Consider the following 72,089-nt stretch of genomic DNA (forward strand, 5'->3'; position numbering starts at 1 on the left):
TCTTACTAGAGTTAATACAATTAGTACACAACTTAATACTCCAAAATCCAACAAAGAAACGGTTTTGTAGTTAAAATTAATTTTTCAAAGAAACCCCAAGCCCACATGATTTCCCTAGAAAATTTTACCAGACACCTTCAGGAAAAAATAATTCCAGCTCTACGCAAAATCTTTCAGAATGTTGAGGAGTTGAGACCTCTTAATTTTAATTATTCCAAAAATGTTATTGAATATAACAGCTGTCATTTTACATTTTGTTTCACATATATATTCATATATATATCTTTTATATTCTTCTATATTTTTACTATTTTGGTTTGCATTGAGTGAATATTTTCTAATTTAGCATTTTAATTTCATTAATGAAACATCAATCACAAGAAAGCTGCAATGACTACATTAATAACGGGAGATAATAGATGCTAAAACAAAAAGATGCTACTAGAGATAGAGTTATTTATAATAATAAAGAAGTTAATTTATAAGGAGTACATGGTAATTATAAAATACATTCACTTAATAATAGAACAGCAAGATTCACAAAGCAAAAATAACACAATGAAGAAAAAAATGAACCATTCAAACATAATCACTGGAGACTTCAATGCTCTAATGTATTAGCTTCCTAGAGCTGCCGTTAAAAAAAAAGTGTCCCAAACTGATGGCTGATAAAATGAACTTTATTGTTTCACAGTTCTGGAGGTTACAAGTTCAAAACCAAAGTGTTGGCAGGATCATGGATCATCCAAAATCCATAGGTAAATATCCCTCTTGGCCTCTTCTAGCCTCTGATAGTCCTAGGTGTTCCTTGGCTTTGGGCATAATTCTAATCTCTGCCTCAACCTTCACATGGTTATCTTCCCTCTTTGTCTGGGTTTCTCTGTGTCTGTATGTGTCATTCTCCCTGTGTACCTGTGACTATGTCCAAGTTTTCCTCTAAATACATGGACACTAGCCATACTTTATTAAGATACTGGATTAAAGGCATACTAATGACCTCATCTTAACTTCATTAAGTATGCAAAAGCCTTGTTTTAAAGTATGATCACATTCGAAGGTACTGGGGATTAGGGTAACAATATATTCTTTTTAAGGTGACACAATCCAACCCATAACATCTAATTTCATTAATGGATAGAAAAACTAGACTAAAGATCAATAAGGAAATAAAAGTCTTGAATAATACTATAAGCTGTCTGAATCTTACAGAAAGCTGTAGAACACATGACCCAGCAACAACAGAATATTCTTTATTTTCAAAGACATATAGAACATCCTCTAGGTTGGACTATGCATTAAAACCATAAAAGAAAGCTCAATTAATTGAAAGAATAGAAATAATATAAAATATGGTCTCTGAGGGGCACCTGGGTGGCTCAGTCCATCAAGCGAGCAGCTTTTGCTCAGGTCATGATCTCATGGCTGGTGAGTTCAAGTCCCACATCAGGGGTATGTGCTCAGAGTTCAGAGTTTGGAGCCTGCTTCAGATTCTGTGTCACATTTTCTCTGCCCTGCCCCTCTCTCCCCCTGCCTCAAAAATAAGCAAACATTAAAACTATTTTAAAAATATAGTCTCTGAAAATAATGGATTTTCATAGAAATTAATAACCATTGATATTTGAGGAAACTTACAACCTCACGGAAATTTTAAAAAGACATGTGTCTAAATAACCAATAGGACATAGGAAAAATCAAAAGGGAAATCAGAAAGTAATTTTAAATGAATGAAAATAAAGATATATGAAAATTTATGGAATGCAGGTAAAGTTGTATTTAGAAAAAAATTTCCAGCTATAAAGCCCTATATAAGAAAAAAAAATCTCATATCAAGTAACCCAACAGTCTAACACTCTAGGAAAAGAAGAGTAAGCTAAACCTAAAGCAAGAAAAAAGGAAGAATAAAAATTAATAAATTAATGAAGTAGAGAATAGGAAAACAATAAAATCAATAAAACCAAAATTTGGTTCTCTGAAAAGATCAGCAAAATTGATAAATTTTTAACTAGTTTGACCAAAAGAAAAAGAAAGAAGACTCAAGTGGCTAGACTCAGAAATGAAAGAGAAGACATTGGTACCAATTTTACAAAAATAAAAAGTGGTATAAAACAATACTATGAACAAATGTATGCCAACAAATCAGGTGACTTAGGTGAAAGGACAAATTTCAAAGCTGACTCAAGATAAAATAGACAATCTACTGAGAACTACAAGTGCCAAAATTTTATCAATTAAAAAAAAAAAAAACTACCAACAAAGAAAAGACCAGGCCCAGAGGACTTCAATCCTGAATTCTACCACATGTTCAAAGAATACAAATTCTTTGCATGCTTCCACATAATGGAAGAGGAGGAATATTTCTCAATTTATTTTATGAGGCCAGTATTATATCAAAACCAGACAAAGAAATCACAAAGAAAGAAAACTACATACTCATATCTCTAATGAATATGGATGCAAAATCCTCAACAAAATACAGGAAAACTGATTCTAACAACATATACAAAGAATTGTATACAATGACCAAGTAGAATTTATGCCAGTGATGGAAAGTTTGTTTCATATCCAAAAATAAATTAATGCAATATCACTTATATTCATACAATAATAATCAAAAAGCCTACAAAGATCATCTCAATGCATGCAACATAATTATTTGGGAAAAAAAAACCCAGCTAACACACATTCATTATGAAAACCCTCAACAACCAGGAAAGAAAAAACTTTCTAAATTTGAAAACTCACAGCTAGTATCAGACTTAATGGAAAAAGACGAGCTGTGTTTCCTTCATGATGAAGAAGACAAGGGAGTCCAGTCCCACTGATTGTATTCAACATTGCATTAGATTCTAGCCAGACAAATTAGGAAAAGAGGGGTGGAAGGGTGAAGAAATGGAAGGCATCCTGATTAGAAAAGAAGGAAATTGTCTCTATCCACAGATGATTTTGTACACAATAAATTCTTAAAGAATTCACTAAAAACCATTAGACCTAATAAATATATTCAAGCAAGGTTATCAGATACAGATCCATATAGAAAAACCATTTGTATTTCTAAACACTTGGATAAACAATCCGAAAATATATTTAATAAAGACATTTCATTTACAAGAGCATCAAAAAGAATAAAAATAAGATTAAATGTGGGGAACCTGGTTAATTCAGTTAGAAGAACATGTCACTCTTTGTGAGTTCGAGTCCCATGTTGGTTAGAGAGATTACTAAAATAGTAAATAAATAAAAACTTAAAAAAGTAGCAGCAAGTGTAACAAAACTACAAAACTTATATTCTGAAAACTACAAAACATTGTTAAAAATTATTTTAAAGATCTGAATAAATAGAAAAACATCCCGTGTTCATGGACCAAAAGATTTATAATGGCAATACCTGTCCAAAGTGATCCAGAGGTTCAATGCAATCCCTGTCAGAATCTCAGAAAATTTTGTAGAAATTGACAAACTAAGTTTAAAATTCAAGTAGAAATGCAAAGGACCCAAAATAGCCAAAACAATCTTGAAGAAAAAAAGAAAGCAGAAGGACACACACTTCTCCATGTCAAAACTTACTACAAAGCAATGATAATAAAAAAAAAAATGTTGCATGAGGGTAGACATGTAGATCAACAGACTACAAATGAGAATCCAGAAGTTACGTCTATAGTCAAGTGTTTTCCCACAAAAGTACAAAGATCATTTAATGAATAACCTTTAACAAATGATGCTCAGGTCAACACCATACATAAAAGAATGAAGTTGGGCCCTTACCTAACAACACACAAAAATTTACTCATAATGGGTCCAAGACCTAAATATAAAAGCTGAAACTATAAAACTATCAGAAAATATGGAAGTAAATCATTATGAATTTAGATTTGACAAAAACTTATTAAATATGACAAGAAAAGTTCAGTAACAAAAGGTAAGATAGATAATCAGTGTTTCCTAGCAGAGCTATAGCACTTAGACAAAACCAATGGCAAATGGAAGCATGCGGGGCCCAGAGAGGTCAACAGCAGCACCCTAGGTCTTGTTTCTTCTGCAGCAGTGTATATGATGGGGGATGGGGAGGGGACAACTAGCAGCGAAGAGACCTTGTAAAGTGACTGCAGATCCTTTGTGGCTCAGCAGTGTGTTCCCCATAGATGGCCATGTCTACACCCTCCCATGTGCCTGTAACAGAACTCCATCTAACCTGGAGGAGGCCCATCTTACCTGACCAGGAGGTCAAAATTTCAGCTGAGTGTATATATGATCACAAGGTTCAAACCGGATGCTGACAATGATGTCTATCTGGTATTGTATACGGAAGACTTTGATGTGGAGTCCAAATATATAGGACAGTTTGTGTTTCTGAACCAAGGAAAATAAGAAATAATGGAATGCTGTATACCTACATTGCTCTCCATCAAGCTGGCAATTTATCTCAGTATAATGGGAAACATGTTTAGTGTAATGGGAAAGCACCTTATGAATCCTCTCATTTCCTGCATAATCACAAAATCCAAAGAAATCAATCTTCTCCTTGGGGAACCTGCTACACCGCAAATGGAAGTTGAAAAGAAATGGACAAATGCTCTGAATGAAACTGTTTTTCACTGGAGATCAAGAATAACACTAAATTTGGTGGCAGGTGACATTGTTTTTGATAAGTTCTCTCTTCCTGCTGATGTGCATGAATAGGTTAAGAAATCCAGTTAGGAAAAAAAAAATGTCTGTTACTTCCCTATTCCGTTCTTGGTTCAGCCAAGTAATGAAGTGATAGATTAAACATCATAAATCATACTCCTATTGGGCTACCTCTCACAGTGTCCTACAGAAAGATCTCACTGGGGAAAATATCCTTCAGGATTCATGAGCAAGATTCTATATTCTCCTTGTAGTAGTTTGGGTTTTCAAAGACAGTTGCTAATGAGGTGAAAGGAATTTTTACAGATATCAACTTTAACCTTCATTTTTAACTGCATTTCATCTTCTTTTTGACTTCCTGGCTTAAAAAAAATGTCATCAATTTCTGAAGGAAAAACAAGAGCATGACTGCAGTATCCACCAAAGCAATGATTCGGTTCCACTGCACAGTGATTACATTACTTTTCCTTCTAGAAGAGAAGATGAATTTCCTAGTCCTTATCCCAGAAGACATTGGACTAGCAACTAAACTAGAGAAAGTAAATGACCATTCTTTGGTGAGCCCCAAGACCTGAAATTCAGTTTGGTACTTACAGTGAATGTGAATGGGAAACCAAGGAATATGTCATACTTCCCGTACCATGTCTGTACCTGAGGTGCTGTGTATTTGCTCCTGCATATCAAGTTTAAAAGTTGGTATTCTTGATTAATCATCAGTTTTGTCAATTGATGGAATATGCTTTTGCCTTTCTCTTTATATTACCTCAGCTTTATGAATTACAAGTTAAAGTCATTTTTACATCTATCTTGGAAGGAAATTATCTACAAAGCTGCAAGCACATTCATTGACTACGTCTTGGCGTTTACTATCACCATGCCAACATCATATTGGCTGCCATGTTTTAGGGACAATGTGGTGTTTCCTGTTCACCTTTACCAAAGATGATTTTAACCTGTGGATAAAAGGAGAGCAAGCATATTTAAGAAGTTTAATGAGGAAAATTCAAAGTAGAAACCCCATGCAGACTAAATGTTCTATCGCTTTAAAGAAGTCATTCTGTGGTTGGCTGTCAGGTGAACAAAGCTTGGATTTAGTATTTTTGGAAGCTTTGATATAGTTTCCTCAGACATTACATCTTCAGCATTCCCAAAAATGTCTTAAACATTTTTCATATGTCTTATTTACCTTTATGTTGCATCTGGAAAGAACTATTTGCACCTCCCTTTTACAACATTTAAACATCTGTCCGGGTCACAGTGTGTTGCCCGTCTTTGGTCACCCTTTTAATATGGTGGGTCTCCATGCAGGAATGTCCAGCGTTGGCCATACCCTTACTACAGTGTTTTCCCGTGAGGACGTACCTGGAGCACAGAAGGAACCCACATCTATGTATCTATCTATCTATCTATCTATCTATCTATCTATCTATCTATCAGAGACACAATTTCATTGTGAATTTTAAATTTACACAAGGCATTTACATAGGCATGTAAATTCACCCATTTGGATTCCCTGGAATCAATGGCTTATTTTCTTTTTGCTTAAATTTTGATTGCTTTAAAGCTTATTGTATTAAGGTAATATTCTAATTTAAAGTAAATCTACCTGACTATGAAAATAATACATCAATTAGACATGATTCAAATTATTTTTAACCTTTTGTTTGGTTTGATTTGTGTTTCAAAGGATCATGATGAAAGTGAAAAAAACATCCACATACATAATCAGAGAAAATAATATGCTAATTGTATATCCAATAAAAAACTAACATCTAGAATATATAAAAAAAACTTGTATAACTCATAATCAAGAAAAAAATTCAATTAAAAATGGGCAAAAGTTCTCCAAAGAAGACAGATATACAAATGGTCAGTGTGTACGTAAAAAGATGCTCAATATTAGCCATCAGGGAAGTGCAAATCAAAACCACGGTGAGGGGGACCTGGGTGTCTCAGTTGGTTAAAGGTCCACTCTTGATGTTGGTTCAGGTCATAATTTTGTGTTTTGTGAGTTCGAGTCTTACATCAGGTTCTGCACTGAAGGAGTCTGCTTGGGATTCTCTGTCTCCCATTCTCTCTGCCCCCCCCCCACTCTCTCAAAAATAAAAGAAATAACATTAAAAAATAAACACAGTGAGATACTACTTTAAACCTAATAGAATGACTAGAATTAAAAAAAAAGATAACAACAAGCTTTGGCAAGCAATGAGAAAAATCAGAACCTATATACACTGCTGGTTGGAATGCAAAATGATGCAGCAGCTTTGGGAGACAGTCTGGCAGCTCCTCAAACTTTGAAACTCTGAGTTACTATATGACCCAGAAATTCCACTGTTAGATATATTCCCAGGAGAAATAACAATATATGCTATACAGATACTTGCACATAAATATTTATAACGGCATTACTCATAGTAGCTAAAAGGCAGAAACAATAAAAATGTCAATCAAAGGATAAATGGATAAACAAAATATGGTATATCCTTACAGTGAAAATTTATTCATCCATTAAAAAAAAAACCAAAATACTGAAATACGCCACAACACCAATGAACTTGGAGACATTATACTGATAGAAGTAAGTCCCAGTCACAAAAGACCACATACTATATGATTCCATTCATATGAAAGAACAGGGAAATATATAAAGATAGAAAGTAGATTAATGTTCACTTATGGCTAGAGGAGAGGGGACCTGGGAATGTGGGGAATAGATACATAAAGGATGTGGAGACATTTTTTGAGGTGTAAAAACTTTTCTAGAATTGACTGTGTTGATGGCTGTACATGTTTATGAATATACTAGAAGTCACATTGAACTATACAGGTCAAGTGTGTGAATTATAAGGTATGCGAATAATATATTAGAAGAAAGAGAGGTGTTGGTGGTACAAAGACCCATTTGAAAGCTATTGCAAGATAAGGGAAAACAGGTGTGTGTGTGTGTGTGTGTGTGTGTGTGTGTGTGTGTGTGAGTGAACTAGAGTAGAAGTTACCTAATATGACAAAGTAAGTATATAATAAAATAACTATTTTATATTGCATTGACTATTGTTAAGGCCTGTTAATGCTCAAATCAATTAATTTTTATAATAATATTAGAGTAGGTCATTTTCTAGTCTATAGGAAAAGAAACTGAGGATAAGAGCTCAAATAATTGCTCAAGTATATGGTGCTGAACCAAACATCCAACCATTGGCTTTGTGACCTTAGAATCCATACTCTTTAGTATATTGATACTTGGATGATTAATGGTTCATCATCCAACCGTCCAATGTCAAATATGTTTAAATCATTGAATTAGATGCTGAGATATACAGTCAAATATGATGTCATTAACATCAGTAACCTGTATCATGAAAGACAATGGTATGTACCATAAATCTGTAATTATAGTGAGATGTGATACCTACAGAGATATATACTAAGTGCTAGAGGAACATACAGTGAGATGTAATTCCTACAGAGATATATACTAAGTGCTCAAGGAACATACAAGAAAATTCAAACACTATGAAAGAGATGACAGCCAAAAAATATATACAGTAAGATTTTGGGTCTAGAATAATTGTTGATCACTTAGATAGCAATTAGCTAATCCTCTACAAGTAGATTCTACAAATATTATCTATATCCACACCCATGATTGTGTTCTTTAATTTATTTTCACTTTGCAGTTTCTATTCTATACATTGCATTCTGTGTTCTATTCTTATTATGGAACATTCTTGGCGAGGGCTTTGTTACTAAACTTTCTATGATGCTTTTTAAATATCTATCTCCGGATCTTCTATTGTAGACTATTAAGTCATTTAGTACAGGTAATATGCCTTATTCATCTTCCTGTCATATCATCACGGTCAGTGCCTGGCTTGTGGGTGCTTAATAAATATTTTTGAATAAGGAAATAATGGCATAAGTGAACAAATAAATGAAAGGGCCAATGTGTTATTTTGCCCATAAAAATTATATAGAAAAAATACTAGTTTGTGTGTAGTAAAAGTTGGTTATAGAAGAGACTAGATGTGTTTTTTTTTTGAATTTACTGAATCAGTGATAGATGATAGATAGATAGATAGATAGATAGATAGATAGATAGATAAAACCAGTACATAGGGAATTCATTAGAAAATCAAAGTTAGAGCTTATCAATTTTAGAGCATTTTCACAGAAGTGAGAATTGAATCACTTCAAGAAAAAGAAAAGACAATGTGCATAAGACATATTATTCCTGAATAAAAGTAAGGGCTCAAAGAATTTGGAAAAGTTGAATTATAGTCAGTTCCACTAACCAAGTTCTCTACTTTCTCCTAAAACCCTCAAAACCAACAATGCAGAACACTAATGGTTGAAAACTATCCCTGCAAAAATATCAGGGAATTTGCGGTAGGTTAAAGGATTCCAAATGCAAATGCATTATGAAATTCCTAACCATGTTACCTTAATTTAGTTGGAGACTATAGAATTACAGAAGCTGGTATGAAAACAGAGACACCAGGCATTTGTGAAGAGAGAAAAGGGATAGAAGTTGATAATTAAACCAGGGATTTGAGACACCAGTTTTGAGTAATGCTAAGATCCAAGGCATGACACTTGAATATGCAATCAAATTATTATAGAGTTTAAGAATTTTGTACCATAAATTAAAGGAATAGTTACTCAACATGGAAATATTTATGTCATCATTAAGAGGCATGGACTAGAGCTGATAATTGAATAAGAAACTTAAGAATCTGAAGAAAATGGAAAACGGTCATGAATTTCTTTATGACTGTCACACAGGAGTTTAACAAAGTCAAATGTCATAACAATGTCTTGAACAAGTTCTCTTTAGTTTACTATAATCCTCAGGTAAGAAATGAAATTAAACTTCTCTACAATGGTAATATTTTATTCCCTTTACACTAACATGAATCTCCTTCTCTGACAGAAACCTGCCTCTCAAGGGCTCTTAATGTCACTTGTCACTTAACAAAGTCTGTGTTACTGTGTTGGCTGAAAGTCATGTTCAATTTTCACAACCTCTTTATTAATAATCAGAGTGTATCTCAAGAGACAAAATCCTCATACCTCATACCTACTTTTAGAAAAAAAAAGCTAATAGCTTTTACATTCATTGCAAAAGCAAGTCATTTAGGAGAGAAAAAGCTATCTGATTGTTTCAGCCAATTTAAATTAAATTGAAATGCCTTTTTATGAAACTCTGACTGAATGTGCTATGAAAGATTAAGATGCTTCAGCATTAAGGATGGGGTTAGTTTGAAGAAATGCCAGCTTACTCTCTGATTTTCATTCATCAGTTAAATTTCTAAGTTCTTTTTTTGCCTTTTAAATCAGTGATCCCATGAGTCATTATTCTACAGGTATTTCCTTTTTTTCCCTTAATTTTGTTAAAATAATTTCACAGTGGTAACATCCCTAATGGAAAATATAACTGCAACACAATCAGTTCATTATAAGAGAAATATATATGTCTGTCACAATATGACATATTCAGAGGGTTTGGTAGTCATAAAAATATTTATTTGTGAGCATCTATTTAAATAAAAGTATAAAAAAACCCTTAGTTTTTTTCCAAATAATTTTATTCTATTTTTTTAATCTAAGAATTATGATATGCACTCTGGAATGTTCTGGAAAACAGAAGTCACATAAATTTTACTTGAGGAGGAAGGTGAAGACTAATTGTGTTTTGTTTTTGTTCATCTGCTCTAAAATACTGAGGAGTTTACGTGTCCATATTACTTGTCATTTGGAATAACTCAATCTTGCGGACAGCCTAAATTTAGTGAGGATTATGATAATAATATTAACAGCTAAAATAATAACACTGACTTACTGAACCATGTGCCAGGAATTATGCCAACAAGTGTGCATGCATAGGTCTAATTTAATACTCTCAGCATTCATCCTCGAGATATTACCCTACCCTACTATTTGGAACACTGAACCCACTGCAGGGGAAGTGACTTATCCAGGATTTCACAAGACAATTAGGAGACCCAAAACCCAAACTCACTTGTCGTGCTTATAGCTTCATAATCTTCAAATGTTTTAGAATCTCAAGTTTGAGTTGAACCATTTTATTTCTGCCTTTTCTCCTCCTTAGTTCACCACTCTGAACATGTCCTCGAATAGCCACAAAAATATCACAAGCTTTGATTTGGGGGTTAAAAATTAAGCTTAGCAAGTAAGTGAATTCACAAATACAGAATCCACAAACAGTGAGGATCAACTGCATTTTTATGATTTAGTTTTTTCATCTGTCCCTCCAGGTCTGTGTGGAGCATTATAAAAATCATCTGAGAAGGCATATTATATTACTGATATATTAGATGTTCCATCTAAAACAGAAATAGGAGCAAAATAAGTATAATTGTTTTTCACCTATTAAAAATAAAACTAAAAACTTATGTGAATGATTTTTTATTTCAACTATATGCAATGCTGGAAAGATTTTATTTTCAACTTTAGTCTGTTATAGAAAGGGATATTACTATTTATATCTACTAACATAGTCTATTAATCATCCATTGCTGTATAACAAATTACTGAAGGTTAGTGGCTTAAAAAATTATCTTGTGGCTGGGTGGCTCAGGTGGTTAAGACACCAACTCTTGATTTCAGCTCAGGTCATGATCTCTCAGCTCATTAGCTTGAGCTTCAGTTGGGCTTCCCACTCAGAGCATAGAGCCTGCTTGGGATTCTCTCTCCCTCTCTCTCTCTGCCCCTCCCCAACTCACACATGTATGTGCATGCACATGCATGCCTAGCTCCTGCTCTCTCTCTGCCTTTCTATCTCTGTCTCAAAATAAATAAATAAACATTTTTAAAAAAATGTATTATCTTATGTAGTCTTTAAGTGGAGTGGTTTAGCTGGTTGGTTCTGGTGCAAAATTTTGAGTGAGTCATTTGAAAGCTTGACTGGGACTGGAGTATCACCTTCTACTCCCTTACATAGCTGTTAGCTGAATGCCTGGATTCCTTATTTTTCTTGGGCTCTTGGAAGGAGACCTCAGTTTCTCCCCAAGAAGGTCTGTTCATAGAGCTGCTAAGAACATGACTAACTTGAGCTAGCAAAGAAAAAGAGGAAATTCATTTTTATTGTTGGCCATGGAACCTCAGACCTACAGTAATGTTGAAAAATAGAGTAATGTTCTAGGTTAATATATAATTATGTATTAAATATATGCTATTTAAATATTATTATATCCTGATGAAAATATAACTTTATAGAGTCCATTTGCTATATTACAGATAAATTAACCAACAGTTAAATGAATTATTTTAAAATATTTTTAATCTTTCATCAGCACTTTTATAGAGGATCATATATACTAATGCAAGAGAATTTATATTAAATCTTATTTTAATCAAAGCATTTTGCAAGCACATTATATATTAGGTAATTTTTTTTTAATCTGACAATATCTATTCATTCAGACATATTTTCATCCTCATTATTCATGCATGCATTCATTTAACAACCATTCTTAGAGTGCCCACTACCTGTTAGACACAGTTATAAGCATCAAAATCTGCTTATATAAAGGTGTATAAAACAAAGAAAATGTTACCTCATGTAGTTTTCACTCTAGTGAGAAGAGACAGATTATAAGCATATTAACAAGTAAAATATATATTATATTGGATACTGATATTACATGGAGAAAAACAAAACTGAATAGTAGAGAAGAAGATACTATTAGAGATGAGTGAACTATTAAATACAATTATTGGACCCAACCTCAGTGTCGCTATCTAAAAAATATACCCAGAGAAATACTGAGTAGTAAACATTCCTGACATATTCAAACAATTTCAAAGGAGACTATTTGGCTGGAGTAGAGTGAGCAAGAGAGGGAAGAGCAGGAAATAATATCAGACCTGGATGCTCACTTTATCGTCCTAAATCATTATAAAGATTTCTTTTTTTTTTCTCCCCCCCCCCCCCGAATCAGAAGAGAAGACATTGGAGAAAGAAAGAGGAAAAAAACACAGAAAGTATTAATTACAAGTCTATTAAAATAAATACAGTGACTGATGAAAATGGCCTATGGTGTTGGTAGTAATTATAGACTCAATGTAATTTTCATTAAAATTCCAACATGCTTTTGTGGAACTAGGCAAAGTAATTCTGAATTATATTAGAACAAAAAAAAGGTAAAGGATAGTAAAATATCTGATGAAGAAAAACAGTATAAGTTCTTGTTATACATAATATCAATAATGGTTTTGAAAGTATAGTAAATTAAAGCACTGAAGACATGCTGGATGATACATCACTAAACCTAACAGAATTGAAGGAGTATTGGATCCAGGTTTGGGATTATCTTTTATGAGAAAGATGTTAATTTCTTCACCAGCCTTTAAAATATTCATACATTTTATTAATTTATTTTAAACAATTTTAACGTTATTTATTTTTGAGAGACAGAGCATAAGCAGGGTAGGGCAGAGAGAGTGGGAGACAGAAAATCCAAAGCAGGCTCCGGGCTCTGAGCTGTCAGCACAGAGCCTGATGCGGGACTCGAACCCATGAACTTCGAGATCATGACCTGAGCCAAAGTCAGACGCTTAATCAACAGAGCAACCCAGGAGCCCCTAAAATATTCATACATTATAATGCCTTGCTGTTATGCTTTATTTTGCCACCAGATTAGAAGAAATACAATAAAATATTGACAATGGATAAAATACTTAATGATATGTTAAAATAATAGCAGTGAAGTTCTGGGTTATCTCTCTAATATAATTTTACTTCAATTTTGATATGCTTCATTGAGTTGGAGCAAAAAAGTACACACTTCCAGTTATAAGATAAGTAAGTGGTAGGAATGGAATATACATGATGACAGATAACAATGATGTATAATATATGGGAATGTGTGAAGAGAGTAAATCTTAACTGTGTCTCATCACAAGGAGAACTTTTTTCCTTTCTTTTTCTCTTTTTATTGTAATACAATAAAAAGGGATGTATCTTTACAATACAATAAAAAGGGAGAGGGATGGTAACTAAACCCATTAAGGTAATCATTTCACTATATAACTCAATCCCTCATGGGATACACTTTAAACTCATACCGTGATAGATATAAATTACTTCTCAATAAAACAGGAAGAAAAAGAGACTACTTTGTAGATAGGAAATTAGCAATTGCAAATAATCTAGATATACCATGTGATACTGTGATTTATAATAAGAAATATTTATTTGGTCTTTGTTTCCTTTCTGTTACTAAGCTCTTAAAACCCTTGGAATTTTCTGAGTCATTAGAGCAATTAAGATTGTTTTGCTATGTTAATGAGGGTTCTTTTGTTATTTTGGAACCACCTAAAATGAGCCTGGAGAGCTAACCTTGTGATTAGAGGGGTGGATCTTTCAGTCTGATCCCCACCCTCCCCCAGGGAGGGGAGAGGGGCTGGAAGTTGAATCAATCATCCATGGCCAATGATTTATTCAATCATGCCTAGGTAAGGAAGCCTCTGTAAAAATCGAAAGGACTGGCTTGAGGGCTTCAATGTTGTTAAAGACCTGTAGATCTGAAGAGAATGGTGCACGTGGAAAGGGCATGAATCTCCATGCATTTTGTCATACATTGCCCTATGCCTGTGTTCCTGTAAACTGTTCCTGAGTTCCTATATCCTTTTGCAGTAAACCAGTGATCTGGTAAGTGAAATGTTTCTCTGAGTTCTGTGAGCTGTTCTAATAAATTAATGAAACTCAACGAAACTCAACTGGGGGGGGGGGGGTTGTGTGAACATCTAATTTATAGCCAGTCAGGGAGAAGCACAGGTAATAAACATAGGCTTGGAAGTGGCTCCTGAAAAATGCTGGGAAGGGGTGGGGGTGGGGGGGCAGTTTTGTGGCACTGATGTTTTACTTGTGGAATCTGATGTTACCATTGGGTAGATAGTGTCAAAATTAGGTTGAATTCTTAGACACACTATTGACATCTAAGAATTGTTTCTTGGTGGTATGTGAAACCCCCACACCCACACCCACAAACCATACTTGTGCTCCAATTTACTCGGACCCTTGAACCCATTAAAATACATCTGTCACTTTGATTATTGGGTAAAAATCATTGAGGATTTATTTTATTCTGTTTACCATTCTAAACAGTACTCTTGCATTTCAGTATTTTATTTGTTCTCTTGTTCAAGTTAATATTCATGTATCTTAAAGGCTTTGAGTTTTTTTTTTTTCCTGCTAAGTTTAGGTGATGGCAGGAGGAGATGAAACCAATAAAAAAGTAAGAATTTAAAATGTATTGGGGCGCCCGGGTGGCGTAGTTGGTTAAGCGTCCGACTTTCGCTCGGGTCATGATCTCGCGGTTCGTGGGTTCGAGCCCCGCGTCGGGCCCTGTGCTGACTGCCAGCTCAGAGCCTGGAGCCTGTTTCAGTCTGTGACTCCCTCTCTCTCTGACCCTCCCCTGCTCACGCTGTCTCTCTCTCTCTCTCCTAGAAATAAATAAAGCATTTAAAAAAAAAAAAAAGAATTTAAAATGTATTATAGGGGTGCCTGGGTGGCTTAGTCGGTTAAGTGTCTGACTTCAGCTCAGGTCATGATCTCACGGTTCGTGGGTTTGAGCCCCACATAGGGCTCTGTGCTAACAGCTAGCTCAGAGCCTTTAACCTGTCTTCGAATTCTGGGACTCCCTCTCTCTCCGACCCTCCACTGGTCATGCTGTGTCTCTCCCTCTCTCTTAGAAATAAACTAAACTAAACTAAAATAAAATGTATTATAGTAATGTATGTTTATTATTTAATAGTTTATAGTTTGTTAATTTGAATAATAACCATAAATATAGCAGCTTCCATTCATTAGTTTCTACTTCATACCTGGTATGACATTATACATATATGTCATCTCTTTTATTCTTGGAAATCATCATGAATATTTTGGCTTGTTAAATAAACAAAAGGTTAAAACTCTTTCATAAAATGTCATGATAAGTATTCATATAAGAGAATAGTGAATGATAATAAATTAACCATTTTCTTAATGTAATTTTTTATATTATAAAACTAGTGAGTAAATAGTCTGTGCACCTGCTGCTAGTAATTTGCAATTATCCATTGCTTGAAATACTGCAATGTGCTTCATAAACCAAAAAGCAAAGCTTGCTATCAAAAGAGAACACAAAATAGAAGGCAAGTTTTCACTTTCTTTGAGCAGCCAGATGGTTTAGAACTCTTTTTCTGCAACTGAATATAAAAGAAGTAAAACCAAGACAAATTGACCATTTCAGGTTTATAGCATGTTTTTATGATTTTTAAACAATGAGGGGAAGTGTATAAAATTATTAAATCCACATATCATGTGGAAGATTCTTTCAATAATATACAACACATTTAAAGTATGTTATTAGCAAACTTTATAAAATATTTGGTTGAACACACTTAGGCTGTAGATGTACTCTGACAATTAACATGCTATTTTTGCAAACTATCTGTGTATATGTAGAAAGCCAAATGTTCAATTGCTCAAAAAATAGGCATTACAATCTAAGAACCGAAAAGGAATGACCAGAAGAACGGCAATTTAAAAAGCATAATTTGTGTGGAGGAGACAGCAAGGCTGACTGGGTAATTGGTACCTGCTTTAATCTTATTCTACTTTCTTTCCCTTTTCTGTCAAGTGGTAGCAATAATAGTAGCTCTATCATATGTTTTGCATGAGGGCTTGATTAAATAATCCATTTAAAACAAAATTAACTCAAAGTTAACATTAAAAGTGCATAGCAAACATTACATAAATATACTGGATAAGAAGAATGAATAAATAATTAAAGAGCACTCACTGATTTTCTTATTTATAATCTAAAGGATTTTGTATTCATAGTATGTTTCACGTGAACTATTTCATTGTATTTTCTAATGCATAGATTGTCTGAACATATGTCAATACACAGAGTGTTTTGAAGATCATCTAGTTAATATAAAGAATATAAAAGTAATTGAATCTAGTGAATGTAATAAAATAATAACAATATTATGGCTTTATACTATTTTTAAATATTTCTGTACATAGTAACAAAACTAGACCAGAGATGTGAACATCAATTATATGTAAATTGCTACGGGGAGCAGGACAGATATCAACACAGTAAAAGTATAGTGATTTCTTTACTCTTTTTTAAAATATTTATTTTTGAGAGAGAGAAAGAGATAGAGTGTGAGTGAGGGAGGGGCAGAGACAGAGGGAGACACAGAATCTGAAGCAGGCTCCAGGCTCTGAGCTGTCAGCACAAAGCCCCTTGTGGGGCTTACGAACCATGAGATCATGACCTGAGCTGAAGTTCGACACTTAACCAACTGAGCCACCCAGGTGCCCCTACAGTGATTGCTCTTAAAGGGACTTTAATCCAACTGGTGGAGGGAAGATAGGAAGACAAGTAGCTGATTCTTTTAAGCTGATAATCTGGATGCCTTGGAAGGCTGATCTTACGTGCATTTGCAGCTATACCCAAGCATAAATATGATAGATGAAGGTAGATGATACATGGATTAGACAGACAGATATAGATGGATAATGATGATGATACATAGATAATAGATAGATGATAGATAGATACATAGATAGATCGATCGATCATAGATGATAGATAGACAGACACATGGACTCAGTTCACATCTCAGCACACTCTGAGTTATCACCAAAGATTTTAACAACCTCTGTCTTTTTAAATCACAGAACAGCTTTTTTGTACTGACTATTCGTGATCTTTAACAAGTACTTTTCCTGATTCTCCTCTCCCTGACATTTTTAATATTCTCTTTATTTCCATCCTATTGTTTGTAGCATTCTTCAAAATATCTAGGTAGTTCTCTTAGGCTCATTTATATCAAATTATCTTTTCTCACTGTACTATCTTTATGAGGCAAGCTCCTTTCCCATTGTATTAATAACAACCAATATGTAGAACATTCAAAAACTTCCATTGCTGTCCAGACCTTTTTCCTGAATTCCAAAACTACATATCCAGCTACCTTCTCTCCTTTACTTAGATGCTGCAAAGGAACTTTACTGTGAACATGCCTAACATGGAAAAAGAGTGTCTCCTCTATAACTACTACTACTGCAGAGTATACAACCTTGCTGAGTCACCTTTCTCTGACCTAGCCATAAAGGATCATTATTTCTTTTCCTTACTACTTGATTTTAATTTATTAGCCATTTTACAGTCCAAATAGCTATTATCTAATTAACATTTCTATATCCCAACTCATATCACCATATTCTGATCTAATGTTGTCTTTCTTTCACCAATCTGATAGTTTCCCAGCAGTTCAGCTAACATCCACTTTTTTTCTCATAATGTGTGTTTCTCATATCCTGGGGTTATTAAATCATAAATCGTAATCTTAAACTGATGAATATAAAAATATAGTGGCTTACAGTTACATTTAGAAAAATACTCATATCTCAGGATGCCTGGGTGGCTCAGTGGATTAAGCATCTGACTCTTGATTTCAACTCAGGTCATGATCTCATAGTTTGTGAGTTTGAGCCTCCTATAGAGCTCTGCGCTGACACTGTGGAGCTTGCTTGGGACTCTCTTTCTCTGTCCTACACCTCTCTCTCTCTCTCTCTCTCTCTCAAAATAAATAAACATTAAAAAAATACTTATATCCCTAATAACACTGATTCAACACACTCCCATCAATATCTTGGAAATCTGCACTGTAAACAGGTGGTGTGCCTTACGATATAAAAATGCTTTCATGTGTAAAAAACATGACCCTAATTGCTCAGGCCTTATGTGATTCAGCTTGTGCTGCTACTGCCTCCACACATTTCACCTCCAGGTCCTCCTGGAGCCCTTACTGGCCTTGTCATTGCTCTCACTACTTTGCTTTAAACACTCTTTTCAGACTCACAGACTTAACATCTGTCGAGCTGCCTCACTGGCTATCACCTCCAGCAGAGGCCCCCCCACTGGAGGGAAGCGAAGAGCATAACAATATCTATCTCTAGGAACTGCCCTTCTGAGATGTCACCTGGTCGTATGGTTTGCAGATGTCAGGGTCGCCAAGAAAGGCATGACTCACACAGGCACCGGATGGAACGATGCTTTACTTGCATAGAGAAGACACATCAAGCTCAACTTCAATGGTAAGTGCTGGTCCCTGGTGACCTCTTGGGCTGAAGGTGAAGAAGCCCATTCTCTCTCTGCTGGGAACGTATGTAGCACAGAGGCTGCCCAGGTGCCCTGTGACACACACCCTTAAGAAGAACAAAGATGTACACATCAAACCCAGAATACAGAAGGATATTCCCAAACAAAGCAATATGCCCAGCACAAGCTGTGAAGGATTTTTATCTTCATGTAAAAAAAATGTTCCAGGCCTGAGGCAACCTTATGGAAGCACGTAAGGTCAGCTGGCTGTGCATGACTGCCTTTTCCAACAGTTCAAAAATCAAAAGTTGGTACTAAATTTTCACCTTTCTGAATTTCTCAGTGGCATTTGACAGGATTGATCATTCCCACTGTGACATTCTTCTTTCTTACTCTATATCTGAGATCGTATTTTCGACTCAGTTAATTTAGATTTTACTTCCTTGAAGGGGTCTATGCTAACCAAACTATCTGAAATAGCACCCTGTCATTTTCTTTTACTTCTGTTATTTTTCTCATAATATTTATCTTTGTGTGAATATATAAGCAGTCACATATGTACCAGATATATAAACAGATGTATAATCTATCTTCCCAAAAAGTGTATAAACTCATGAGAAATGGTGCTTTGTTTCTAGTTTTATTTTTGTCTAGTTGTGTATGTACATGTTTAAATAAAATTTTACTGTTAGTACAATTTAGATATACAGAAAAATTCCAAAAGTAGGAAAGACTGTTCCCATATACTGCACACCCAGTTTCCTGAATTAATATTTTAAACATGAGTGGTACGTTTGTTACAAGTTTCCTGTATTACTATTTTAAGTTAGGGTGGTACATTTGCTATAATTAATGAGCCAATATTGATGTGATATCATTAACTAAAGTTCATCCTATATCCACATTTTCTTTTTTATTCCTAATGTCATCTTCTGTTTCAGGATCCGATGCAGAATATAATATATTTAGCAGTTATGTCTCCACAAGCTCCTCTTGGCTTTGAACCATTCCTTGTCTTGATGACAGTTCTGAGAAGCACTAGTCACCTATTTTGTAGAATGTTACTTAACTGGTATTTGCCTTGACTTTTTTTCTCCTTTCATGCTTAGACTGGGGTTATGTGTTTTGGGGGGAAAGACCACAGAGATAAAGTGCCATTTTCATCCTGTCAGTATTACATGGTGTCAACTTTACTTAATACTGTTGATGTTGGGGGCACCTGGGTGACTCAATCAGTTAAGCATCCGACTCTTGGTTTTGGCTCAGGTTATGATCTCACAGTTTATGAGATCTAGCTCCACATAGGGCTCTGTGCTGACAGCACAGAGGCTGCTTGGAATTCTCTCTCTCTCTCCCTCTCTCTCTCAAAACTAAATAAATAAACTTAAAAAACATACTCTTGATATAGTGATTACCTAGCTGAGATAGTGTTTGTCAAAATTGTCCACTGTAAAGTTATTATTTCTTTTTCTCCTATTTCCATTCTCTTTGGAAAGAAGTCACTATGTGCAGCTTTGTCTTACACTTAAATAGTACGTAGTTTCATTTCGCTTCCTAGAGGGTAGGGTTTCTGCATACCTTATTTAGAATTTTTCTCCTATTCCTCATGCATTTAATTATCTAATCATTTGTTTATATCACTTTAAATTCATGGGTAGTTGTTTTGTACTTTTGAATATAATCTAACATTAAATTATTTATTTTGTTCAAACTATGGCCATTGTGAGCATTTCTGTTGGCCCCTGTGTTCCTGTGCTGTACCCCCATCATTATTTTGAGGGGAGTTTTGGGGTTTTTTTTTTAGGACTTTCTTACTTTTTATAAGTTTATCTTTGTAACATAAGCTCCAAACTCATCTTGTATTATAAACCCAGGCCTAGAATTACTCAGTTTTCCAAGAAACCTGGATTCCTTTTACTGGAGAATGGTATTAGAAACCAACAGCTAGGCCCTAGGCATACTGGTTCTTTCTGAGATCTCATTATTCCCAGTATGTTCAAGTGACAGAGCAAAGAAATATATGGGTATACGCTAACCTGTGTGTATACATCTACCAATAAATATTTCTATATGTAACCATCTGTATCTACATTAAGATAAAATGAGTTTATACTGATGTATTCAACTCTATTCCATTATTACATGGATAATTCTAGACCCCTTCCCTTGCTTATATGTAACTTTTCATTCCAGCAGGGAGAAGAGTGACTCCCATCACCTGCCATCCATTTGTTTATTTGCGTGATAAATATATAGAAGTATCTGCATCCTAATTGTTAACTGATATTGCCCTTCAAAATAACTTTATAAACTAGAATACAGTGCTTGCTACAGTTCCTTTTCTACGTACTCTCTCAGGTTTCATTTATTTCCAAAGTTACTTAACTTAGCACATTTCCCCCACACCCTTTAATGAAATTATTTCATATATATAATATGGTTGGGTTGTTTTGATGCATTTTTAATTTCCTCCTGACATCCACAACGTCCTAAATTATGTTTTTTTTTTAATTTGCATACATTGAGGTTTACTCTTTTTTGCTCCAAAATTCTGTGGGTTTGGACAAATGCATAATGTTATGTATCTATCATTACAGTCTCATAAAGAATGCCTCTCTGGCTCTCAAAAATCCAAAAAAGTAGATTCGGATTTTAGACAATTGAAAATGCATCGCTGACTACACTTATTAAGACTGATTATGTATATTTTAAGGCAGTAAGTTTTCTTCTCTCCTGATATCATTTAGTGGTTCTTGAATTTTTAAAAATGTTGTTATAATATTTAAAATAAGCTGGTTACATAAATGTTGATATTTTTCATTTGGGAATTTTTCATAGTACAAGTTTATCAACAAGTTCTGCGAGTTTAGTGAAATGTCAGCTAATACTTTTTAGAAAGAAAATCACAAATATTAAAACATTTCCAGACAATCATTTTAAAAGTGTTCTCTTGAGAGCACAAGATTTTTTAGGTAAATGCTTTGTCATCCATTATTAATATTATTATTTTAAGTAACATCTTTATCTTGTAGAAACAGGTGAAGCATGTTTCTTTTTTCAAAAACCATTGCAAGTTACTGCAATATTGAGAGCTATTTGCCAACAACAAAACACTGGCCAAAAAATCCATGAACTTTTTATTTCAAAATACTTTGAGATGTTTAACAAAGAAATTATTTAAAAACAAAAGGAAAAAGAAAACTTGTAAGCCTCTGATCAATAAAAATATTTTCATGATTTTCCCACCTCTGCTTTTCAAACTTTATTTTTAAATAAGTTTTATTAGACTATAATTTCCACACTACAAATCCAACTATTCTATCTATATAATTTAATAATTTTTAGTAAATTTGTAGAGTTGTGCAACCAATCATCACAATCCAGTTTTAGAATATTTCCATAACTCCAGAAACATTCCCTGTGCTTATTTTCAGTAAAGCTCGTTTCCTACTTCTCCTCTAAACAAAAATTAATCTACTTTCTGTCTAAAAAAGAAGCATTTTGAAGTTCACAGCAAAATTAAGAGGAAAGCACAGAGATTTCCAATATACCCCTTGACCACACATAGTTATTGCCTCTCCTATTATTGTTACAACTGATGAACCTACGTGTACACATTTCAATCACCCAAAGTCTATGCACATTTACATCAACATACACTTTAGTTGGTGTCCATCATACGGGTTTGGATAGATATAAAATAACATGTATCATCCCTGTAGCGTCATACGGAGTATTCTTGCTGCCATAAAAATGCTCTGTGCCCTTCCTATTTGTCTCTACTCGGCACCCTGCTCCCACCCTCTGGGACTGCTGATCTCTTTACTGTCTCCGTAGTTTTAATTTTTCCAGAATGTCATTAGGTTGGAAATACCTGGCCTGCAATATTTCCAGATTGGCTTCTTCCACTTCAGTAATGTAAATTTGTTTCCTTTTTGTGTTTTTATGGCTTGGTGACTCATTTCCGTTTTAGCACTGAATAATATTCTATTGTCTGGATGTATCATGATTTATTTATTCATTCATCATTTATTTATTCATTCATCTAGTGAAGGACATCTTGGTTGTTCCAGGTTCCAAGGATGAGGGGTTTTGCATGAACATAGATTTTCAACTTATCTTTCAACTTATTCTTATACCAAATCTTCTACATCTTTTTAGCTAAAAAATAATATTGTCAGGGCACCTGGGTGGCTCAGTTGGTTCAGCCTCTGACTCTTGATCTTGGCTCAGGTCATGATCTTATGGTTTCATGAGTGAAAGCCCCACATCGGGATCTGTGCTGACAGTGTAGAACCTGCCTGGGATTCTCTCTCCTGTCTCTGCCCCTCCCCAACTCATGCTGTGCTCCCACCTCTCTCAAATTAAACATTTTTTAAGAAATTAAACAAATAATATTGTAAGTATTTTAAATAGAAATCAACCCCCATAAGATGCATGGGAGAACTAGAATGTACACATTAAAAATTAGCAAATCACTCTTATTTTTAAATATGTAAACAATAATCATGTTATTTGCTTTCCCCATTCAACAGATCTTGCATAGTCCACTGAGGGAAGCACCATCCACTTAAGAAGTACTTTTCTAAATTCTGTCTAAGTTCTCTAACAATGTGTCATCTTGTATTTTTTTTTATCTTCTTACATAGTTTAAGAGTTTCCAAATCTTTTGAGTATTACATTTAATCCCTTTAGCTTAGCAAGTAATACTGTGTTTCTAAAATTGTTTTCAGGTTGTTTCTTTCCTGTCTGAATTTTAACCTCACATCTTCCACATACTGTTATTTACAGTTTCCTCAAAAACACTTACCAGCTCTGGGGCACCTGGGTGACTCAGCTGGTTAAACGAACAACTCTTGATTTCAGCTCAAGTCATGATCTCACAAACTGTGAGATCAAGTGCTGCATCAGGCTCTGCACTGACAGTGCTAAGCTTGTTTGGGATTCTCTCTCTTTATCTCTCTCTGCTCCTTTCCTGCTCATGTACATGTTCTCTCACTCTCTCTCAAGATAAATAAATACTCATAAAAAACCCAAAAAACCCTCTTACAGTTCTTCCTTTACATGCCCTTTGTTCTGCCGGTAAATTCTTCCTGCCTCAAGAATTTCTTCATGCAGCTTCTTTCCACACTAGAAGAAGTTGTTTAGGTATGTAAATAAATGCTTCTAAGAAACATTCCCCTGATACCTGCATGTGAGTTAACTATTTACAATCTACATTTATACCTAACTACCACAATTTCTAGGATGCCTGGATGGATCAGTTGGTTAAACGTTGGACTTCTGATTTTGGTTCAGGTCATCCTTTCACAGATCCTAGGATCAAATCCTGAATAGGGCTCTGCACTGATGGCATAGAGCTTGTTTGAGATTCTCACTTTCCTTCTCCTTCTGCCCCTCTGCTGCATGCTTACACACACTCTCTCAAAAATAAATAATAATCTTTATAAATAAATAAATAAATAATGAATAAATGAATACTACAATTTCTTTATCCGTGCACTTAGGTCACAAAGCTGTTATGACAACTTAGATAGTTTCCATATATTTGCTATTATGAATAGTGGCTCAGTAAACATGGGAGTGCAGATATCTCTTCAAGATATTGATTTTATTTCCTTTAGACATATACCCAGAGGTGGGATTCCAGATCTTATGGTTGTTCTTTTTTTAATTTTCTGAGGAAATTCCATTCTTTTTTTCCCTAATGATTATCCTAACTTACACTTCCAAAACAGTGCACAGGTGTCCTCTTTCCTCCATAACTGCTAAACTTGTTATCTATTTTTGTTTTGATAACAGTCATCCTAATATGTGTGAGGTTATATTTCACTGTGGTTTTTATTTGCATTTCCCCGATGATTAGTGATGTTAAACACTCTTAGTATACTGCTGGCCATTTGCATGTTTTCTTTGGAGAAATGTCTGCTTTTTCCTATCATGTTATAGAAGTTCCTATAATACATTGTATACTTAAAATTTGTGAAGAAAGATCATAAGAAAGTAGATCAATACACACACACAAAATGGTAACTGTGTGTGAGGTGATGGTATATTAATGAGCTTGATTGTGGTAATCATTATATATTTATATAAAACTGTTATGCCCCTTAAAATATATAATTTTATTTCTTAATTATAGCTCTATAAAGCTCGAAAAAGAGAAAATAAATTTAAAAAGCACTATAACTTTGTTGATATGAACACGTATATATATTCTACCTGATATGTATTTGCAATATGACGGAACTAAAATATATCAATACAGTGATTTTAATCTGAATTTTTACAATTTTTAAGTTTTAAAACACTAACAAAATAAGAAGCACCTTTAAACTATACAGATATTTTATTACCCAACTTTACCACTATTGATAAAATGATATATATTTAAATGTTTGCTTTGATACATTGTGGTCGGCAAATTAATCACATAACCGATAACTCTTTGTGGGAAAGTTATAACTTAACTTAAAAATATCAGTTTAGTCATATAAAACTATTTCATGCCTAACGTTTGATCACTGTGTTATCTTTCATAGATGGTGGGATCTTAATTCAGGGAGAAAATGTTGTTATTGCAATTTTTTGTGTCAAAAAAGTGCCAGGTGTGAGAAGTTTTTCCTGATAAATTGAATTCTCTGTTTCTGTGATTCCATGCATCATGCTATTTTTTCACCCCTGCTGACATAGTTTGTGATAGATATTCTATTTTTTATTGTGCCTTTTCTTCTTTTTCTTTTCCTTCCTTAATGCCTGTAAGACAGTTTTCCAAGCCAATGACTCATGAAACTAAAGTGTCTACCTCTGATCTAACATACGATTTGCCTGTTGTAGTCTGGCCAATTCAGTATTCATCTCTTACAAAAATCCTCATGAAGAAGTCATTCTGCACACTTGAATAATATGCATCTCAGCTCTCTCTTGGCATACCTTACATCCTTACTTTCAGTGTGGAATGTAATTTGTTCCTGAGCATTAGTTCCTGAATTTTATTTTTAATATATTGGCCTACTTTCAGTACAAGAGCTAAGTTTTATCCCCATCCCACCCCAGGAGGTAAACAAATGCCACTCACAATAAAGAGAGAAACTCTGTTCACAGTCACTACACATTCTATATTGTTTAATTCTTCGGTTACTCTATGTTTCTGAAAATTGTACTAATAAGCAACTGGCACAAGATAATGTTATGTGCCTGATACAACATACAGCTCAAAATAACAGGGCAAATGCTAAACTGTTATAATTTTTAAAAGCCTCTTCTGGTCCAATCATTCATTAATGAACACAACTCAGATATTTAAAAAAATATATTTATTTGTCTACTCTCTTATGTATGTTCATAAGATTTTGTGTATTTCATTTTTATAACACATTTGTAATGTGTTTTTAATTTGTTAAATACATTTTTTAAATTTAATAGTTTTCACAATAATGATATGTTAGTGACATCTTAATAACAGGAAAACAACTGTTGTGCCCACTTTGCGAGTCCCCAGAGACCTCCAAGGAGCCAGCACCGATGCAAGTACAAAAGGGTCTTTATTACAAGCTCGAGCTGGGACTCACCCACCTACTGGTGTAGTGGCAGGAGAGTGAACCCTTGAACGATAGCGAGTAGGGTTTTTATGGGGTAAGGGACGGGGGTGTTACAGTGCACACGTTGCACATATAGCATCATCACGTAAGCACCAATCACAGTTGTACAGCACCCATGGTAACAGCTTTAACCATTCAGTATCTGTGAGGTATTCATTACTTTTGGAGGGACCCAATCATGACATTTGAGAATCCTTTGAAAATGACAAATTATGAGGTAAGTTCAAAGGGCCCAAGTGGGGTTCAGGCAAGAGGTGAGTAATTGGCTAGTTTGTACTAAATAACTGTCTGCAGTTCCCAGCCCTGACTCAGACCATAGGAATGTTTTTTTGATTAGCTGATCTGAGGGCGGTCCCAGGGTGGCTTCAGCCTTGAGCAATCTGGGCTTTTCCTGGAACTGGGGCCACGTACAGCCTGAGGTTGCTCTTAATGGAGGCCTTAATCTCAAAATTGCCAGGAGCCTCACCGGCCTCTCTGGATGGCAGTCACAGCAAGGAAATGGTAATGTTTGCACAGCTTCTGCCATGAGAAATGAAGACTAGTATCTCCTTCTGCTACTACTGGCTCATGTTGGAAATGAACCTGCTGGTATTGACCAGGCCTCACAATATTCCATATCAAACCCATATTCCGAACACAGTTACCTCATAGGAAAAGCATATTCCTGCCTTTACAAAAGAGATTTTAGATAAGAGCTCTGTGGATCATTGTCAAAAGGTTCTTCCTATGGGCCTTGCAGATCCAAGACTTAGATAATAAAGGGGGTTAAGAACACAAGAGTTACTATTGAGCCTGGTCCCATATCAGAAGAGCCTAATTTATAGTTAAAGTACAGACAAGTACCGACTATAACTTACTAATTGGTGATGTATGGCAGTCCCTTCCTCAGGGCCTACATTCCACAGACCTCCTCCCTTACACTGGCAGCAGGGATGAGGATAGATAAGAGTAATTAAAACATAAACCCAGATGCAAAGACATACATATAGAGCCCCCCTTGGTAGTTTCCACAAACTAACCAATTCAGAATCATTCATCCTCTTGAGAGCCAGACAGAATGACTCCTAACTTATCTATATACAATGTAACCTAAATGTAATCCTGTCTATCACTAAGAACATCCTATTATTTCATTGGTAGTAAATTCACCATGACTGGGATAATTCTGCAATTGATATCACAAAAGACCTCTCATTGTAAGAAATTCGTTTTCTCTGACCTCATATGGTTGTTGAACCTTTAAATAAACGCACCAAAACCGACAAGACAGAGATGCCTGCCTGGTGATCAGAAAGAATCTCGGGGCTCTCTCATTCTCTTTCGCCGACACCGTCCATCCTTCAGGGACCTCTGGACCTGTGGGAGCCGGCACGACCTCCGACACAAAATGACGTTACTTAGGCTCTTCACAACCATTTTACTATGCTCAGAAAATCCATGGGTCGCTTAAGGAGAATTGAATGGCTGAGGGCTAAAATCTTCAAGACCAGCTGATACACCAGCTGAAGCAACTGCTTCAATCAAGTGTCTGCCAACTGGGCTGAGAAGGCTCAAGAGTCCACCCCCTGGAGTCTGGACTGGTGTACACATGTAGCTAATTCATGTATATGATTTGGATGTCTCACAGCATGGCTGCCTAGTTTTGAGATGCTGTGAAGGAGCCTCCAGGAAGTGACAACACCAAGATGACCACGTGAAAGCTATATACCATCTGTGATGTCACCTTAGAAGTCATTTAATATCCCTCTTTTATGAACCATTGTTTAAAGCAATAAAAAACAAACCCAGATTTAAGATATGGGACCAAGAACCCACAGCATCACAGAGAAATTTTAATACCTGTGATCTATAGATTTGAGACATTGGAAAGCTAGATGCTAGCTTTCCTCAGATGAGGGAAATGGTGCCCAGACATTTTATTAAAATTATCTAAAACAATTGAACAAGAAAGGTAAGCAGACTCCTTAAAATTCTGGTATATTTAGCTGCAAAGCCTATTTTCTTTCAGAAAAATTAGGTTCAGAGAAGTGAAATAAATTGTCATGAATTGAACAGATAGCATTATAACCCAGCATTATGCTTACTATAGTAGTCTTTGCAAATATTTGGGGAATATGTTCCAAGACCCCAGCAGATGCCTGAAATTAAAAATAGTACCAAAGTGTCCATATACTATGTTTTTTTCCCCTAAATTTACATATGTATGATCAAATTTCATTTATAAATTAAGTATTGGGGCACCTTGGTAGCTCAATGGGTTAAGCTTTGGACACTTGATTTTGGCTCTGGTCATGATGCTCCGGTTGTGCGATCAAGCCCAGTGTTGGGTTCTGCACTGAACACGGGACCTGTTTCAGACTCTCTGTTTTTCTCTCTTTCTGCTGCTCTCCTTTGCTCACACAATCCTCTCTCTTTAAACTAATTTTAAAAATAAAAGATCAAAAACAATAACTAGTAATAAAGTAGATCAATTATAACAATGTACTTTAATAAAAGTTATGGGAACAAGTCTTTCTCAAATAATCTTACTGTTCTATATTTGCCCTTCTTGTGATGATGTGTGGTGATAAAATGCCTACATAAGATGAAGTGAGGTGAATAACATTAGTATTGTGGCTTAGCATTAGACTGCTACTAACAATATGTTAGAAGAAAGATCATCCATTTCTGGATCACAGTTGACTATGAGTAACTGAAGTTGTGGAAAGTGAAGCCACAGATAAGGAGTGGCTGCTGTACATGACGTAGACACCTTACTCAAGATAAAACAAAGCAAATATACCTATAAGACATGGTTGGAGTAATTTTTAGTTTCTAGGCTCTAATGTTCCTAGGCCATAATGATTGCATAGTTATGCATCATGTATGTCTTGCTCCATGGCACTTAAGATCAAGACTAATCATATTTTTATTTCTACCAAGTAAATTACAATGAATTACAGTTGCTAACTACCAGAGAAACAGCAAATTCATTGTCATCCTTATGAGAATCTTCTCTCTTCTGGATAGTTCATGAAACATTGATTATAGATGGTTCAAAATGACACGCTTATTTCTATTCCCAAAGTGTGGTAGTAGCAAGGGGTCTCTCTCTCCAGCCCATCTCCCAGTACTCATTACTTCCACATAATCTACTACATATATCACATTCATCTTGGAACATGTCTCTAAAAATTCTGCTACCTGCTCATCCACTTGCAGTTCAACATGGGAATTTAAAGAAGGAAAGGTCTACAGGTTGCACCCAAAGTTTGGCACTTATTTCAAATAAAAGTAAATCTGATTTTGGCAAACTTGGCTGCAAATTTGGCCCCTAGATATTTAGGTTATCTTCTCTGACTTAAATTCCTATATTTTATATTTTACTAACTCTACATTTTATTTTATTTATTTATTTATTTATTTTTTAAGTAGTCTTCATGCCCAGCACAGAACCTAGTACGGGGCTCGAACTCATGACCCTGAGATCAAAACCTGAGCCAAGATCAAAAGTCGGATGCCCACTAAGCCACCCTGGCAACCCTACCTGTATTTATTTTAAAAATTAAATAATAATATACTTGAAATGAAGTCAAGTAATAACCTAGCCTAATCTTTAAAGCCACATAAAGAAAGAACTTTATCAATTTTTAGAACTATTTGTTCAAACAAAGGAAGATTAACTTCACTCAGCAAGCAATGACTACTTTATAGATGGGGATTATAATTTAACAAACACTTCAATGTGACCAATAGATTACAAGTATTGTAGGGGAACCTGGGTGGCTCAATTGGTTCAGAGACTTACTGTTGGTATCAGCTAGGTCATGATCTCACTGGTTAGTGCGTTTGAACCCCCCAAGGGAGCTCTGTCCTGATAGTGTTAGGCCTGCTTCGGATTCTCTCTGCTGCTCTCTCTGCCCCTCCCCAGCTCACCTGTACATGTGCTCACTCGCTCTCTCTCAAAATAAATAAAATAAAATAAAATAATATTTTATTTAAATTAAATTTTAAAAAATTAAATAAAAAAGTGAGGCAGCTGGGTGGCTCAGGTGGTTGAAAATCAGACTTTGACTTAGGTCATGATCTTAATGGCTTGAGAGTTCAAACCCCACATCAGGCTCACTGCTGTCAGCATAGAGCTGGCTTCGGATTATCTGTCTGTCTCCCTTTCTTTCTGCCCCTTTCCTGCTTGTGCTCTCTATCTCAAAAATAAATAAACATTAACAAAAACTAAAAAATGATTGAAAGTATTGTAACATAATTATAATTTTTTAAAAATATTTTTTATTTATTTCTAGCAGAGAGAAAGAGAGACAGCGTGAGCAGGGGAGGGTCAGAGAGAGAGGGAGATACAGACTCTGAAATTGGCTCCAGGCTCTGAGCTGGCAGTCAGCATAGAGCCCAACGCGGGGCTTGAAACCCCGAACCGCGAGATCATGACCTAAGCGAAAGTCGGACGCTTACCCGACTAAGCCACCCAGGTGCCCCATAATTATAATTTTCTAAAAACCTGTTAGCCATGAGAAGTCTGATTAAAGAGATAAGGGTGATGCTAAAATTGAATTTTGAAAATTCCTTTACTTTGAGTTCCCACTCATTGTTCATTATCAGTTTAGGCTTGTTTATGTCTCTTAAACTTTGATACCTCACAGAAGACATACAACCTTGGTTAGTACAATTTAAATAACAGTGTCAATACTGAGCTCTTTTTTCATGACTCTCACCTCAAGAAAAGCCCACCTTCTTATCTGACACATTATTAGGAGGTTAAGGATACTGTCCATTTGAGTTTAGGACTTAAAGTCCAAGCACCCAATTATTGCTTTCAGCATGCCCCATTACTTTTCCTCTTTCCATTTCTATCAGATCATTAAAAGTAGAATATCTATAGAATAGCTATCAAACTACTCTTTTAAAATCAAAATCCTTTATATGATCAAGGATAAGAAGAAGTGATAATTTATTCTCTAAATATCTATGAAACATCCCTAGAGGACTTAAGAAAAAGTTAGCATTTAGAGTGAATAATCATTGCCAACCGTAAACAATATAGCATAGTCTATATTGGTAAGATATTGAAAATGAATGAGAATGATATGTTGAAAAAACAAAAAAAAACTTTTATATTTATTCTACTTTATGAAAGTTATTTCTCCCCAAAGATTCTTATAGATTCTTATGGAATTTATCTAATTGTCACTAAGTTCATAATAATCTTTAAAATAGTAGTCTAATCCCATCACACATAAATTTTTGTTTCAGTTTCTAAAGCATAACAATAAAAAATAAATAATAGTTTGTCATCATATACTGTCGAGTGATTAACTAATTTTAAGTCTGAAATCAGATATATTGAAAAACAATTCAGTAAGGATAAAGAATTAAAAATGTATTTTAATTTAAATATGTTAATCCCTTGACATTAAATTCTCATTATCTCAATTTCATTCATTAAAATAAAAATGTAAAGTGGTGCCTGGGTGGCTTAGTCAGGTCGAGTAAGCATCTGATTCTTGATTTTGGCTCAGGTCATGATCTCATGGTTTGTGATTTCCAGCCCTGCATCAGACACTGCACTGGTAGTGCAGAGCCTGCTTGAAATTCTCTCTCTCCCTCTCTCTCTGCTCCTCATCCCTTTCTCTCCTCTCTCTCTCTTAAAATAAATAAACATTTTTTGAAAAATAAGATAAAATAATAGCCCGAATAGCCAAAGCAATCTTGAAAAAGAAAACCAAAGCAGGAGGCATCACAATCCCAGACTTAAAGCTGTATTACAAAGCTGTCATCATCAAGACAGTATGGTACTGGCACAAGAACAGACACTCATATCAATGGAACAGAATAGAGAACCCAGAACTGGACCCACAAACGTATGGCCAATTCATCTTTGACAAAGCAGGAAAGAATATTCAATGGAATAAAGATATTCTCTTTAGCTAGTGGTGCTGGGAAAACTGAAGAGCAACATGCAAAAAAATGAATCTGGACCATTTTCTTCTACCATACACAAAAATGAACTCAAAATGGATAAAAGACCTAAATGCAAGATAGGAAGTTATCAAAATTCTTGAGGAGAAAGCAGGCAAGAATCTCTTTGACCTTGGCCACAGCAACTTATTCAACACATCTCCGGAGACAAGAGAAACAAAAGCAAAAATGAACTATTGGACCTCATCAAAATAACAGGCTTCTGAACAACGAAGGACACAATCAGCAAAACTAAAAGGCGACTGATGGAATTATCCAAAATCTATAAAGAACTTACCAAATTCAACACCCAAAAAACAAATCCTCCAGTGAAGAAATAGGCTAAAGCCATGAACAGACACTTCTCAAAAGTAGACATCCAGATGGCCAACAGACACATCAAATGATGCTCAATGTCACTCATCAGGGAAATAAAAATCAAAGCCACAATGAGATACCACTTCACACCCCTCAGAATGGCTAACATTAACAACTCAGGCAATAACAGATGCCGACGAGGATGCAGAGAAAGAGGATCTCTTTTGCACTGCTGGTGGAAATGCAAACTGGTGCAGTTACTCTGGAAAACAGTAGAGAGGTTCCTAAAAAAATTAAAAATAGAACTACCCTATGACCCAGCGATTGCACTACTAGGTATTTACCCAAGGGACACAGGTATGCTGTTTCGAAGGGACACATACATTCCAATGTTTATAGCAGCACTATCAACAATAGCCAAATTATGGGAAGAACTCAAATGTCCACCGATGGATGAATGGATAAAGAAGATGTGCTATATATATATATATATATACACAATAGAGTATTACTCAGCAATCAAAAGGATTGAAATCTTATCATTTGCAATGACATGGATGGAACTAGAGGATATTATGCTAAGCGAAATCAGTCAGAGAAAGACAAATATCATATGATGTCATGCATATGAGAACTTTATGATACAAAACAAATGAACATAAGGGAAAGGAAGCAAAAATAATACAAAAACAGGGAGGAGGCAAAAATATAACAGACTATTAAATATGGAGAACAGAGGGTGACTGGAAGGGTTGTGGGAGGAGCGATGGGCTAAATGGGTAATAAGGGGCATTAAGGAATCTACTCCTGAAATCATTGTTGAACTATATGCTAATCAACTTGGATGTAAATTTTAAAAATAAATTAAAATAAAATAAAATAAATAAAAATATAAAATTAACAGTGTCGTCTAAATTAACTATGTAATATGACTAAGTAATTATGTCAAAGCAAGTAATATGCATATTAACTAGAACTCAGTGTTTCTTAAAATATATTACAATAGCATTTTCTTTATCTTAGAACCCATGTTAAAAGTTATTTTTATCTTTTCTTTGGTTTGAACCAAGCACCTCAAAAAAAAACCCACCTGAAAACATTAAGCCATGAAAATATGTTTATGTATGTGTGTGAGTAGAGAGTCCTCTTATGTGTGCCCAATCAAATTATACATTTTTCACAAAGTTGGTTGGTTCCTCACTCTTTTGATTCAGAACACTTGAAAGAAAACGCTTGTACTAGGCCATTTTTTTAAAAATCACATTTCCAAATCACATTTACACATTTTGTAAACATGCAGAGGAATAAACTAATAGTTTGTTAGAATGTATTTATTTAAATCTGAGAGAATGTATATTTGAGCATATGGTGAAGACCAGTTCTGCCACATGAACATAATTAGATATGCTTTAAGTAAAGCAGACAGCTGGCATATTTGAAACCATTGATATACAGAACGTAAGTTTGAAGCCATTCACAATAAATCAGTGTGCCCTGATTCAATAAATATGAGCATTTAAAATTATGCATAAAGTTGCTTGCCTGTGCCTTTGGAGCAAAGTTGTGTATTACCTGTAGAACCTAGCATATTTCCATGTAGAGTGCGGCCCTCAAAAATAACACACTACATTATCAATTTTAGTTATAGGAAAATCAAGGTTATTAAATCCTACCCTGCTTCCACTTCAGAGTAAAATAGCCCTTTTTCTACTTATATCAAAGATTCCATGATATGATATAATAATTGTTTTTTAATTATACGTTTTTAATTATAAAATATAATTATAAATTATCAAATAAATTTGATATGACATGATAATTAATTGCCTTTGCTGATTTTATAGTGACAGAATAGCCATCATTAGCTATGTTTTTCTTTCAAAGTACAAAGGAATCAATTTTAATCCATGATCGGCACTTATTACATAAAATCTCCTTCCCCTTCCCTTGTGAATGGATACTACAAATATTCCTGGGCAGCCAAAGGTGTTCTCTTAACATTCCTATCTCTCATTTATTCAATTAAAAACTAACTCAGGCACTGATGTGGAAGGATTTGGCAGACGAAATTAAGGTTACTAATCAGGTGGATTTAAAATAGGAGAATTAGCCAAGGTGATCCAGGTCAGCCCTGCATAATCAACTGAGCCCTTAAAAACAGAAAAGCCAGTCAGAGTGGCAGAGAGTGGAAAGCAGAAGAAAGATGAGGCACATGGGGATGTCAGAGATTTGAGGTATGACAACTTGACTCATTGTTATTGGCTTTGAAGTGGAGAAAAGGACTACAAACCAAGGAATGTGGACAGGCTCTAGAGCATGAGGGTGAGCCCAGGTTGTGAGGCTCACAGCTAGCAAGAACATGGAGTCTTCAGTTCTACAGCCTGGTGAGGTTGGGATCAGATTCTTCCCTAAAATTTAATAGCAATGAGCACAATCTTGCCTATACCTTGTGAGACCTTGAGGATCCAGCTCTGCCTGCTTGGATTTGGGATTTACCCAACTGGGAGATAACAAATTTGTCTTCTTTTAAGCTGCTAAATTTGTTAAGTCAGCATTAAAATACAACAACACACGTATGTATGTACGCTCTTAGATGAATCCAGAAAGATACTTATATACACTGGCTTTAATAGTAAAGTAGTTTATATTATATAAGAAAAGAGATAGCCGGATATACTATATTCCTTCATGAAAAACACACTTTACACATTTTAAAAATGAAGAGGAATAAAAAGAAATGAAGAAGCACAGATATAAAACATACTATCAAAGAGAAAATAGCAGCAGGTAAGGTTAATTGGACAAGGAAGACTTTATTTAAGATGATTGCAGAATGGTAGAGACTTTTTACTGAAACAAAAGGCAGGATGGATCTAAAGCTTTGGATTGAATTAGTGAAATAGCCTTGGAGGATGTTAGTGGGGAGGTTGGTCAATGGGATGTGTTAAGGGATCGCAGTGAATGATTCTGATTTAGATATGTTTTTCTCCACAATGAGGCCGTGTTTGCTAATTGGTGTCCATCAGAGTTATTCTCCTATCTTCCCATGGATACTGGGAGATAGAGTCCCTATCTACTTTGATGTTTGCATTTCATAGAGATGGTTTCCAGGTTATTGGAAAATACATTTCCTGGGTTGTAAAATTATCAAGAAGGTGAGAAAAGATATACATACATTTCAAAGGTGCAAAGAAGGAATTTACAATTAACCAGTTTTCTAAAGTAGATGCTCTAAGAAAATGAGGTCAGTTTTTAAGACTCAGGAAAAAACCTATGTAAAGTTTAGTTAAGTTGAGCAGAACCCTCTTGATCAATATCTTAAAGTATCAGTACTGATCTAAGCACTTAAATTATAACTATATGCATTTACATGTTATACCTTAATATATGGCTACTAGGAACTACAAAAATTTTTCAGGTCTGATTCTGAAAATATAACAAATGCAAAATTAGGAGTTTGGGGAAATAATTTATCGCTGTTAGGTTTCCACCTCTTTTCAACAGAACTGTAGTATATTACTAACTATAGTAAACTATGATGAGATTAAAATGCATCTGTAGTTATTGCTGACGTGTTACTGGAATGTTATCAATGGGTGTAGTCTTAGGAAAACAGTGGCCTAATAGTCTTACTATATCTCTGACCCAGTAGAAAACAGAGTAGTTTCTATAAGAACATGCAAGGTTCTAGTCTCAGTTAACCATTCTTTTTGGTGGTTTTTAAAAAATTTTTAATTATTCTATTTTGTTTATTAGTCTTCCTAGTGGCAAAAATCCCTCAAGAATTAAGAAAATATATGTTTATTTATTTTGAGAGAGACAGAGAAAGAGTGAGTAGAGGAGGGACAGAAAGGGAGGGAGAGAGGGAGGATCCCCAGCAAGGTCCACACTGTCATTGCACAATCCGATATGGGGCTCAAACCCATGAAACTGAGAGATCATGACCTGAGCTGAAATGGAGAGTCAAAGGTTTGACCAACTGAGCCACGCAGGTGTCCCCCCTCACAAAATTTTAAAGTGAAAGTGCTGTAAAATAAAGTTAGGTAGTATCAAACATGATTAAATGAACACATGCTATAAATCTGTCATGTCAGCATTTAGAATTCAAATAGGATTTGTCTTTAGAAAATAGAGTGTATTACCCTAAAATAAATGTGTGGATGTTTGTAAGCACATGAAGATAGAACTAAGTTGTCATTAATTTAAATATGACCAGCAAACAGTGGAGTATCTGCTTAAATACAGAAGTCAGATTTTTTTTTTGTTTTTCACATCAATATACATTAATGATTTTATTATATTTGGAATGTCTATTAATCCAATATTATGAAATGTGCAGTGTATGAAAAGAGTTTGTAAAGAGAATATATTTTTAAAATAGTAACTGTACCTCTTAAAAATGATGCAGATGGCATTTTATTGTACTTGTAGCCAGCATTGTGGATTTAATTATTGGTGCTAGTTATATGTCCCTATTATAACTTTTAACTTAATGACGTTATGTTTTGTTGTGTTCAGAAAGTATAGCATATAATGAAAAGCATAATATAATCTGTTTTCATTTATGTTATTCTTATAGTTTTTCCCATGATATGTAGATCACTAATATTATTATATATGCCATTTCCAATATACTGGTAGTTAGGCTTTCTTGAGTGTACTTTACCTGGCATGCATTCCAAACATCTGCTTCAACCTAAAGCTGTGCTGGTTGATCAAGGGTAGCCACTAGCCACTTGAGACTCTTTTTATTTAAAAATATAATTTAGGGGCGCCTGGGTGGCTCAGTCGATTAAGCATCCAACTTTGGCTCAGGTCGTGATCACACGGTTTTGGGTTCGAGCCCCGCATTGGGCTCTGTGCTGATGGCTAGCTCAGAGCCTGGAGCCTGCTTCAGATTCTATATTTCCCCCTCTCTCTGACCCTCACCTGCTCATGCTTTCTCTCTCTCTCTCTCTTTCATAAATAAATAAAACATTAAAAAATTTTTTAATAAAAATATAATTTAAATTTATATAAAATTATACATTATGCTTCTCAGTTGCACTAACTATCTGACCACTTTGCAAGTGCTCAGTACCCAAACTGCTAGTAGCTACTATATTTGGCAGCACAGATTAATCAACATTTTCTTCACTGATGACAGTTCTAATAGACAGTGTCAATTTAAAGAATATGATTGCTGGGGCGCCTGGGTGGCTCAGTGACTTAAGCATCTGACCCAATTTTGACTCAGGTTATGATCTCATGATTCATGAGTTCAAACTCCACCTCAGGCTGTGTGGGTCAGGGCACAACCTACGTGGGATTCTCTCTCTCTCCCTCTCTTTCTCTCTGTCCCTCCCTGGCATGCACCCTCTCTCTCTCAAACTAAATAAATAAACATTTTTTAAAAAGTAAAGAATGTGATTGCCAAATCAATTTGATAGTGACTAGAAGCATGCAAAATACAGCCTGACACTTTGTTTTTCATTAGTATAATGCAAAACTTAACAAAAATGAAAATATAGGTGGAGATTTATCTATGCAGTTAAATAAGTTTTGTGATGTTATTTTTATGTGAGTAAAAAAGAAGAAAAAAAGCACAAGTACTTCTGCAACCAATCACTCTGTGAATGACTGATTTTGTCTGAATAGCAATCATAAATACCAGGGCTTGAACTCCCAAGAAATATATAACAGCAGAACTTCTAACACTCATATTCTCATAATATTGTAAAATAATTTAACATTTCCTTATTGCTTTTTAAAACATGAAAACATGAATTTTTGCCAATTAAGCGAAACTTCATATTTAAATTTTTTTTTATGTTTTATTTATTTCTGAGAGAGAGAGAGAGAGAGAGAGCATGAGCAGGGGAAGGTCAGAGAGAGAGAGAGATACAGAATCTGAAAAATCTGAAACAGGCTCCAGGCTCTGAGCTAGCTGTCAGCACAGAGCCCGACACGGGGCTTGAACCCATGAACCATGAGATCATGACCTGAGCACAAGGTCAGATGCTTAACTGACTGAGCCACCAAGACACCCGTGAACCTTCATATTTTTAATTCTATATATTAGATCATTAAGAATAGCACATGTAATAGCACCAATTCATTTAATTCATCTAAAATAGCAATTTAGTTAGATAATAAGCTTATATTTAAGCTTTTCTACTCAAAACCAGCTACTTAAAATTCTCAGAAGACACTGTGTTGAGCACTGTAGTTAACTTTCCTAATTGGTTCACCCTATGACACCGAGTTGTAACAGCAAGGTGTGATTTAGAGAAATTACCTTGCCACAAAGGCAAGGATGTCTTGTTCTAAGGGGAGTTACATAAAGGATGCCATGATTTATTTAAAAACACACATGACTCAGGGAAGGAGGCAAATCATAAGACTCTTAAATACTGAGAACAAACTGAGGGTTGATGGGAGGTAGGGGAGAGGAGAAAAATGGGTGATGAGTGTAGAGGAGGGCATGTTGGGATGAGCACTGGGTGTTCTATGGAAACCAACTTGACAATAAACTATATTAAAAAAAATACATGTGACTCAATATGGGCTGATGCCTTCAAGGACAGATTCTTGGTGATGCCTCAGAAACAACTTCATCTTATCAGAAACAACTGAGAAATTAAAGTGACTTTGTAACCCAAATAACCTCATATCCTTCTTCTATCTGTGAGAGGAGGTAGCCTAAATATAGAAGGAATACGAGTTTATAAAAACAAAATTGATATTAAATTAATTTGCACTGAAACTCTGCCTGGCAATGAACTTTGATATCTGATAATCAGTGACTTTCCATATTGTATAAATGGTTTAGTTTGGGTCTCTCTGTTACTAAGACCAATAAATAGATGATGGATGGATGGATGGATAGATAGGTAGGTAGGTAGATAGATAGATAGATAGATAGATAGATAGATAGATAGATAGATAGATGATAGATAGATAGATGATAGGTTTCTCCTTGCCTCTCTAGTCCTCATTTGTTCTGACTGAAATGCCTATCTAATGTCTTTTTCCTACTTAGTTTCTACCCATTCTTCAGATCCAACCGAAATATTTCTACTTCCATACAATAGTTACCAATCATATTGTAAAAGAGACCCATAACCAATCACATTATAAAGAAACACACAATGTGTGGAAATGATAAATTTTTTACTGTTTTAAATCTATTTAAATGTTTTTATCATGCTAACAGAATTTAAACAAAACAAACGGAAGTATGTTTTATTTATTTTTAAAACAATATGAATTAATAATGACCTTAAAAACACAAATCAAGAGATGTGAGGTATGGAAGTTTTGAATAACAAAATTAACAAGAATGATATTATACATACCAAAAGAACAAAAGCAAGGGAGGATTCATTCACATAACAATACATAAAATACTGTACTTAAGTATATTATTTTATATGCACATTGCATTTACTCACATAATTGCAAAATTATACTTTATCTGAAGAAAGTCTGAATAATTTTTTAAAGTTGGAAAATAAACGAGTAAACAAATATATCCATAGGCTATGCTGTCTGTTTACAACACAGTAAAACTAAATATCAAGCAAAGGAGCCACTTCTAAAATATATTTATTTGAATTAAAAAATAATTTATGATTTTTCATAAGTAAAGTCCTAGTAAAATAGAAAACTAATATGAGCTGCTGAATGTGTCGTCTAAATCCACAAGATAAGTCAAGAAGTTAGAGGAGATTGACAGTATCCCAGAGCCTAGCATCAGCACTGAAAAACTATGTTTGCTGAACACAGAAAGGATGAGTTGTGAACAATGGATGAGGCAAAAGATCATTCAGTCTTTCAGAGTTTTATGCGTGTGCCCTTCTTCCTCCCTGTCTGCTACACAGTTAGGCTGGCAAAGGTGTACATCTAGGATATAGAGTGACCTAACTGCTACACAATTAGGTTGGGAAAGGTTAACTATCTAGAATATAGAGTGACCCCCTAATTCATAAGTCACCTGTTAGGTCCCAACAAATTATAGCCCTAGAGGTTTGAAACATGTAACAAAGCCCTACCCTACATCCTGAACTCACTTTAAGGGTCAAAAGCCAAGAATCATTTCTTACAACTTCGCCCAGGTACACATGGTCAGCTAGGAGTGCGGACGCCCCTTAAGTCACCCTTTGTACTACTGTTCAGCAGAGCTGTGTGACCGTACATGTCCATGGCACAAACCTCAAGTTCCTCACTGAGAATAAAGCAGGCTTCCTGACTTGGTCTCTAACTCACTCTTCTTGTTACTTCTCACCATGCGTGTGTGGCTACAACTGTACTGAATGCCTTTGGTTCTTTTTTTTTTTTTTTTAATGTTTTATTTATTTCTGAGAGAGAGACACAGCTTGAGCAGGGGAGGGACAGAGAGAGGGAGATACAGAATCGAAAGTAGGCTCCAGGCTCTGAGCTAGCTGTCAGCACAGAGCCCGACGTGGGGCTCAAACCCACGAAACTGTGAGATCATGACCTGAGCCGAAGTCGGACGCTTAACCGACTGAGCCACCCAGGCGCCCCTGAATGCCTTTGGTTCTTAAAGGAAATTGTCTTTCTTGGCTCATTTTGACTCTTTGGAAAGCCACTCTCCTACCCTCATGATTGATTGGGCTTGCAGATTGCTTTTCAAAATACATATTCTGTAATATCTCCACTAACAGAACTGAGGGTTCCTTCTAAGTGCACCCCTACATCTAGTTCAAACCTCTATTATTATACTTGATGATTTTCTATAAATTCCTATAAAATAAGAGAATTTCCATAAACATTTTTTATCTCTTATATCCAACATAATGACTCACATGGAGTAGGTAATAAATAATACTTTTTACTGGAATGAATAAAATTTAACTCTGAAATAACTATCAGAAAAAGACATACAAGAGTACTTCGTCAAATATTCTTGTTAATTTTATACACATATTGAATTTCACTCTGTTCAGAACACTGTTGTTGCTTGCCTTTAAATTTTAGGAAACTGATTGAAAATCCACAGGTAAAATTTTTATATAATTATTTCTCTTTCCAAGTATTTATCAATATATTCATATTGAGAATTTATAGCTATTTTATTGTTGAACGTTATTTCGGATAAAAATTTCCAAGTTCAGATGACTTTATAGTTTCAGTTAATAACACCATGTAAAGAATATTAACATTGTTTCTCAATGTCTTATCTGCCATGTCACAATGATAATTTTTCATGGAGAATCCTAATGATTTAGGTGTCCTGTTATAATTCATTAAGCACAACATGCAACGTAATGTGCGCTCACTGTATTTGGAAGGTGGGCCCAGCTGCATAACAACTACATCAAGAAAACAGACTCAATGGGGCACCTGGGTGGCTTAGCTGGTTAGGTGTCCCCCTTCAGTTCAGGTCATGATCCCCCAGTTTATGGGTTTGAACCTGAGTCTGGCTCTGTGCTGACTGCTTGGAGCCTGGAGCCAGTTTCAGCTTCTGTGTTTCCCTCTCTCTCTCTCTGCCCCTCCCCAACTCACACTCTGTCTTTCTCTGTCTCACTCTCTCAAAAATAAATAAACATAAAAAAAAGAAAATAGATTCAATGATAATTTCCCTTTCTTTTTTATTTTGCTTAATGTTTATTTATTTTTGAAGTAAAGAGACAGAGCATGAGCAGGGGAGGGGTAGAGAGAGAGAGAGAATTCTAAATGGCCTCCAGACTCTGAGCTGTCAGCACGTAGCCTACACAAAGCCTGATGCGGGGCTCAAACCCACAAACTGTGAGATCATGATCTTAGCTGAAGTCTGATGCTTAACTATCTGAGCCATTCATGCCCCTTAATGACTTAACCTTTCTTAAACAGAACAGTGATTCATTTCTGATTTTTGCTTCTAAATTAAACTTATATATCTAATAACTCCTGAAGTAAAAATTCATTTAAATAAATATTTAAGTAATTATATTTTTGGAAATTTGTTTAAATGCTAAAATTGTTTAATCTACAATTACTAATTAAAAGATAAACTATTAGAGAAGTTCAAGACATGTATATAATACCTAGTTTGAATAAGTGAAGATACATTATAAAAGGAATATTAAAATAAATGTATGTTGAAGCGTTTTATTTGTACACTATAGTGACGAATGCCATGTCCTACAAATTACTTCAAAATGGAAGACAGTATTGACTTTTTATCACCAAGTAAACAAATGGAATGTGCTTGATATGTGGCTTGACCAAAAGGTTCAAATTAAGTGGGATGTTCTTAAATCTCTTTCATTGTCTTGCTGTGTCTGTCTCTTTGATTTCTTGGATCTGCTTTCCTCTGTGTTAGCTTAATTTTCAAGCAAGCTTTCTCCATGTGATGGAAATTCCCTACTATTTTTGTCCCCCTCTTTAATTTAAGAGTTAAATATTAGATATTTTGATTCTCCTGTAGCCATTCTTTGATTTTAAATGAAAAACAAGAAATCGGGAACTAATACGTTGGATACTAGGACACTGTCAGTTCAAAGGACAATGTATAGGGTAAGCTGCAAAGTTGGCTGCAATATAGCAGAATTGCCAGACCATAGGTGAATGCCCCTTCCCCACTTGCACATGCTCTCTCTCAAAAATAAATAAAAAATTTAGGGTAGGAAGCATATACAGTACCCCACATTATATTCTAGAACTCTGTTCTGCTATCTGTAACTGAAAGAGGAAAGAACAACTAAATCAGTAAATCAATTATTTATAAATAGCTAATTTAATGATAATATTTTTTAATTAATATAACCAATGACTGCTGCCTCTGACTTGGATATTCTTCTAGAAGTATTTCCTTGGGAAATTCCTTTATATGCTGAATCTCAAGATAAAAACTAATATAACACTTATCTAAACAAATAAACAAAACTATATAATACAAAGTTTTATAAGGGCAGAACTGATAGTTTCCTTTTCAATGTATCCACTCTTGAAGTGAGTGTGAACTTTTGACAGAATTTAGAAGAATGCTTTCCAAAATGATTTGTTGGCATTTTCGGCAGTTTTGTGTGAGTTTGCTCACTTTCCCATCCCTACCAATATTTGTGTTATCACATATTTTTAATTTAGCCTTAATAGGCATAAAGAAATATCATGTGTCCACACTAATTTACATTTGATTAACTGTTAGTGAGTGCATGCATATTTTCCTATTTATACTTTTTTCATTGAATGCTATTTAAGATATGGTGGAGAGATTTTTACAGAATGGACTTTTTCTGTCATCATATCTTGCACTCTCGACCACCTTGGCTGATTTCTAAAAGGCCTTTTCTTTGTGAAAAGCTGAAAGATCAGCTGGTGGAATAATGTGGTGGCATTCCCTCATTCATATATCTGATGGTTCCTTGGTTGCTGGCTGTTTGCTAGCCATATTGCTTCAGTTTTCAGAAAGAGCCTCATGAACTTGAACTTATTCTAATGGTAGTCTCAAGTTTTCAGAAGGCAAGCCTCACTTTTCAAGTTCATTTCAAGTCTCTCCTTGTGCTTTTTTTCAGGTTCTCACAGCCAAAGCAAGTGACACGGTCAAGCCCAGAATCATTGTGAGAAGGGACCTCCCAAATGCTTTCTGGAAGTTGTGAACAAATTAGAAGCCAATGTAGTGTTGATTTACCATAGTGAATAAGATGGAGACACCTTGAATAACATCTGCTTCACACAGGCCATCTGGAATGGGACTGAAGTGAAAATAATCTATACTGAAGGTGAACATATGAGATCATAGGTGATTATTACACTTTTAGGAGAACATATACTAGAAGACACCATAGTTTATCTACCCTCTTGCCTTGAATCTTTTCAGAGACTAAGGTCAGCAATTGAAGAAAACTTAGACTTACTGGACTTGTAACATCAATCTTGGAGCATATGTGAGTGCACTTTTTGTTTTTTCACAATAAGATAGAAACTCCAAACTAATATATTGGAGACATAAAAAGACTGCGTAAACATACCAGTGGTGTAAGGTGTGGACATCATTTATGTACCACTTCAAATACTCTCAGGCCCATCAGCCTATGGAATTTAGCTATTTCTTCTAGCTCAGGAGACTGCTGTGGCACAAGATTCAGTAGACTGGCCAAGGTCACATGGGTGTACCCCCAACACTTCTCTGCACCTCAGTCTGAATGGTGCTTCCTCTTTCCATCTGCCAGAGGAATCATGTTAATGTTGAGCTGTGACATTCAGAGACTACACATATGTAGCCTTGGAATACAGATAGATTGACGTATTTTAAAGTGGATATTTTAAATTTGAATACAAACTTGTTAAATCAAATGTCCTGTGCATTATCCAGTAAATCTCTGCTGGACTTCATTTGCCAAAACATTGGGTTACCTTTCTAAAGTATTGTAGTTGAACTTAAAAATATGGTTTTAAATCATATTGTATAACTCTTATAGTTTATAAAAACATACAGAATTACAGAAAGTCATTAAGAGTGCTGCATACAGTGCTGAGTAACAATGAAAAATTACACTAATTGCCTTTGTCATAACATAGTGATTTTTCAGTACAAATATATGTATAGGTGCAGGTATAATTTAAAAAGACTCTCATTATATTTTCTTTATTGACCTATTTTTAAAAAGTAAACATAAAAAGTAGATTGCATTCACTGGTTTAAGTAGAAGAGATGACAAAATGTTTTGCTTGAATCTCTGTTGTTAATCTTGGCTCTTATGTAATCATTTTACAGATGTAAGTATGTGTCTAAATCTTAAACACAACACCCTTTAAAAACACAACACCTTTCAAGTTTGCAAATACGAATTAAGGGCAAATTTAGCATTTTATTATTTCCACCATTGTCCCCAAATGTACCTTTTTTTTTTTTTTACTACTATGGTTAAAGGTGGGTGTCCTAAATTATTTGCATGTGATCAATTAATCTAAGACTACCTGCAAATGTAAAATTATTCATGATTTAAAAACAACTGACTAGCCATCTTAAGTAAAATAATAGCCCCGTAAATCAAATCACAAATGAATCACTGCCAACAATTAATTACAAGTTATTTAATTAAATGTATTTATTTAGAGGCCAAGTAAAAGAGAAATTTTGCATAGTAAAGAATTAAGATGGGGCGCCTGGGTGGCTTAGTCGGTTAAGCGTCTGACTTTCGCTTAGGTCATGATCTTGCGGTTCGTGGGTTCGAGCCCCGTGTCGGGCTCTGCGCTGACTGCCAGCTCAGAGCCTGGAGCCTATTTCAGTCTGTGACTCCCTCTCTCTCTGACCCTCCCCTGCTCACGCTGTCTCTCTCTCTCTCTCCTAGAAATAAATTAAAAAAAAAAAAGAATTAAGATTTAATTCATTCCTGTTTATCCACCTTCTTTCTTCACTTCACTCCTTTCTTCACTTAGATACTAAGTTCTTGGTAAAAGATCACATTTTTTCCTTTTCATTCTCCTCTTCCTCCCCCTCTTCCTCCCCCTCTTCCTCACCTTCCCACATCTCCTCTTCCTCGTCTTTTTCTTCCTCCTTCTGCTTTTCCTCCTTCACATTCTCCCCTTTTTCTTCCATTATTCACAGTGCCTGGCAAACATATATTTTTGTTAGATAAATGAACTTCCAGCTAAAAGCTTTGGAGGAACGAAGGCTGCCATGACACATACTACTTTAATTTCAATCTCATTTCCAAATCAGTTAGTATCATAATTAGTTAGCAATGATGCCAAACACAATTTTTGCTCCATAACCATTACTTTCATGTGTTTTTTTGTCTATAAATGAAGTAATCTCATCTAAAAATTAGGAAAAAATAGTTATAATTGTATATCCGATTTAAGAACAAAAAGGAAATTACACAATTCAAAATGCATTTTAAAAACATACTGCCAAACATAGTATGTCCTCCATAATTTCTTTTGAACAATGATTAAATGTCTTTTTGTTACTAAAGTACGTTAGGTATTAGTGACGATTGTGCCAGGAAGTATGAATCTTCTAACCTCTTAAATTTGCCAGCTAATATCTGCAAAAATTACGTCATTTTTACAAAGATAACTCAGCATATAGCTTGGAAAAAAACATACTTTGAAGCCAAAAACAACTACCACCTGCATTCATACATCTCTATAAAATTACAAATGGGAATTTTTTATGTTATGCTTTTATGTTACATTAATTATAACAAACACAACATATTGTGTTTATTATAAGCATAAATTTAAATTGGCAAAACCAAGGATAATGTCAGGGTATTATTACTAGGCTTAAATGTTATGACCTTCTACAGAGCATATATTCTTAATGAAAGACAGGAATAGAAGCCTGAAATATTAGAGAAAGTGAGTCAAATTTATATTTACTCATGCAACCCTCAAATAAAATAGATGGGACTTTAGTGAGGCCACTTAGAGAATATAATATGATTTCACATTTGAGGGATTCAGTAAACTGATGTCTGAGTCATCAAAAGAGGGAAAATTTTGATGAATCAACAGGTAGCAGTAAGGCACAACACAACATAAAGCTATGATAAATCATAAATCTGGGAAATGATTGTGCACAAAGAATGTATATGGATTTCCCATGGAGCAGAAGTGAACGAAACTTAAGAGAGAGCCAGAGGTGTCTGAACATTGAACATTGGAGAAAAAAATGGAAGTCTGATCAAAGTAAAAGGGAAGCAATCAAACAAAAAAGCACACTGCAATTCTAAGGGTCTGAGTAAGGAATAATTAAATATTCAGAAATAAAACCCCATTCATTCTCTTTTAAGAAAATGCATGAGAGAATTCGGTTTAAACATTGGTTAAATATAGAAAACATGAATTATATATCTGGTGAAAAATAAATGAAAAAATAAAAAAGAGAGAGAGAAATGAAGACTTTCCCATTAAAAGAGAGAGATGGGTGCCTGGGTGGCTCAGTCAGTTAAGCACCTGACTTTGGCTCAGGTCATGATCTGGCAAACGATTCATAGGTTATAGCCCTGCATCGGGCTCTGTGCTGACAGCTCAGAGCCTGGAGCCTGCTTTGGATTCTGTGTCTCCATCTCTCTCTGCCCTTTCCCCACCCCTCAAAAAGAAACATTAAAAGAAAGAGAGAGAGAATAAAATGTTGGTATCAAATATATTCTAAAAAAAAAATCTTCAGGCTGAACAAAATGTAACTAATTTAAATCTATAGGAAAGAAGAAGGACCCTCTAATTTATTTTAAAGTTAGAATTGTTTAAACCTATAATTATAGTAACTAGGGTTTGTGAAGAATAGAAAATAAAATGTAGATATAAAATATATGACAGTAATAAAAAAGAAAGGTGAAGAAATGAAACTCTATTAAAGTTGGTGCATGTTTCTAGATTTAAGGCTGAATTATTCTAAAGCAGTCTGTAATTAGCTCAGATGTATATTTAATCTATAGAATAACCACTAAGGGAAAAACAGTCAAAATACATAGCAAAGGAATCAACCATGCAAATACAATGATAGACACAAAAATATTTTCTTAACAAAATAAAAAGGCTGTGAAGAAGATTCAATGAGAATAAAAAGACAAATCAAATAGCAAAATGGCCCGCGGGTGCAGTGGCCCATAACAGGATGTCCCTCCGACCTGCTGGGCAACGCACGGCCATCTCCTGGCGAAGCATCACCAGGGCAAGCTGGCCCCCGCGGCCCTCGCCCTGGAGGACGAGGAAGGGGGACCCGGGAGTGCACCAGCCTGGGCAACCCTGCTCTTCATGTGATCCTTGGTGCTGCCATGGACGCGGACCCCTCGTGCCGGAGAGCAGCCTGCCCAGGGACAACCAGTGCCGCGTCTGCTGCCGCACTGTCCTCGGCAACCAGGGAGCCCCATGTGAAATCTGCCAGCCCGGGAGTCAGAGCCATAGGAGAAAGAGGTGCCGCGCCTGAACGCCCTGGAGGATCGCGTCTCCTGCTCTGGTCCCAGGGCCAGCGCCGCCGGGGAAGCCCAGGCAGAAGACGTCATCTGCATCAGTCCTGTGTCCCGTCGTCTACATGCTCAGGCAGGTGTGGCAGGACCTGGGGACACGTCACGCTGCCCGGCGCCGAGGTCTGCTGACTTCCGACCTGAGCAGACATTCCATGAGGGTCTTGGTGGTGGGTATTGTAAAATTAATAAAGTTCAGGACTTTTGTGTTAAAAACTACGTGTGTATATATTTGGGAAATATACATATGGTATATAAATATTTATATATTATCACAATTTGATGACTTTGAATGATACTACTGTTTTATGATCTAAAACTTTGTTAATTAGAAATTTGGGAGTTTCTTCTTTGAAAAAGTTGTCATAATTTACGATTGTATACATATTTGAGTGTATTTCTATTACCATATTTCTCCATTAAAAACAGCATAAAGCAGAAAGGGCTGTCTCTGGAGCTTCCACAAAGGCATATTGAGGATGTAATCTACATCAATTTTTACTGAGTGCTTATATTCATATTTGTTTAATATTTCTTGCATGAAGACATCTCTATTATACTTGGATTTGTACATACCTGCAAAAATTTCAGCCCCTTTTAAGAAAGAGAATGTGAATACGATGTCTTGATTCTGTTTGCCATTTACCTATTATATAACTATATACCCAACTTACCCAACTATATAACTACTATACCACAGTTTCTATACTGGAATAAAGGAGTCCACATTCTCTTCAACATAATATTACTACATGCTTACACAAAGTAAGCACTTGATAACTATATTGTGAAAAGATCTCATAAGAAAGGAGGATAGTTAGAATTTGGGGAGGGCACTGAATTTTCACTAATTTCTAAGCGAAACAGGTAATGGAAATGAGAATAAACTTCAGAACATGCTATATATTTATTCCATATTAAATACTCTAAGGTTTTTTTTTCTTTTTGTTCACAGTTAAAATTTTTCCCACAGTTCTCAAATTCCTGTATTTAAGTGTCTAAATAGATTTACCCAGTTGCATACCTACCCCTGTATTTGTGGGTTTTTATATTCCTTATTCATATATTCAAAATGTTATCACCTAGCAACTACTTGAAAGCCCCAGGCTCTGAGCCAATACATTCCACTAATGTACATCAACCTATTATACAATAACCAAGAAGAGAATATCCATTTCGCCCATGTGAGTTTGATAATCTATAAAATGCATATCTATGTGACAGTTATATACATCCCTAAGATTTTAAATGTAATTTCCTAGTTTAACCACGTATTTTAAATTCATGTCAACGAATTTATTCTGGTATATATCATAGCATATCATAAATACTTTTTTAACTGTCAAGACATAGAAATGTATTTACAATCATCGTTACACTAAGGGTAAATCCATGCATATTCTGGGATAGAAAAAATATTTTCACATTAAACATTTAGTAAAATTCCATTTATTTCAAAATAAAATTACTAATAACCAAAAATAACTAGTTGTGATTATAGTCCTAAAAATGTGATTAGTGAAAGAAGGGGGCTCCAATAAAGGATACACCCGCAATAGCTTTATAGATACTTGCAGAAATATCTTATACCAGGAAGAACAGCAAAATGGAAGTCAGAATCACATTTCCTTGGGGAAATATGGAAGATACCCGGATGATAGCAGCTAGTGTTTCTACTAAGCAAAGAAAAATAGTAATACAATAATGACATATCCAAAGGTATATTCATATAGCAGTTTAAAGTATGCAACAGACTACACATTACTTGACTTGGTTTACATAATAACTTTATAGAAGGACAAGATAGTTATTTTCATTACTCCTTAAAAGAGATGGAAAAGAGCCATTTTTCAAGTTATTGTAGGTAAAACTTTAAGCCCAAATTGGATCAAATAACTATACGCCTGTCAAAAATCCTCACAGTTCTTTTTGTGTGGCCCCGCAGGCTGCGTGCAGACATGATCTAAGCTCTTGGAACCTTGAGCTTGGTGCACCCTCAGCTTTCCGAACTGGGATTCCCTGCTCCCCCAGCATGTTATTTTCACAAAATGCCATTGCTACACAGGTTCCTCTAGACTGTGATGGTTTCTCAGCCTTTCGTGTTTTTTGATGACTTCAGCAGTTGTGAAGAATAGTGATGCAGTATTTTGTAGAATGTCTCTTGTTTGAGACTTGTTTGATGTGTTTCTTATGGTTAAACTGGGAGTTATGGGTTCTGTGGAGGAAGATCACAGACACTAGAGACCCTCCTCATCACATCTAATCAAGGGCACCTGGCATCAACAGGCCATCACACTGCATATTAACCTGGATCACCTAGTTGAGTGTTTGTCACACTGCTCCACTCTGAAGTTATTAGTTTCTTCCCTTTCCTTACTGTACACTTTGGAAAGAAGTCACTATGCACAACCAGCACTTGCGGGGGAGGAAGTTATGCTGTACCTCTTTGAGGCCAAGTATTTATAAAATTGTTTGTAATTCTGCATGGGAGGTCTTCTCTCCTATCTATTTATTGTCCTCTCTCTCTCTCTCTTTCTCTCTCTCTCTGTCTCTGTCTCTCTCTCTCTCTCTCACACACATACACACACACACACACACACACACACACACACACTCACATCTGTCCTATGTATCTATTGTCATCTCTCTATCATCTATAGATCCATCATCAACCTTCTATCATAAATAATCTATTATCTATTTAAGCATATATTTGTGTTATGTGGACCCACAGACATTTACTTTGTATTTGGGGCTATGTTATTTACCTTTTCCTCAAATTGTTCCTGCTCTGGCCATTGGGAGCTCGTTCGGTTGCAAATGATGCTCCTGTGACATCCACAATTACTGTGGCTTTCTGAACACTTCTTCACTTTCTGGCACTGCAATACACTCCATGTTCATTTTGTATATTCCTTGCCCCAGCCTGAGAATCAACTATTTCTTCAGGAAGTCGTGGTTTCTTTTCATTGCTGAATGGTATTAGAAAACATGATCTAGGGGTTAGTTGCATTGATTGCTACTATAATGTCATTGCTCTGAGCCTTCTCAGATGACATAATAAGTATGTACATGTCTGTCATTCACATATGTATAAATATTTCCATATGTCTATATCTGTATTTATATTAAGCTCAGCTTGAGTTCATATTGATATTTCTCATCTAATCCAGGACTACATGGACAATTCTAGCCCTCTCCCTTGCTCATCTGTAATTCTTGACTCCAATAATGAGAAAATGAGAAACCTGACTCTCACCACTCATCATCTTTAATTTAAAGATGAACAATCTTAATTAATTGTTCAATTCCAGCATATTCAGTTTCAGAATTATAATTCATATCCCCATGGGAAAGAACTTTACCAAGTAGGATACTACAGTGTGTTTAGAAATGGTGCCTTTTGTCATTTGTCTTAGTTTTATTCATCGCCAGAGTTGTTTAAGTCAGATTCTTTTCCTCCACCCTTGCATCCATATCTTTGTGTGGCTTGACAACTCATTATTTTTTCTTATCACTGAATAGTATTTAAATGCACAAATGTATCACAATCTGTTTATCCATTCACCTATTTAACTGCATCTTAACTACTATTACTTTAGGGAAATTTTAAATAAAATTGTTTTAAATATGTGTGTGCAGCTTTTACATGCACATATAATTTCAAATCAGTTAGGTAAATACCCGGGAGCATTCTTGCTAGGCAGTATGATGAGACTACTTTGAAGATTTTGAAGTGCACAAGACAGTGTCATAAAACCAACAATTATCCTGTCCAAAATGCCAATAATGATTCATTGAGAAAAATTTATAACCATTCTGTTTCCCTTAAAAAAATATTTCATGATCTACTGTGTTTAGAATAGTAAAAATCCCAACTTTTTGTGATAGTTACAGAACTGATATAATTTTTGTGAAATATATTGCTCATCCCGGATATGGGAAAATCAGACAAACATACATGCCCACACTGAATCTGAACAGCAGTCTTAAAATCATACATTACAAATTGAGGCTTATTTTCCTCATTTATACTGCTGATGACTATAAGTATAAGCATAATGCTTACCGTGGCATAATAACATCTGTTTTGAAAATAAACATCTATGGTCATGCATTGTGAAAATGGCACTGTCTTTGCAAAAACAAACAAACATGTTTTCCAATTCTTTGATATCTATCAATTTGATATACGGTTCCTTGGCTTAACCACTGTCACACGGCTATAGATTAATGTACACCTGAATCTTTTATTCTGTGTACAGCCTAAAGGGATAGTTGAACATAGGTTTTCCTCACACGAGAAAGAAAAAAGCTTTTGTGAAATACACGCTACTTATTTTTAACATCCCTTCAACTAATCAAAGTAGACTTCTAGGTTATTATGTGTAGTCATTGTATAGCCACAGGCTTTCATATATCAGTTTCACTCCACATACCACTGTGTTATTTTACGCAAGTCCAGTTTGTAATTGTACCTGCATTTTAGTATTCTATTTTGTTTCACCTACTTTTCTACCTGATCTTTCCCTTGCCTGGAAAGATGTTATAACTTTTGTCTTTGGCAGGCTCATTATAGCTGCTAAAAAACTTAATCTTCTTCTGTAATAAACTATCTTTATTTTTTCTCCTCTGAAGAGATATCTGCATGTATGTCAACTGAGTAGAGATCTAAATACTTCGAAGCAAGCCTCTGTACTGGTGAATAACTCAACAATCTAAGCTATATTTGAGATAATCTTTGAATATGGGTTGTAAAAATATTTTAAGTATCCTTGGGGAAAATTATAGGCCACACTATATGGGAAAAAATATCAAATATTGTCACAATATTCTGTATAGCAGAAGAGTTGGAAAGGTAAGAAATTTATGAATAATTATTCACAGTTTTATAATGTTAAAATAAAACCTTTAACTCAATTTCTGATTAATCAATATGCAAAAGCACTTGAATCACTATTCAGACATGTGTTGAATTTGGAATAACTTCTAAGGAGATATTAGAGTGCCATATACAGTAATCAGAGAGTCCATCATCTACTAAACTTCACTGATAATTTTCACTAATAATTATAGAAAATTCTAAGTGTCATGGGTTCAATAGCAACTCTTAAAGAAACTTGTTTACACATAATTTTGGTTGCAGATTATTACTTAGTTTTAATGATTATTATATTTTGAGAAAATTCAAAACTTAAGAAAACCAATAATAATGATATGTTCTCATAATGAGTATTCAATAACGATGAGTGTTCACTCACAGTACTTAAATTAAAATTTAAATTTAGTAATCTTTAGTCATCCTCAAGCACTATTAGAATCAGAACATTATTCCAATTTAAACAATATTTAAGTGGTTAGGAGAAGATTTAACAGCATGAATAATATTTACTTGATCTTAAAAGAGTGGAAAAATATACAATCAGGATAATATAATCAAAGACATGTAGATGAAACTGCAGTAACTAATATTAATTTTTTCTTGAGTGCACTTTGTATAGACACAATCTTAAAAGATTCTGGGCCTCAGCTATTCAAGTATCAAAGACTCCTGGTACTTGACAAATGAGTCCAGGAAACCCTTCTTTACAATCTAAAGTTTTTATTTATTATTTGATTCAAGAGCACATATTCAATTAAATTGAATATGTTAATTGTAACAGATTTCATTCTGACATACAACAGGATCTTTACCACATAAGTAGAAGCAATGTAATCATTCATTTGGCAATTAAACTAGTAGTCTTGTTTGATGATCCGTGTCATTGGAAAGGTATTTTTTGTCACCATAGCTATTCATTACCCTTGAGTTTAGAAGGGCTATTATTTTCCATTTTCTTTATAATATTTCTTGATTTCATAAGGTTTCATAGAGAAACAACTCCATAGTGATTTTCAACAACAAATTATTAAATTTCAAGGGATATTTTTATATCCTTTAAAACTGGCAGGCAGCCTATGATGAAGTGTAGTTCCAGATTTGAAAGCTGCTTAAGTTAGATTGAAAATATCCACGTAATAAATAATCATTTGATTTGAATAGGAGCAGAAGCATAGTCTTAACATTGTTATTTCAGGTGATCTGTGACTGTCCGAATTCCTCAGTTAAAAGACGAACGAATTAGTGGTTTTATATTGCCAAGACATTTATGCATACATAGGATAATCCATATACACATATTTAAGTGATGTGTTGCCCATTAAAGTTTTGAATTATATGGAATGACATCTTAAAGGAAATTAGAAATTAAAAGATTTGATGCTATTATGTCATAACACAATATTGAATTTTATGAGATAAAATTTAAGAATTTCTAAAAGTCATAGTATTTATAATACCATGAAGGTTGTTTCATTCTTTCTGAAGAACTCAAAATATTCACTAGAAAAACCTATAAAATAGTTGCCAAACTCATGTGATGTTTGTGCTATATTGTTATATTGCCACTTCAGATTACAGTACAGCCAAATAATGATGTTTAGGCAAACCTTTAGTCACCTCGTAGATCATTTTTGGCAGTATGGCTAATAAATATAAATAATTCAAATGAAACCCTCAGTGAAATTAGTGACTGGAGAAAAAGTTGCTAATTGCAATTAAATAGAAATATTTCATGTTGACAGTGAATATTTTTCAAAGTCAGTGAGAGGGGTGCCTGGGTGGCTCAGTGGGTTAAACGTCCGACTTCGGCTCAGATCATGATCTTACAGTTCGTGGGTTCAAGCCCCACGTCAGGCTCTGTACTGACAGCCTGCTTCGGATTCTGTGTCTCCCTCTCTCTCTGACCCTCCCCTGCTCACGCTGTCTCTCTCTCTCTCAGAAATAATCAAAAACACTTAAAAATTGAAAAAAAAAGAAAGTCAGTGATATTTTTTTTTTATTAATTTAGTATGTTTTCTCATAGCAGTTTAGTGATAGTAAGAGTCTCATGCTCTACAGACTGAGCTGGCCGGGGGCCGCTAAGTGATAGTAAATCCACACAGGGTGGATTTTATGACTTGAGATCATAACCTGAGCTGAAACTGAGTCAGATGATCAACTGACTGAGCCACCCAGATGCCTCTAATATTTTAATTATTAAAATAGCTCTTTACTGCCCAATAAAAACTAATTACTCCTTAAATGTCAATATTTTATCATTGGAGAAAATTAACAATGTCAATTTATTACCTCACATTTTAATAAAGTGATACATTGTATTGTGAAATATAAGATAATTGGAGTTTGTGTTCACCTTTATCAATGGAGAGTGGAAATTATCTATAGAATAAAAAATAGCATACAGAAATGCTTGGGAACATGGTAAGCATCGATGGTAAATGGAGAGCCAGTTCCTCTATTACATGCGTTGCTCTTGGCTAACATGTTGAAGTAAAAGATTGAAGTTAAATTTGCCGAACTTCAGGGGCAGGACTACCTATTTAATTGATAAATCTTGGTATACTTACCTTTAACTATGCAGATGTTTACACACATGAAGACTTCAGCCTAAGCACAGTGTTCAGCCAGTCTTCTCTTCTTTTACTTTGCCTCTCACAGTTAAAATTATATCTAATTTCTTGAGAGTAAAGACACTTTTTTTTTCTTGAGATCACAGTTTTCCAAGACACTGGGTTATTTCATTAGCTATGAGTTTTGCACTTGCAAATTCATTTAGTAATGTTTGTTCATTTTAAAATTTTACTTGTTGAGGGGGGTTCTTTGAGGGTTCTATATCTGTCTACTTGTATCAATTTATTTCATGGTTTGAGAGATGCTTTCACTCAGGTCCACAGATCACTGAAGATAACACCAAATTTCTTTATGCCTTAGTGCTCTAGTTTGTTGAAATTGCAAATTATGTCTCCGATGCAGTCCTTGAGCCAGAAAGCAATTTCACACTGGTCTCATATCTGAGGCTGCTTTGTTCCCACTAACTGCATTTCAGTCATAGAATTCAATAACAACTCCAAAAAGAGGCAATATCACAATTTTCATTAAGGGATGAAGAAACCTTGCACAAATTCCAGTTTTTACTGGCAAGCTCCACTCCATGTGCTGCAATCAGCGCTTTAGCCTCTGTTTCTTTGCAGGAATTGAAATCTGACCTATTCTCATGTAGACTGTGTCTCAGTGCGTGTAGGCAAATGAAGGTGGTCCCATTTACTACTTTGTTTTTGTTTTAGTGTTATATTTATTTATCTAATAAGAAAGACCCAATTTAACATAACCTAACAAGAAACTTGAATATATTAAATTAAACCTGAATAAATTAAATGAACTTTAATTTATTTATTTTGAGAGGGCACAAGCAGTTGCGGCTACTAGAGAGGAGGACAGAGGCTCTGAAGCCGGCTCTGCACTGACAGCATAGAGCCTGATGTGGGGCTGAACTCACGAACTGTGAGATCTATGACCTGAGCTCAAGTCAGATGTTCAACTTACTGAGCTACCTAGGTGCCCCTATTACTTTGTTTTCATGTTTTTTGGGTGTCTGTATCTATATCAGTTCCCTCATGCACTCACACAAATAATATGTATATAATATTTATTCTTTTTCTAATACATGCATTAAGTGCTGTGTGTTTCCTTCAAATAAATGTGTTAGGCACTTGGGACAAATTTTGAAATGTTATGTGTTCATTGTCACTCAATACAAAATTCTTTGTAATCATCACTTTAGTATGTTCTTTGGTGTATTGGTTATTTGAAAATGCGTTATTTATTTTCTAATTACTTGGAAGTTTTTCAGATATCCTTTTTGGTACTGGTTTCTAAGGTACTTTAATGAGGTCAAAGGGCATGATATATATAATTCAAAACTTTAAAATTTTAATTTATTGAAACTTGGTTTACGGCCCAGAAGAAATTCTGGCTTGATGTTCCAGATCCAGATGCACTTATAAATAATGTATATTCTATGACTGTTGAGGTAATTTTTATATAAATGTCATTAGTTCAAGTTGGATAATAGTGTTAATGAGTATTCTATATCCTTATTGACGATATATCTACTTGTTCTATCAATTGGAGGATAGAGGCACCGAAATCTCCAGCTATGTTTGTGGATTTGCCTCTCCTTTTCTGTTGTGGGTTAAATAGAGGCCCCCAAATATACATTCATGCCCTCTGCACCTGAACTCATGAAAATGACCTTAACAGGAAAAAGCATCTTTGGGTAATTAATTTAAATACCTTGAGATGAGAACATCTTGGATTACCTAGGTGAGCCCTAAATCCAATGACAGATGTCTTTCAAGAAAAAGGCAGAGGGATATTTGACATACAAACACACCAAAAAGAAGTCTAGAGACAGAGATTGGAGATATGTTACCACAAGGCAAAGAATGCCTTGAGCCACCAAATGGAAGAACCAATGAAAGATACTTCCTTAGAGTCCTTGAGTTTGGAACTCTGGCCTCTAGAATGTAGAAAGAAGAAAACATTTGGTGTTCAACCATGCAGTTAGTTGTAATTTGATACAGCAGCCCTAGAAAACTAATGAACTCTTTTTGCCATTCAATCAGTTTTTGCTACCTGTACTTTGGACATTTATTTTTAAAATTTTTTTAATGTTTATTTATTTCTGAAAGAGCATGAGTGGGGGAGGGGCAGAGAGACAGGGGGACACTGAATCCAAAGCAGGCTCCAGGCTCTGAGCTGTCAGCACAAAGCCCAATGCAGGGCTTGAATCCATGACCTGCAAGATCACGACCTGAGCCAAAGTCAGACCTTACCAACTGAGCCACCTAGGCAGCCATGCTGTTGTTATCCATTCATCACCTGATGGACAGTTGGGCTGCTTCCATAATTTAGTTATCATAAATAATGCTGATATAAATAAAGACATGTATTCCTTTGAATCAGTATTTTTGTATTTTTGGGTAAATACCCAGTAGTGTAATCACTGGATCCTTTAAGACATTCTTTATGTATTTGGAAATCATTCCTTTATCAGATATATTTTTTGCAAGTAATTTCTCTTACTCTGTGGCTTTTCTTTTCATTCTCTTAAATCACACCAATTTTCTACTTACAGTTTTTATACTTCTTATGATATTTCATCAGTAATTTCTCTGGTAGTTAAATGATAGATCTTTTATTAATGATTGTGATTACAAGTCTAGTCTCATTTTTTCAACTTATTTTATTAAAGTCAAAGGTACTTAACCCAGATAACGTCCCAATATCTCAGTTAGCAACCGTCCATATTACAATGACTGTGCTAGAATGGTTGTATGTTGGAACTCTGTATACTTGATTATCTATACAGTATTTGCATCTTCATATAGAAGTTAAGGATAGATAATAAAGGTCACTATTATTCAACAGATAAACTATTAGTGAGAGATTTTCTCTTCTTTATCTTATGAGCTATAGGATGTACCATTTCCAAATGGTTTTATATTCTCTTATAATGTTAATTGAGCTTTAATTAAACATATAAATTTAGCAATTATTTGATTTTAATATAAAAATATGCTTATTCATGAAGGAATAAATGTTACAGCTTTTTTACAGCTGTATTTAATTTGAAAATTAAGCAGGCACATAAGGAGCACATTTTGGACCATTTCATTTCTGCTTTATATAATTAGGTATAATATAATTTTCCATGTTTAGCTATGATTCAACATTTTTTTCATAAAATTGCCTGAAGTTCTAATAGTGCTGATCATATAAATTTTATAAAATTATAGCCCAATATATTCTCTAAATGTGGGCTGAATTACATATAAATTTAAGTGTGCAATGATGGTTTTTCTTTCTTAGTAACCTAAGAAAGACAAAGTCTGGTTTATCTTACAATTCTACCAACTTTATTCAAGTGCCAATTAAAAAGGGAGCGTTAAAAAAAATCCTTAAAAGCCGCTTCAGCCTTAAAGATATTTAAGTAAGCATTTTAATCTCATTCTTAATTTTATTCACATTAGATAATTGTGCTACTTGGGTCTTTTAAAAATCTGATAACTAAAAGTAAAAAATAACTTTCAAGCAGTATTTTAAAAAATTTTAATGTTAATTTATTCTTGAGAGAGAAAGAGAGAGAGAATGAAAGGGGGAGCTGAAGAGAGAGACAGAGACACAGAATCCAAAGCAAGCTCCAGGTTCTGAGCTGTCAGCACAGAGTCTGAAGCAGGGCTCAAACTCACAGACCACGAGATCACGACCTGAGCCGAGTTCAAAAGTCAGACGCTTAACTGACGGAGCCACCCAGGCACCCCTAACTTTCAAGAAATATTGACAAATATTGGTATCTTTCAAGATTGGTTGTTAAACGAGATATTTTACATCTTTTCCATGTAGTCAGATGAGATTAAATATTATCCCCTTTGAAGCTCTACACGCTTCCTATTTAAGCAATTAATACTTTGGCATAAAATTAGTGCTATAAGCTACAATGTGAAATTAGGGTACATGATTTGGCAGGTTAGGTTTCTGATGCTAGGTCAAATAATGACATCTGAATAAGATAATAAAGATCAGGTAATTATGGTATAGAAAAGTAGGGAGAGGGTGGAATGGACAGGTGTTAAAGTGGCACATAAGTTTCTATGGTCTGGAGTTGGCTCACTGTGTAATCCCCTCTCATGGACTGAAGGCTTTCCTTTCATCAACTACACAGCTTTGATGGGATTTAAGAGACTACAAATGGGATTCCATAAGCAATAGTGCCTGTCTTGGCTGTTTCTTTGTTTCTGGCTTTGACGAAACTGACGATAGGAGTCCTACAGCTAAACGCAGCTAAGACATTCAAAATTCTTTCAAAGTAAAGAAATCTGAAATAGTGATATCCCTATATTATTCCTTACTTAAGGAGTCCATCTTTTTTAATCTAGAATATTCCAAAACTTTCAGTGACCATCTACATCCTTGGGTCTTATTGCAAGTCGCTATAAAGGTCATTAGACCTGCCTGTAAAATTTGATTCCAGACAAGTTCTAACTTTGTTTCAGATGGAAAAACACTTCAGCTGATTTCTAAATTGAAGATGATGACGGATTTAAAGTAGGAGTTCTTAGAGTCTATTAAGATGACTTTTTTTTTTTGCCATGTACTTTATTGAACTTTTCTTTTTTAAGCTTGTGGAGGCCTGCATCAGCAAGCTGTATTTGATTTATCAGCTGTATTTGATTTCTTCTACTTTTTTTCCTAACAACTTGTATCCTGGTATATAGTTTTTCTATGATGGCCAGAAAATTCATTCAGGAAAGTTGAGTTCTGTCTACTGATTTTTCCTCCTAATGTACTTAAAGGTAACCACATTCAAAATTAAGTGCAAAAATTCCCAGTACTTTCTTATACTTTCTAGCCAATATACTTATTTTTATAATATGAATTCCCTCTATTAAGAAATCCTAATACTTTTGATTTTTTTATTGCCATCTTTCTATTGAGGAAGCTTTCCAATAGGGAGCTCCCGGAGTCTGAAGTGCTGGCCAGAGCGGTCCTAAGACATTGTGATGGAGAATGACACTGAGACCCTGTACATAAACACATGAATCAAGAGATTCCCTTACTTGGCTCTGAATGTAGCTCAAAATCGCATAAAACAAGAACAGAGTTGGAGGCAGCTATTCTGGTGCCTGTCAACTGTCACTAATGAATAGAAGTGAAAACATCGCACATCAGTATTCTGTATCACAGCTGCACTGTAAAGAATCTGAACACAGACCTGGCTTAGAAAAAAATACTTACACATACAAAATAAGTACAAAAATCTTTTCTCATTTCATTTTTTCTTACATACATATTAGGCTGTGCCTCAGAAGTTTAAAGTCTAAGTGCACCAAATTACATTTTAAAGATCCCTTAACTCACATGCTGGGGTCCATGTGGCCAGGGTTTTACTAAATTCTGTGCATAATTCATGTGTGACTAATGATTTGGTGTGTGCAGACTTGTGTATACAAATCAGTTCTTTATCTATCTAAAACCAGCTACTCACCTTGTATTAAACCCTGGCATAGTATCTACTGACTTTTTGCTGTGATATGCTAACTATACTAACTGTGCGCTTACCTGATTCTAAAGATTCAACCTTACTCTAGACATCAAACAATCCATAATATGTGCATCTGAGTTTAAATTCAACATGACTGTTACTAAATTTATCATCTTTGTTCCTAAACCATTTAACTTTATAGTTCTTATTTTAGTTAATCCTTTTTAAATCTCTTTCTCAAGATTTTTTAACCTAATATTGATTTTATTCCAAATTATCACTCAAAACTCTACAAAATTTCCCTTCAGATAAGATTATGCCCTTGTAAATCGTATAGCATAAAGATAGCAAAGCAATAGTATGTTTTCTTTGTTTCAAAAGGACTGAACTAATTCTACCACATTCCTCAATCTAGACTCATAAATCCGCCCTGGAACAAGATAAGATGGGGAGAGGCTGGGGACACGTGAGAGGTGTAAAGGGAAAAGACTCCTCTTAAAAGCAGTAAAAATTTCACTATCTCTTTCAGGGCAATTGAAACAGATATTCATTAATTATAGTAATAAAACATTCCCATTCTAAATATTTTATTTAATAGAAATTAAAATGAGTACATAATTATACAGGAAGAATGCTAGTATACAAATTACAATGGTTTGAATGGCTGAAGTTTAGGAAATAAACAACTTAGGGACACAGAAGAAAGATTTCAGATATAGACTTGTATTAAAAACAGAGTGATCAATTATCTAAAAAGAAATAAAGACAGAAAGAAATAAAGAATAAGTTTACACTGGGTTCTACTCCTGACACCAATACTACATTATATGTTAACTTGCTTGAATCAAAATAAATTTAAAAATATAAGTTCAAAGTTTAAAATGCACAAATCTGACAAAGAGTTAAAAGTCTCTACTGGCATAACTAAATGGATAATAATACTATTACCTAACAAGAGGAAAATTAGAAAGAGTGGTTTGGGATAAAAGTGATAACTTCAACTTGGTTTTGTTCAATTTGCATTAGTTACAAAAAGTTCAGTTGGAAAAAATGAATAAATAGAGCAGTTTGAAATGATTTAGTGTAGAGATAAAAGTAGTGCGGAGAAGTAAAGGACAAAGAATAGATTATTTATTTTTGGAGCTTATCTGCATTTAAGAAAAAAAGAAAAATAAATAATATTCTTAGAGCAAGCTTTCCTAATGTTCAGTTTTGGAAATATAATATATGCTATACAATTGGCATTAAAGTTATTTGAGAAGATAAGAGTATCATAAAATCAGTGACCTCAAAAAATAATACTGAATTTTGAATATTGAAAATTCATTTGACACTATTTAGGAAAGATTAATGATTATGAACAATGGCTGTTTGTGGTCAAATAGTACTTCCTATTTTATTCCCTGAAGAACTTTATTCCAGCTAATTAATCAATCCAAACATTAATTTTTCTTTTCAAAATAGATTAAAAACAAACAGACAAACAAAAAACCTTCTTAACTCCATTTCTACCTCATAGAAATTAAATGAGATAAGCATTGTAAAATAATTAGTACCATACTGGTATATTATATTAAGTGTTGAATAATTGTTAGCTTTTTAAAAAAAACCTGCGATTTATAAAGTCTTACATAAATTCCATTAAACTAATTGTAGAAAAACATTATAAGTATTAGGTACCTTTCATCTCATGGTATCTGATTCTATGGAGAATTCAGAAATAAACAAAAAGTGAGTCTCACTTTTAACTGGTTAGTAAACACAGGTCAAACATCTATATTTTGATTCATGCCTGTCCAGGGAGGTATACACTTAGGCCATGACCTGAATGACCAGAAGGATATGGCTTTGTAAAACCTGGAAGAAGCATTTTAGTCTCAGGTCTGAAACAATTCTGGGCTATATGTGGACATTCAAGCTTGAAGTAGCTGAAGCATAGTGAGCAATTGGGATAGAAATCTAAGCTGAAGTTGAAAGATAAGTCACAGGGACAGGTCATGTGGAGCTTTGTAGTTTAGAGTAAAAAACTACCATGTTAACTCCACTCTATTTAACTGGTAAATTTTAAACACCAGTAACATAAGAAAATAATTTATTGCTAAAATTATCTGGTAAGAGAAAAGAAAATAATTGGAGCTGATTTATGCTTGTAAAAGCTCACACTGGATATTGAGAACAGACTGTACGGAAGTAAGAATAGTGGTCAGATGCTATTTGCGTCAGTCCTGGCAAGAAGTTATTATAGCCTGGTCCACTGTGGTGGCAAAGACAATGGAAAAATGTGTATATATTTGGTATATATTTTGGAGGCTGATTGGATATGGTGCCTGGAGACAGAGGGAGGGGGAAAATATGGCACAAATTAAATGATCAATGATATTTATATCTTGAATAAAAGAATGAGGGGGTCAAAGATTAATCGTAGGGCTGAGGCTTGACCAACTGAAGAAAACTGACACCATTTAGTGATATAAGACATTCTGAGGAAGCAATATTTTAGAAGCTTGCACTTTTGGTATGTTAATTTTGGATTGTCTGTTAGAAATACAGATAACAATGGGGCGCCTGGGTGGCTTAGTCGGTTAAGCATCCGACTTTCGCTTAGGTCATGATCTCGCGGTTCGTGGGTTCGAGCCCCGTGTCGGGCTCTGTGCTGACTGCCGGCTCAGAGCCTGGAGCCTGTTTCAGTCTGTGTCTCCCTCTCTCTCTGACCCTCCCCTGCTCACGCTGTCTCTCTCTCTCCTAGAAATAAATAAAAGAATATTTAAAAAAAAAAAATACAGAAAGCAATGTCAAGCAAGTGATATAAGTATGTAGTGTAGGAGTGAATTCAGGATTTCAAATGACAACATTTTAATAATTGGCATCTTGTTAGATAGGATTGAAGTATGGGATTGGCACGTGGGTCCATAGAGAGTAGCTGGAGGACAGAGTATATGGAGAGGACAGACCACTAACAGGCAGATATTGCAGGTGGGATGTGAATAACTCTCAATGTCTAACTCCCAAGAGGACACAACTCACTTCTAAAAGACAAACAAGGACCAAGGAGTGTAACAGGCTGTTTTCAGTCTTCTTGGTTAGTAAAATTGACTTCAGGTGCTTCACTTGAAGTGTTTAAGGAATAAGAATCAAACACTCAACTCTTTAGGAGAAATAAAGAATTCCTAAGGGATTATCTCTGCTACTTATCTGTCACCTGATTGGTGGCACTATACTCAACACCAGTTGACCAGCATATTGGGATTTTGGCCAGTTCTACATCTTGGATGCACTTACCACAACTTACAAAGCTCGCGATTAGTCTACTTGAACAAGTTTCAAAATGATTGTTGCAGTGAACGTTTTGAAGAAAGATCTTTCTCATCATTGGAAAAACGGAATAGTGTTTTTCTTAGGACAATTCCAGTTACTAAATGACAAATTTACTTAACCAATCAGTAGACAAAAATTGTATGCTTGCTAATATAGCTCTATTTTTGGTTTCAATGTATTTAATGCTTCTTCCCTAAAAACAGACTTTTTTTTCAACTCCTGTTTAATCAATGTTCTTTGTTGTTCAATCATACCTACAATCCATCTCCCAGTAGTTCTTGTCACTTCAAATAGGTAAAGGGTTAAAATCAATACAAACGCACGTGCACACACACACACACACACACACACACAACCATTAAGCATCTTAAGCACAATTATCTCTATTGCAATCGAGCAGTACTCTTTTGAGTTATATCATCAAGAATTTTGTTTTTTAGGGGCACCTGGATGGCTCAGTCGTTAAAGTGTCCACTCTTGATTTCGGATCAGGTCATGATCTCACAGTCTTGAGACTGAGCCTTGCATCCAATCTTAAGCCCTGCTTAAGATTCTCTCCCTCTCTCTCTCTGCCCCATCCTGCTCATATGTAATCCGCTCTCCCTCTCTCCAAAAAATCAAACCAAACAAAAAACTCAGAAAATTGGCTTTTAAACAATATGTTATAGAAAACAACATAATGGGAGAAAATGTTTGTGAACCACATATCTGAGAAATGACTTATGTTTAGAAATCAAAAAGAGTTATCAGAACTCAACAAACAAGAGCAAACAATTCACATTCAATGAAGAGAATATACAGATGTCAAATGAGCTCACAAAAGGAAAATGTAAATTACATCACACTAAGAGAATACTACAAACCTATCAGAATGACTAAAAGTAAAAAATAGTGTCAACCCCAAATGCTGGTGAGGATACAGTGAAACTGGATCACTGATCCATTGCTGATGAGAATGTAAAATGGTACAACTCCTCTGGAAAACAGTCTGGTAGTTTCTCATAAAACTACACACATGATTACCATACATCCCAGAAATTGCAATTTTGGATATTTAGCTAAGTAAAATGAAAACTTAGATTTGCACTAAAGCCTGTACACTAATGTTCATAGTATTTTTTGAAAATTTTTTGAAAAATTCCAACCTGAAATCAGCAACAAAAAAGGAGCAAACATTTGGTTGACACAGCAACTTGATGAATCTCCAGGAAGCAGGTTTAATAAAAAAAGGCAATCCCAAAATGTTACTTACAATATGATTCTATTTATGTACATTTTGAAAATGATATAATTTCAGATACAGAGAACAAATTAGTGCTTGCCAGTGGCTAAATACGGGACAGATGGTGAAGTGGGAGGGGGGGTGAGCTTAGATACAAAAGAGTAATATAAGACAGGCTTGTGGTGATGGAAGTATTCTTTAACTTTTCTGCAGTATTTGCACAAAGTTATAAATTTACACAAATTTACATATTTGATAAAAATATATGATAGAACTAAACATAACACACAATGGTAGATTGTATCAATGTCAATCATGGCTGTGACATTATACTATAATTTTGCAAGATGTTACCATTTGGGTGTTTGTGTTCTTTGTAAAATGTCCATGGTCTCTTAGAAGTATTTGTTAGAATCAATTTGAATCTACTTTTATTTTAATAAAAATTTCAGTTTAAACTTGGTTTATTCAATAAACTAACAAAACAGTAAGTGCCTGGGTAGTTGTAAAAAGTGTGGGTTAATTAAAATGAAGTTTTAAAAACAGGCAAAGGGTCTATCAAAATGGCCTCTGTTGATTGTGATAAGGGATTTGAATTTTACTATAAATTCAATGAAAGTTTATTGAAGGATTTTAAAATGAAAATTTATACCATCTAATTTACATATGAAAAGACCATGTTTCTGAGGGAGGAGAACAGGTGGATAAGAAGACAGTGTGGAAGTTGGGATAAGATTGTAATAGATCAAGTGGATGTAAATAGTGGCTTGGAGTAAACGACTGCGGAGATGGATGTGAGATATAGTTATGATATATAATGCTAGGGCTTAATTTATTTAGATGTGGGTAGGGAAAATAATAAAAATGTTTCTTGGGTTACTGATCAACAACTACATAGATAATGGTGGCATTTACTAACTTAGAGTAGGTGAGATTGAGAATGGAGTAAGAGAAGAAGCCAATCAATTCATTTTCATATAAGTGATACATCTATCTATATATACTCCTTGCTTATAAGTATTCAATATTCCTATACCTTATTTGTTATTGAAAGCTTTTTTTAATGTTTTATTTATTTCTGAGAGAGAGAGAGAGAGAGAGAAAGAGAGAGAGAGACAGCATGAACAAGGGAGGGTCAGAGAGAGAGGGAGACACAGAATCCAAAGCAGGTTCCAGGCTCTGAGCTGTCAGCATAGAGCCCAACGCGGGACTTGAACCCACTAACAGTGAGATCATGACCTGAGTCGAAGTCAGATGCTTAACTGACTGACTGAGCCACCCAGGGGTCCCTGGAGTTTTAATTAGTATGGGTTACTTACTAATTTATACTAAATATTGCATCATTTTCTCCAATGTAAATTCATATTAATTAAATGTTATTAAACCCACTGACAGATTTTTAACTTAATTTTTATTGAAGTATAGTTAAGAGACAATATTACATTGGTTTTAGGTATACAACATAGTGATTTCACAAGTTTATATGTTATGCTGTGCAAGTGTAGCTGCCACCTGTCATCATACAACACTATTATGTACCACTGACCACATATTCTATGTTTTGCCTTTTATTCCTGTGATGTATTTGTTCCATAAGTGGAAGTCTGAATCTCCTACTGCCCTTTACCCATTTTGCTCACCTTCCTACCCCTTCCCCTCTGGCAATCTCACAGATTGTTTTAAAAAATCGAATATGGGGGCGCCTGGGTGGCTTAGTCAGTTAAGCGTCCGAGTTTCGCTTAGGTCATGATCTCGCGGTTCGTGGGTTCGAGCCCCGCGTCGGGCTCTGTGCTGACTGCCAGCTCAGAGCCTGGAGCCTATTTCAGAGTCTGTATCTCCCTCTCTCTCTGACCCTCCCCTGCTCATGCTGTCTCTCTCTCTCTCTCTCTCCTAGAAATAAAATAAATAAATAAATAATAAAAAATCAAATATGAAATTCTTGATTATCTTGAAATCTAATTACACATTTAAATTATGTGAATGTCATATGTAGTGATTAAAATATTATTAACAGAAGCAATTTTGAATATTATCAATTATTTGTTTCATTCCTGGACTTTAAGTAAATTAAGTAGAGAACATCTGCTATAAGGCAAGCCTTATAGTAAATTTTGGAAATTTAAAGACAATCTTTCCCTCAAATAGCACACCTGCTTTTGGGGCCCAGTGATTTAGAACATTTGCTAGAGGGGTGCCTGACCAGCTCAGTGGGTAGAGCATTCAACTCTCAATCTTGGGGTCATGAGTTCAGGTACATGTTGAGCATAGAATGTTTGCTAGAGCCAATTCTTCTAAATTTATATAGATAAAGCAGAAACCTGAGATGCACTTTTATTTTTCCCCAATACCTTTAGCAAAAATATTAAGAGGTCAAAGAAAATTTCAACACTGAAAAGGAATCTTTTATTTTCCATCAAAGATTTGTTAATTTTAAAACTACATGGTATTAATTCAAAAAGTCAATGCTTTGAAAAAACAGGGTATAGGGTGTTCCACAAAATACATGTTCATAGATGCTTAAAAATGTGCAAAAATATTCATCCTCCAATCATGGTGTCCAGGAAAACATGATCATTGGTTCCAAAATTTCAAATACAAGACACTTAATGGGTAGCGAACAATACCAAGTTGTAAATTTGTATACATTCTTCCAAAGGAATTTTGATAATTAAAATTTAAATATGCCTACTCATGCTGCTTCCATACATACATAAAAATTAAGCAAGGAAAATAATATTTATTTCTGGTTCTAAAGGCACAGAATTATTTTTCTACTGCCCTAATTGAACTAGTTGTCACTAAAAAATTAGTGATAATTTTGAAATATTTTTCTTTTAATAACTGAAACTCATAAACAAGCCTGCACATATGAAACAAATCAATAATAGGTTGCTGTTGAATCATTGGGTCCTAAGGCAAAATATGTAACAGTTTTCTGCCTTAATTTTCTCATTCCAAATGTTGGAATAATAACCCATGCTACACAAACACAATACCAGATGTAATTTCAAGCATCATAGCAGCAATATGTCTTTAGGAAGAGACTTAGTTTCTATGGTTTAGTGTATATTACAAGATACCACTAAAGCAAAAGTGGAAATTTGAGTTGTTAAATCAATTACTGGTTGTTTCTACATCTTGAATGAGTTCATCTAAGATGCTAGAAGGAAAATGCTTCATGAACATAGAATTACTTTATAAAAACATGAGAATCATAATTAATCTTTGATATTTATCCAGTGCTAAACAAAAGCAAATACAGTAACAGCATTAAAATAAACAATTATTTGTGATTTTTTTCTCTTAATAAATGCTTCTGGTTACCATATCCAAATCCCCTTCTCTTTATATACTTCAGATAAAGTCTCATTTACTTCTAATCATGCTGGTGTTTCAACTGTAGCATTAATCACACGATTTCTTGCAATAAAAATCAAAATAAATTTACTCTTTTAAACTATATTATTGAGAAAGAGAAAAGCAGTACCTGACACCCAGGAGCTGGCTTGGTACTTCAGCTGGGCTTTATTATTTTCCTGTTGAAAATAATACACAAAACATCTACATCAGAAAAGATCATTATGTGACCATGATGGAACAATGCAAAAATCACAGGATTCTATAATCATATCTGAACAAAAACAACTGATAAATATTTTCCAAGACACAAAATGTCAAACCTCTCCTCTCATAGACAGTAGGAATGATTAAATGATGCGTCTTTACAAATTATAGTTTAGCTTCACTTTAGCCTGCCTTCCCAGAGATAAGATCTGTTGAGATATTCAGTTAAATTGTGTGTGCATCCTAACAGCACTTTATCCCGTGTGAATCCTTGCCTCTGTGCATAGTCTCCAAAATCACCCAGCCCAAACCCAAATCCTACAATAAATCCTTTGTAACATTCTTACACAGACGACATTAAAAACCAAGTCAAATTTCCATCCAAAGTTTTCAGAAAAAAATTAATTTCTATACATTTATTTCAGAAATAAAGGAAAAATACATATATGCTATTTTTAGGACTAAATCCATCTAATGCAAGAAGCAAAATATTTTTCTCCTATGCCAGTATGTTTTTATAATGTTCTCTTATATTAGAATTTGATACTCATTTGCTTAAATCATGAAAACATCATTGTGGATTTATTTTATTCCTTCTATGTGCTCGCTTATCTGCTTTCTGGTAATTTGGAGAAATGTTGAATGTGATCCTTAAATTATTATTATATTAGTTATATGTTTCTTCAGCTCGCATACTATATCTAATCTATATGTTTAGTTACCTATAGGATTCTTTTATTGCTATAAGTGTTCACTAACCATTGGAATTATGACATAAGAAACAGGAGCTGATTGATGCATTAAATTAGTAACAATAAATGCATCCTATGCATTTAAATGCAAATAAATCATAAAGAATTATATGATAGTGGTTATTCATGATGCTGACAGGAGGAAAGAGCTTGAGCTAAGTCTGTGCAAGTCTCAGGGTAACAGGAGGGCTTGAGATGTGTACAGTTGTAAAGAGGCACGAAAACTGGGAAAGTATTTCTTAGCAAAATTTAAAAAAGAAGGGCACCTGGGTGGCTCAGTCAGCTGTGCTGACAGCTCCAAGCCTGGAGCCTGCTTCATATTCTGTGTCTCCCTCTCTCTCTGTTTCTGTCTCTCTCTCTCTCTCTCAAAAATGAATAAACATTTAAAAAAATTAAAAAATAAAAATTAAAGAGGGACACCTAGTGTCTCGGTCAGTTAAGCCTCCGACTTTTTCTACTCAGGCCATGATATCATAGTTTGTGAGTTTAAGCTCCGCATCAAGGTCTGTGCTGATTGTTGGAGACTGCTTGGGATTCTCTCTTTTTCTCTCACTTTCTCTCTCTCCTCAAAAATAAATAAACTTTAAAAGACAGGGATCCTCATATTGTGCTAAAATAATAATAATAATAGAAATATGGAATATAATGTAATCACTTGAAAACAGTGAGGACGTTGGTTCTAACTGGACCAGGTGATTGGTTCATTCTCTTTTAGTAAAGTGTGATGCTCATTGAAGTTTCTCTACATGTAGCTTAATGACTCCAATGACTAGTCATGATACAAAAGGGAATATTGAGTCATAATATCAAGAAGAAAGTCTTAACCTATTAGGATATTCAGTCAAGATGTTTAAAATGCAGATTTTTTAAAGCAGAATGTTTAAAGCAGATTTTTGAGCATAGCAATTATGTGAGAAAAGAGGAAAGATGTTAGGTAGATGATTGGAGGCAAGTGTGACAAATATTTGTCGAACATTTTAGTTCAATTTCTTTCTTAACACAGAATGTTGATGAATGAAGAGGACATGGAAATAAAAAGAAATTGAAACACATAGTACAAATAAAGGATAATTTATCAGCCCAGCTCTCAAGAAAACTCATCGTTATAATGGTTTGTTTGTTTCATTTAATTCTCATTTCCTAAACAGCTTATATCTTTAGAAATAGTATCATATATTTTTAAGCAGATTATTTACTGTTAGAATTCAAATGGAATATGTGTACTCTGCCTTAGGCAAATATTTTTGTTCTGTGTTTATACTGAAATGATCAAAGTAAGCGTATATACACAAACACACATATATACACAGATATAAATATATAGACATTATTTCTGTCCATTTCATGGTTCATATGATCATGCCACTTATACCTCAGGCTTCAATCGCAAAGCAAAATGTGAGCACTGTAAAAAAAAACTTTCTCATTCTTCAAACTACATAAGTGAAATATTTAATTCATCCCCACTGCTTTTTCTTTAAGTTTTAGTATAAAATGGTGATTTTCTTTTTTACAAAAACATAATTCTTAATGTTCTTGAAACAACATTGTTTACGTCTCAATCATCAGAAGGCTTGCTCCTCTATTTTCATTTTTCCAGTGAAATTAATGCTAATCAAATGAATGTTATTCCAACTGTAAACCTGACTCACATTTGAAATTACCACAAATATCACATATAATACAATTATATAATATTACATACAGACTGATCGATAAATCACATAGTAAGAGGCAATCAATAATATTTTTAGGGTGTTTTTAATCTTTTCCTTTTAACTTGAAATAATT

General features: G+C 34.7%; 1 pseudogene; it reads left to right on the forward strand.

Moving 5' to 3' along the window:
- The first annotated feature begins 4,057 nt into the window (after positions 1-4,057).
- LOC120246725 lies at positions 4,058-48,651 on the forward strand (annotated as a pseudogene).
- Positions 48,652-72,089: the final 23,438 nt, after the last annotated feature.

Source organism: Hyaena hyaena, unplaced genomic scaffold, assembly GCF_003009895.1.
Source record: "Hyaena hyaena isolate Hyena2069 unplaced genomic scaffold, ASM300989v1 scaffold_486, whole genome shotgun sequence".
Classification (NCBI taxonomy): Eukaryota; Metazoa; Chordata; class Mammalia; order Carnivora; family Hyaenidae; genus Hyaena; species Hyaena hyaena.